The sequence below is a fragment of the Acipenser ruthenus genome, chromosome 1, assembly GCF_902713425.1.
Source record: "Acipenser ruthenus chromosome 1, fAciRut3.2 maternal haplotype, whole genome shotgun sequence".
NCBI lineage: Eukaryota > Metazoa > Chordata > Actinopteri > Acipenseriformes > Acipenseridae > Acipenser > Acipenser ruthenus.
This window is the reverse complement of record NC_081189.1, coordinates 45,969,715-46,036,490: the sequence shown is the minus strand read 5'-3', so window position 1 is coordinate 46,036,490 and position 66,776 is coordinate 45,969,715. Positions and strand designations below refer to the sequence as shown.

The window sequence follows — 66,776 nt, the reverse complement described above, 5'->3', positions numbered from 1 at the left end:
CATGTTTTTTTTGTTAGAACTGTAAAGCATCATTTGCACCACATATTATATAAAACTTAAAGCTTAACAAACTAACAATTAATAGAAACTAAAACAGCACCACATATATGGTTAACTTTTTTTTTTGATTATGAGCTCCTGAATTAGGCTTCATATTTGAACCTTTTTCCTACATCCCAGAAATGGTTAAGCTGTGCAGGATTGCTATCCATATTACATGAGTTCGAGAGTAAGGACATGTGACTATGGTGTTTGCACAGGACCAGAGGACATCCCATTGCAATTCAAGAACAGCTGTTGTCAAGCCAGTATATTTGTGATCTGCATTGTGTACCATAATAGAATGCTTTCTTTTAAATGTTCCTTTTGTATTTTGTTCTTTACACATTAAATTTACCACGTGGTTTATTCAAAATGCAGGCTTTGGATGCTTTTTGTTTTCCTCAATCTTGTTTTTTGTTTTCATTATCTGTAAGATACTTCACGTGCTGTCATATTTAACTGCAACTAGAATTTGATGCCTGAGATCATTTACTTAAACAGTAATGAATGATGACTGCCGTTTATTGGAAATACCCAGTTATTTTGTACAAATGCTTGAAATATAAAATAGTTTTTAAAAGATCCTTGGCTTGCCCTGGTAAATGGGGGGGTGGGGGGAGAGATTTATAATCTATTTAACAGTATTTCTATAGCACATTATTTCTAAAGACTTGTGCATGTCCATTGGTACATGCTTCAAAAAGAGATTTCTTCTTAAAAGAAACCATGAAAGAATACGAGCAGGAGATATTTCTGCAAAGAAAAACTGTTTTTTTAAAGTTCACTTGATAAAAAGCAGGTTATTAACAACTGTAAAGGTGAACACAGGTCTTAAATGTATCTGAACTTTAATAAAACAGCTCCAAACAATAAATAAATTACATTACAAGGACACCGACCATTACTTGACTAAAAGAATAACCTTCATAAATTAAACATTTTGCCTAGATGATTTAATTTCCAACCCATTCATACTGTAATAATGGACAGGTCAACTAAAATAATAAGGCCCAATATGTACTGGAGTAATGCAAACTAATCTACAATAGATAAAAGTAATACTTCTTTTAATAAAACTGTCAATTCAGTTGACAACACAATTTCATAAGAACCCAGTTAATCACATAAAATGTCAAGTGCCCTGTTTTGCTGACTAATGTGTACAGTACAATTAAAATAACTTAGATCAATTTCAAAATATATGTTTTATTAAGAACTGTGGCATGTAATGTTAACCTAAAATGCCCCCAAAAAAAAAATGGACCAATAGTTTAACAGGTATGAAATTGAGTTAAAGAATTCTAAAAGTGTAGTGCCTTGCATAAGTATTCACCCCCCTTGGACTTTTCCACATTTTGTAGTGTTACAAACTGGAATTAAAATGGATTTAATCAGGATTTTTTGTCACTGATCTACACAAAATAGTCCATAATGTCAAAGAGGGGAAAAAAATCTACATATTTTTCAAAATTATTTACAAATAAAAAACTGAAAAGTCTTGATTGCATAAGTATTCACCCCCTTTGCTGTGACACCCCTAAATAAGCTCTGGTGCAACCAATTGCCTTCATAAGTCACATAATTAGTTGAATGGAGTCCACCTGTGTGCAATTAAAGTGTCACATGATCTCAAATTAAATACACCTGTTTCTGGAAGGCGCCAGACTTTGTTAGAGAGCATATCTAAACAAACAGCATCATGAAGACCAAGGAGCTATCAAAACAAGTCCGGGATAAAGTTCTGGAGAAGCACCAATCAGGGTTGGGTTATAAAAAATATCCCAAACTTTGAACATCCCCTGGAGCACTGTTAAATCCATTATTAAAAAATGGAAAGAATATGACACAACCACGACTTTGCCTAGAGAAGGCCGTCCACCAAAACTCAGTGACCAGGTAAGGTGGGCATTAATCAGAGAAGCAACCAAGAGGCCAATGGTAACTCTGAAGGAGCTGGAGAGATCCACAGCTGAGATGGGAGAAACCGTCCATGGGACAACTATAACCCGGACGCTCCACAAAGCTGGGCTTTATGGAAGAGTGGCAAGAAGAAAGCCATTGCTGAAAAAAACCCATATCAAATCCTGTTTGGATTTTGCCAAAAGGCATGTGGGAGACACAGCAAACATGTGGAAAAAGGTTCTCTGGTCTGATGAGACCAAAATTGAACTTTTTGGCCTAAGCGCAAAATGCTATGTGTGGCGCAAAGCCAACACTGCTCATCACCCTGAGAACACCATCCCCACGGTGAATCATGGTGGTGGCAGCATCATGTTATGGGGATGCTTTTCATCGGCAGGGACTGGGAAACTGGTCAGAATTGAGGGCAAGATGGATGGAGCCAAATACAGGGAACTTCTAGAGGAAAACCTGTTTCAGTCTGCAAGAGACCTGGGACTCGGGCAGAGGTTCACCTTCTAGCAGGACAATGACCCTAAACACTCAGCCAAAGCTACACTGGAGTGGTTTAAAAACAAGAACCTGAATGTCTTAGAATGGCCCAGTCAAAGCCCAGACCTCAATCCGATTGAGAATCTGTGGCAAGACTTGAAAATTGCTGTTCACCAACGGTCCCCATCCAACTTGACAGAGCTTGAGCAATTTTGCTAAGAAGAATGGGCAAAAATTGCAGGATCCAGATGTGCAACGCTGGTAGAGACTTACCCAAAAAGACTCACAGCTGTAATTGCTGCCAAAGGTGCTTCTAACAAGTATTGACTCAGGGGGGTGAATACTTATGCAACCAACAAATGTCTTTTTTTTTTGTTTAATTAACTTTTGTGTCACAATAAAAATATTTTGCACCTTCAAAGTGTTAAGTATGTTGTGTAAATCAAATGGTAAATATCCCAATTAAATCCATTTTAATTCCAGGTTGTAACACTACAAAATGTGGAAAAGTCCAAGGGGGGGTGGATACTTATGCAAGGCACTGTAAGTAAAAAAAACAAAAACAAAAATGTATACAGGTGTTTGTGTGGTACTGATCACTGTCATAGCCTACTTGAAAAAGTTCTGTCATTAAATTGTAACTGCTTTTTAGAAATAAAGCTGAAAACCGAAGAGGGGTGTTGGTCTTCATTTTAAAGTTAGAAAGCTATACTATCATCCAAATAAATTACTGATAATGTCTGTTTCTTTTAGTATCTTACAAATGTGAAGTACTTGATGTTCCTACATGTTACTATTTTAGATGCATCACTGTTCCTTTGTACAGTATAATACCCAGGGTATCATGATTGTATTTAAGCAAGAAATTACATTAAAAGTTACATATTGACTCGCAGAACATGAAAGGTTCCATCACATTGTAAAATGCAATATAGTGTCTGAGAGTTACCAAATGTACTAGGACACAATGGGTCCTGTTCACAAACTCATGTTTGTTATTTCATAAAAAAAAGCAAAATAACCCTGCGCTTTGTAAACAAATTTGTTTGTTACGGTGCATAGACCAAAATGTAAACTATAAAAAATCCAAAAAAGGTCTTTACTCAAATTAGAAATTTCATTTATTTCAAATTAAAAACATAAAAAAGTGGTTGGTGTATTGAACAGACTACAACAGTTTTTTGCCAATATCTTTCTTTATTTAATTCATAAAAGCACTCTAATTCACGAGTTGCTTTATGAATGGGGTCCTGTATGCTGAAATTAATTTTAATACTCCTTTTGTGAAATCTGGCAAAATCAACTCCAACAACTTGGTAGATTTTATGTGTAACATACAGTTGCACAAAGATAGATTGAGCATAAAATTAAAAGTTATATGTATACAGAGGCACCATTTCTTTAAATTCACACATATCATTTACAGTACCTTACCAGTCTTTCACTGTTTCCACCAATAGTCCTTCAAGTAATGTCTGTTCAAGATAAACGCAGCACAGCAAAAACAATACAATCTTAAATGCAATGAGTTACATACATGTTTATTAACTGTATTAGTAAATTAAAATCTACCCTCAAAAAAGGTACCTATATCCATTTAAAAAGTCTACATGTACAGTAGTGTTTTTAGTGTTGAGATGCGTATTGAACTAAATGCACACGTTTTTTTGTCATGTGTTTCATGCCAAAGCCCTAGCAGTGTGTTCAGCTACTATAAGATTATACAGTACATCAAGCCGCCCCCCGCCCCCTTGCCCCCTTAGTTTGGATGGCAACATAAACCTTGCTGGCATGCTTTTTTCACCCTTCACAATGTCTGTCTAGATTGATTTTGAATTTAAAAAATTTACTTGGCAGGGTATTTATTGCCTTGTGCTGCTCACTTTGATGCATGAATGCTTTTCGTTACAGTTTTTATGCGACAGTGATACAAGTTTGACCAGTTTCAAGTGGCTCTACACAATTCCACAGATCGTACTGAATAGCTACTGTCTTTGACCGCTAATGACAATCATTTTTAGTGCTCTGTCCGTTTATATGAACCCTTTGAGAAAACCATTATTGTCCAGCTAATGGTTGTGGGTGTCTGCCATTTTACCATATGCTTAAAACTGACCTGCACTCATTTCTAAAAATTTAGAAAATCAGTATAGTTTATCAACACCCATTCTTAACAGCTTATTTTAGCTTTAGACTCATTGACCGCACATTATTTATATCACTACTTCTATACTTAGAAGAACATGTTTTTGACGGTCTCCTACACAAGTACAAGAACGTCAAACTCCACTGGATTAGTCCTTACCATAATAATGCCACTCCTATAATGGTTTTATTTACTAAGCTTGGGAAGCACCCAGATCCTAAAATGACCCAACTTTGACAAACATCCATTATAATAAGTAGCCTGCAGATTCACAGGAAGGTATTCTACTATGTCATATCAGGTCTGTTTTTGCTCATGTCTCGGTACTAAACATAAGGATACAGCTTCACACATGAGGTTTCACTTGTCATACACAGCTACTGTACATATGTCAAGGGTTAGCCTAGCCTCCACGAACACCAGTTTACATATTATTTAATTTATTAAAAATACTCTAGCCTACAGCACACAATGTTTTGCAGTGGGGAATTGGACGTTATGAAAAATGTTAAACTTATTACTACAGCACTCGCACTAATCCTTGTGTTTCACCCTTCCAATAAAGTACTTCATTACTCAGTAACAGTTTATATGTTTGTCTCTCAAACTCTTAAAAATCCTAGTTTGTAAGAGTACCTGCTTGAAGGAGGTTCTAGAAAAGTGTAAACCACAAGAATATTTAAGTGATGTTCCCAATAAAACCAGGAGAAACTACACTTCTCTGAGTCACAAATAACACCATAAAATTCTAAATAAAATGTAATCAAATAACCAATTCTTCTGCCGACTTCAATCAAGAACACCTACGGTGACCGGTATCCAAAATACATTTTTCAGTATAATTTCTACAACATGTTTAGGATTTGAGAAAAACATGACCTATAATATCTTTGAGTAGAGCTTATTCTAAAACTTGACCTTTAGCTCCAAGCATTCTTCTCAGTCGCAGGCCTTGTATGCACGAGACTGCACTCTATAACGACGCTAAAGCAGTAGCCATGAGAGTATCACTGTATATTATGCTAATATACACTACAAATTAAAAGATCTAGGTTACAAAATGCTCTAGTTAATCTACAAACACCGGGACTCAAATATGTACATCATTTACACATTTCTAAACAATATTTTAGAAGTACTGAAAACTGTGTTCACCCATCTGCAGATCCCTAGTTAACTTTTGTGTATACAGACCTGAGGTATTTGTTCATATACAGTCAAGCCTGCTTTGAATGATCACTCAAGGAAAAAATGTAATCTTTATATTCAGGTGAATTTAAATAGGAAACATACTGTATGGGGATTCATCATAGGGGTCTCTTTAGCAAAGTGGTCTTAAATACAAGTTTGACCACATTTCAAATTTGGGTCGTGCAGAAAATTGAGAAGTGACTTACTTTCAAGATCTTTGCTGCAACTGCGGCATTGGGTAAGCATATAGGAACTGCGCTGAACAAAAACCGAATTCAAAGAAAACAATTAAGCACTGGCACGGTTAGCTATAGAAAATAAAAATATGTTTTAGTAAATTCATGTTAAAAGGAAATTCAGATTTAAAAATTGTGGACAACTCTTTTGTACAGTATAATTGATTAAAATGTGGCATGAAGTCATCATATATATATATATATATATATATATATATATATATATATATATATATATAAAGTAATGCAATTACATCCTAATTTTCGTATCCTCATGTACAATATGTAAACATATTAAAAGACAACCCAATTTGAGTAAATACTGCTGTTAAATGTTTAATAAATACTAAAACAAACAAAACAAAAAAAACATGCACACAAACATTGAGAATGTGGAGATGAAATAGTGTGAATGTAACACAGTTAAGAAAAGGACTTAAGACTTGAGTACGCAATTCCCCTTCACAAATGAAAAGCCATTCAATAATACATAAAGACTGTAAAATTGGGCTTAGCTAGCTCCACTCCTTTGATTTCAAAGTTAGTTCAGCTTTGAGAATGCTGTTTATCCTCCATCAAAAATGGATTGCAAGAATGATTTCAAAATAAAGATCAGAGTTGCTATTTTGAAAGACTGTTTGCAGAACATATTCAATGAGACTTGAATGTTTGTAAAATGTCGCCCACATTGTTTATTGGCTACTGAATACACTTACATATGTTGTTTTATGGAATATTAAATACAATTTAATTAACTTTTTTTCAAAAGGTATGTCTATAGTGTAGTGAAAAAGAATGATGATCAGGCACATTGAAGAACAATTAGAAGGTAATGTTCCTTTTATAAATATTAAAGTGCTATCTATGTCAAATAAAATTAAAATTAAAAAAGTAATGCTGAATAATCACCTCCACCTTTACCATCCTGCTAAACCATTTTTTATCCCCATCTCTTGGAAAGGTGTCATACCATATTGGTAATTTAATATGATGTGATGTTACTTAATGTAAACATTTATTTATATTTTATGGTTGTCCAATAAAGACTTAACTTATTGATTCATTATGATCTGTACTTTATTATGTTGCCCTTAGTGCTGTTTGGGAATGATGCACAACTTGGGCTTTATGCATTCTGTACTTGTATTATACTTCCTGTTAATATGAAGAGCTACTTATTGAAGCAAATAGTACCACGATTGTCCAAAAAAAAAATAAAAAAATAAAAAAATATAATAATAATAATAATAATTTAATAATAAATTTTGATATTATGTAAGAATTAGTTTTAACCAGTGGCATGATGTGTGTGTGTGTATATATATATATATATATATATATATATATATATACACACATATATACACACACACACACTATAACAGTGTAACCGTTTAGAAAATTAGGAGTATTCGATTATTACAATATATGGAAATGTACATCCCTACTCCATTAACCTGATTAAATGAACTCTTTCAGTAGGAAAACATTAAATAGTTTTGCACTGAATAATAAATAATATGGGAACAGATATACATATTGGTATATTGGTATATCATGTTGCTTTACACAACTCATCAAGTTTCTCATGCAAAACAAATTATATTCTACTCGCATATAAAACCAAGTGACAATATCTGGTAGTCAAAACATCATTAGTTAATACGGTCTAGTTCAGTTGGAGCAAAAAAAAAAAAAATGACTGACAAGAAAAGTGCTAAACCACAGTTTCTGCTAGATGCTATTATATAAAAGCAATTGTAACAGTATAGAACTAGCAAGAAACAAGTTCAACACGATTTTTTTTTTTTTTATTCCTCTTGGAATTTTAAAGTGTGCATTTGTTTTAAAATTGGGCCAAAAAAGTAAAAGGCAGTAATCTCCATGATTAACCCTGCTGGAGAAAACTACAGAATACAGCTGCGAAAGAAATATTTCAGCTAAAAATGTGAGAGAGTCACAAAACAGAAAGTCAGTGGTCAATTTCCAGATCACTGGCACATTTTGTCTATTTAAATATATAGAAACAGATGTTTCAGAAGCTTTCTGAGATATGGTTGATAAACAAACACAGCCACAAAATTGTTCATTTTCATTGGACCATGGCCTCTGTGATAAACAGAATAAAGCCATGTACCACAACCTCAAAGCGTGTGTTTTCCATCATTGATATATGGGCACAGGTTAAAAAAAAAAAAGTGCTAGTGAAAAGGTTCATTTTACAGGAAAACAAAAAAACAGAACTTCATTGAGCGATAAATTTAATACAGTTTTGTTTCAAATATTAAGACAAAATATTAATGTCTGTCTCTATCTTGCACACAACTAAAGTAGCACAACCTCAATAAGTCAACTACTTTGGGCAGAAGTCAATGTCTGGAAACCAAAAGGGTCAAAGTGTTTCCAAAACACTGAAATATCTAAGTCTGTATCTCAAAGATTTAACAGAAGCTGTTAAAAAGCAGCAGTGAAGATTTACAAAAACATATAAGACCCTCTTACAAGGATGCTTAAGAGAGGTGTTTGTTACTGGAAGACTTTATATATAAATAAAAGAGAATGCATTTAAAAAAATATAGAAAAAAGAGAGGAAAATGAGCTAGCCTGATTTGATAAAATACAGACAGTTCAGTAGAAGTGGTAAAATGTTTGTCAAGAATTGAGAAACCTGAGGTACTTGTGCACTGAACCGAATCCAGAGGTTGCACACTGCTACAGAATTGTCTGCTTTTAGAAAAACCTGGCATGGGTTTTCACTATGAAGAGGAATCTTGCGTTATATATTAATAATTCTCCCCACAATTCACCATTATTGACCTAGAACAGAGTCAAGCCATTTCTGGTATGCATTGGCAAACCTGGCCTGTTCTGTGCTCCTGCAGTCTGTCAGGGTTTTAGTAATGAACCTGTGCTCTGTTGGCAGGCCTTGGCAGCCCTGCAGAGGGCCCCGTTTCAGCCGCTTGGTCTCCTGGGTATAGACCTGCTTGTTGGGGTCCATCATGCCATCCACGTCCATGGCCTGTGCCGACTTGCCTCCAGTGGTAGCACTCGATGAATTGTCTAATTGCCGATCTCTGCTGTTTAATGGTGATCCTTGCTTATGATTCCAGTGATGCCAAAGGAAGAATACATACCGCCTTAAAAAAAAAAAAAATAACACCTTCTATTTAACAGGATGATCTGGAGTTAACTTGTTATTGAGTGCTTAATTTCTTTCTTTTTATTATTTTTTTTTATTTATTTTAAGATTGCTTCATGCAGAAATGGCAAAGTGTCTTCTGATTAAGTACCATGGTCCTTTTTAGAAAGAGAAATATTATCTGTTACCTCTTTCAACCACAACAAAATTGACATCCATACACTTGCTTACCTGTGACACCAAAGTGTTTCATGGCCAGGGTACGACTCAATAAGGTCAGTGCAAAGCTCCAGTTCTTCATCAAACAGGTCTGGCACCACTGTCCTCTGGATCTCAGCTGAAGCCTCTTCTTTTGGAAGACTACCACAGTGTTCATTAGAAGTTGACTGCAGTGCTGAGGCAGTTTTGTCCAACACACAGCCAGGGTCTTCAACAAGAGATTTGAGGAGAAACTGTCGGTAATGGAAGCCACTGTGATCTGAAACGTGCATGGACACCCAGTACTTCATAGAAGATAACTCATCAAGAAAAACCTGGAACGACAGTCAGAAGATTTCCTGTACCAAGCCATTGCTCTGCACAAGACAGTTGTACACAGAACTAATTTTCACTTGACCTCCTGTACATTGTATTACACAATTAACACATTTTTCAGAATGTCATATTGCTGCTTGTTTGGGTCCAAACTAAAGTCCCTGTCAACTATGCTTTTTTTTCATGGTTGTAAAGCTTGTTAAATGTCTAATTCCCCAAATATGAGTTAGACTGAAATAAATTTACATGGGATAAACATTTAGTAAAAATTACTAAAAATAATAATTTTGAAATCATCTCTAGTTTGTGTACTTTTTATACTTGCTGTCTGTCTGTGACAGAAATATAATGAGTTTTGGTTGTAAATCTCCCTCCCGACCTGTGAGGGCACTAAGCAGCGAAAGGGAAAGGCCTTGGACGGGTTGACCTGACAGTTCTTTCCCCGGGCGGGGTCGGTCAGTCTGGAAGAAGGCGAGACTCTGTTGCAAGAACGTATTGACCCGGAAGGGAAACGATGTAGCAGCTGCAGACAGTAGAGACAGCTGCAATCGTTTACCAAGGGGTCATGCGTGATAGCATAAAGGGGACGGAGGATCGTAAATCTTTTCCTTCGCTTGGTTCAGAGAAGCACGGAACTGGAAGGACCGGGAGAGTTCCCAAACACAATTGTTTAAAAAAAGAGTTAGTGAGTGTTTTTTTGTTTGTTTGTTTGTAGCACTGTTAGTAATTGTCTTTTGTTTTTGTAAATTCACTAGACGGCTAACACGTCTCCGGAGCCGTCGCCTTGGGCCAGCACTACCCGGAACAACACCACCACAGTCACTGTTTATTGTTATCACCCACCCTGAGCACTACTGCACGCACCCGGACTGGTGACCGTGTTTAGTATTATTGTGTGCCGGATAACGTGTGATTATTATTTGGTTCTGCAAACCATTATTCTCATTTCCTTCCGCACTTTACATATTGGTGTGTATTGCCGGAGGATTACCGTTTGGTTGCCAGACCGGGAGTTTTACAAAATAAAGACCCCTTTCCAAACCGGATTACAGTTTCCTTTTGTGTGGTTATTCCTGCACTGCATCACCTCTGCACTTGTTTCTACTCAGCAGCCACTTTGCCACACTGTCCCATCTCCGTTCCGCTCTGAATTGCTAGGGGTCGCTATCAGTCATCTCAGTGATCCCTTAGTAGGCTACTGTTTCATTGTCAGTCATTTCATTCTGTTCTGACAGATCTTGTGGCCTGAAGCAGCGCTAGAATGCTCTAATTTGTTTAAATGACTGTCAATCAAAGACCTGCATAGACTGTGCACTTTCATTTGCCAGCTACAGCGCCTGTATTCAAAGTGCCTACTTTGAAATTAGTGGGTTAAGGTGTAGGTAAGCTTTTGCAATAGGTATATGGTGACAGTTACAGTTACTAGTTTGATTTGAAAATGGGGTGCAAGAGGAAAACACTTCACGAGTATTGTGCACAATACCCTGACCAATGGCTGAAGTCTCCACAGCAGCCCGTCTGCCTTGCCTTCCAGTGAGTCCAGCTGTGCTGAAGCAGCATTTGGGGGGGGGGGGGCTCAAACTCTGAATAATAAGTGGAAGTCAGTTCTGCTCAAATATCTAATGTTTTGTTCTGTGCATATTATTTTTACTGGTAAATTTATGCTATAAAAGTCTGTGTAATACACTTTTATATGCTGCTTTTTCTACGGTTTATTGGAGACCATTTTTAAATTTGTGTAGGATCTTTATCTTTACAAGGTATGGCTCCGCTGTGACCAAACGTTATTTCAATTAGAATGTTGGTAACCATGGTTTTGTTGTATGTTGAATGATAAAGGGGTTTCGCTAAATGGGATGTTTCTCAAAGGCATAAAAAGTATATATTATAAACGCAGCAGTGTGGAGTAGTGGAAAGGGCTCTGGACTCTTGCCCGGAGGGTCATGGGTTCAATCCCAGGTGGGGGATATTGCTGCAGTACCCTTGAGCAAGGTACTTTACATAGATTGCTCCAGTTAAAAAAAAAAAAAAAAACACAAAAACAACAAACTGTATAAAAGGGTAATTGTATGTAAAAATAATGTGTAAAAAATAATGTAATTGTATGTAAAAATAATGTGATATCTTGTAACAATTTTAAGTCGCCCTGGATAAGGGCGTCTGCTAAGAAATGAATTATATAGCATAAAGGTCAATTTCAACCATTCTCTGCTTGAATTGAAAAATAAAAGATAGAAAAAACCTGGTAAATTCTTTCTAAAATAAGCGTTGATATTAATTGTCGATTTGGCAAAAAAAAAAAAAAATCATATCAAATCGTAGCATGCCTAGTTATGACATTCAAACAGGAAGACTTCAGAGTTAAACATACTTTGGAAGCATCCCTCTATTGAAGAATAACAATTTTGAAACATGGATGAAACTATAAAAACAAACATTTGATTGTATTGGAAAGTAATTTATAACAATACGTTGCACAGGAGGCCGTACATTTTTGGGTCTGTTTATGATTTTAAACATGTTCTAAGCCTTTGTGCTCCAAGATCAGACCATCATGCTGATACCAAGTAATTCAAGGACTTTCAAATCACTCATGAAATGATTGACAGCAATGCATCAACACAGACATACTGAATGCAATGCTTTCTTCTCAAGCCATGCAAGAAAAATGTTGTTCAGCTATTAGCCTTGGTCTAATGTTGTCTGGCATTAAGTGAACCAAGTAATGTAATGTTCAGGATATGTAGGTAGTGTGCAATGCATTCAGCAGAAGCAAGGCCAGAGCTGCACTTAAGGTCTCTGAAGCTGTGTTTTTATCCATTTCACTATTTTCTCTCCCATGTGCCTGCTTCCCTCTTGTAAAGTAACAGTACTGTAAATCATAATGGCTATCCAGAGGCACTGATGTACTTAACTCCAGATCTACATTAAGCATGTAAATATGTGTGTTGTCCTCCCTAGAGAATGTATGATACAAAAACATTAGCTGTGCTGTATACTTTGACAATTACAAATCTTTGACATGTGACATTAGCTAAAATTCTCCACTGAGAATCATGCTAGCTTTATTCTAACTGAATAATAAAAAAGCTAGCAGCTGGTAACCCACCATGCCCTAATGATATACACTTTGCTTTACATCAATATTATCATTACACTTCTAAAATACAGCATGTGTCTATGGATTTTAAGAAAGACTAAGTAGTCCATGTGGCAATAAATACACACATTATTATACATAAAGTATTGATCAGCAACAATAAGGCTAATATACTGTACCAAACTGATATAAATGGTGTAGTATATGAATGTTTTACCAGAGTGAAGGGGGCTTGCATGGAAGCTGGCTGGAATATAATCCCTGTTGCAAGTCACAACAGGCAAGACAGAGGGCTGAAAGTGGCCTCTGAGTAGGCAGATGTTATATCTGCACAAATTACAGACATTTCATGAGAAAGTCTCAAACGTGATGCACATCAGGGCCAACTGAGAGAAAATAATTTGCTTCAAAAGAAACACTCTTCCCCGGACATATTAACAGGGAGAAAATGCTAAACTATAGGGATGGGCAATCAAACAGGACTGCAGCGATCATCTATCCATGGCTATCCCGGGATTAACACTAAAACACTAAAGAGTGGTTGATGCAATCAAGGTGGATTCCCTGCTGCTTTAAAATGCTCTAAAAACTCAGCTATGATTTATTCCAGATGTGGTTTCGGTTGATCAAATTATCCCCCCCCCCCCCCCCCAAGCTCTGGTCTTGTATAGGGAGTAAATAACAATAGTAGTAGCAATAACTTTTTGCTGGGAAAAAAAAGAATAATCTGGCGTTCTGAGTGTGGTAATACGTTTAACATAATGCCTGTCCTTCGGACGAGACGTAAAACCGAGGTCCTATTGTAAGTGTGTCTGCTAAACAACCAAGAAGTAGTAGTAGTAGTAATAATAATAATAATAATAATAATAATAATAATAATACTTTATTTGCAAAATACATTTTATTCTTCCTTGAATGAACAATTAAAACCTGAATTAAAAACCAAATAAGGAACACTAAAAAATGCCAAATAAATTCAATGATAAACATTTGTTTGAAAGTAGGGAATGTAAAAACAGGAAACCAAGTCACAAGTAGAACAGTTACTATTTTGTAGCACTTGGTAACTATAAACTTTGTTACAAATGATACCTTTTTGTTGTCTTTTGCCAAATTCTGTATCACCCAAATACGATGTGACCAGGCATTGTAGTTGCTTGGGTATCTCCCTGCAGCTTCAGAGCAGGCCTTCATCTCCTCCTGCAGTATTCTCTGCAGTCTTTCTGTCTGCGCTGCCGTCACGGCCACCGCTCCACTCCGCTCCTTACATGCCTTACTGGGGCAGCATTCCTGGATTAAACTCTGCAAGACCCAGCGCCTAAGAGAAGTTCCCACACATTTTTAAAAGTTAAAAGTAATAAAAGCAACAGGAGAAAAGGAAGCAAACATTTTTAATTTTATTGCACCACCATTTGCTTTGTTTGGACGATATTGTGTACAGAACAGCAGTAATCATGGTTTAAAAAAATTCAAGGTGAAAAAGCTTGCGCGGGACAGAGTATGTTACATAGTTCACATTAATTTTTATTTACCTTAGCATCACCATTAACATAAATATTTATAAGCTGTTAAATGTAGTCCAACAATGTTAGGTGGTTCTGGTTCATTTTGACCGATTAAAGCGATCTAGGCTGTTGACAAAATGATGCTGCATTACAAATACTATCAAGAATCTCAAGGTGTTCATTTAGTTTTTCTGATTTGAGAAACACATAAAGTATACACAGTAAATTAACTAATTGTTCTAGGCTGTACATACTGTAGCACTGATATTACGACTTACATTGTTGTTTTTATGTTTAAGTATTATTAATGAAAGAAAGGAAATGTAAGTGGAAGATTATTTTACATTGTTTACCTTTATTTTTATATTGTCGCTGTATATAATATATTATTTAAAGTTCTTTACACGTTGAAATAGAAGTGCACAACTTGGTCTTCAATTTACTGAGCTTTTATCAAAAGCATAATGGCACTGTGTAGCTGCAATTATTTTATTGCTTGCAGAATACCATTAAAACGAACAGAAAGTGACTGACATCACATTTCCCAGTAATGGAAGCAGAAACAGTCATTCGGCCAGTGTGGATTTGCTCCTTGTCTTCCTAACATGTCACAAATCGGCATACATTAGGTCTTGATTCTGTACACTTGTGATAGATGCATGAATGTTTTTCCTCATCACTGGAAAGCAATACTGAAGTATTTTGTGCCAACTACTAATGGTTTGTAAATATGGAAGTAAAACGTGAAAAAGATCTGCATCGGGGCTCCCGAGTGGCGCACCCGGTAAAGGCACTCCACATGGAGCGCAGAACGGGCCCTATAGCCTGGAGTTTGCCGGTTCGAGTCCAGGCTATTCCATTGCCGACCACGAACGAGAGCTCCCAAGGGGCAGTGCACAATTGGCCAGGGTGTCCTCGGCTCACCGTGCACCAGATTGTAGACTGTAGACTGATTGGGCGCCTGTGGGCTTGCCTGTAAGCTGCGTGGCCTGCAGAGCGGAAAAAAAAAACGGTCGTCTGACGGCACACGTTTTGGAGGACGGCGTGTGTTCGTCTTCGCCACTCGAGTCAGTACGGGGGTGATAGTGGTGAGCTGAGCCTAAAATAATACAATTGGCTATTTCAAATTAAAAAAAAAAATGGGGTAAAAATCAATTAAATTAAAGGATCTGCATCATTGATATTTAACTGAAGTTAAAAACAATGTAGTTAAAATGCAGTTAAAAAGGTAATTTCTTCACACCTGTAATGGAAATGTATTGAGAGAACCATAGAATACACTGTTAAAAGATACTGTCTGAAAGTGAGTGGTCTGTATCATTAATATGATCAGAGATTACAAAAAAGTGGCACTAACACAGTCAATGTTACTGCACACCACTTGAAATGGGATTTTATTGAGATAGTATTAGAATACAACTACTGTATGCCAAATAATGTGGTCCGACTCATTTAAACATGCGTCAGTGATGATGGGGTAATTTTTACTGGACAACACCAGTAATGCAACTAAGAAAACCAAATACAGCTGTGTACCAAACATTAAGACAATTAATCAAAGTGTATGGTCTCTATACATATAGGAGGCTGTGTGGTCCAGTGGTTAAAGAAAAGGGCTTGTGACCAGAAGGTCCCGGGTTCAAATCCCACTTCAGCCACTGACTCATTGTGTGACCCTGAGCAAGTCACTTAACCTCCTTGTGCTCCGTCTTTCGGGTGAGACGTAATTGTAAGTGACTCTGCAGCTGATGCATAGTTCACACACCCTAGTCTCTGTAAGTCGCCTTGGATAAAGGCGTCTGCTAAATAAACAAATAATAATAATAATAATAATAATAATAATAATAATAATAATAATAATAATATACAGCAGAAATTGTAAAAGTCACATGACCTCAATATGGTAGCCATATTCAAGCAGAGATCAATGTCATGGTCAGCACCAGACGTAGAATGCAGGGTTTATCTAACCCTGAAAATATGAATTCACTGCCTCAAATAGTTTGCATGAGGTTTTGACACAGAATAAAGTTGGTACAGATTATTAAGTCAATATCTTGGTGTTAAATCTTTATCACCCGGAAACAACGGTCAAATTACCAATACTAGCATCTTAGGTCACAAGGCAAAGTGAAAGATACCATTAGATTTTGCCCAACACTGCAAACTACGCCAAGTTATGACTCTTCAAAGACTCAGAGGTTGCAAACAGTGGGATGGAGCAATACTGTGACTATAGTCAATCAGTGTAAGCTTGATGTAAGCCAAACTAGTCTAAAAGAACAAAGAGCAAAAAAAAGGAGAAGTATATTTATAAAAAAATATTACAAACCTGTGAATCCATGTTTCTGGGCTTTTGGGAAATTTGGTTAGAGCAAGTTTCCCCAAATACAGATCTTTCTCTGGACTTAACGCCCCACTCTGAATCAGCTCTTTCCTAAATGTTAAAACATAAAATAAAAAGAGATTGAAATTAGATCCAACAAGTTGTGTACTCAACATCAGAAATCAGTACATTAAGATGTAATCTTTTAATGTAGTTTTAAACCTCCTGCTTACATACTTTCGATCATGTGTTTAGTTACATTCAATTTATCTGTTTATTAATCTTTAAATTCCCTGGTGCTGTAAATTCCACGTTTTACCCTGGTGGCATATAGGTTGATCAAAACAACCCCTTTAGTTACAATATACCTTAACATTTTGCATTTTGGAATACATCTCTCCTCATTTAATGCATTCCTCAAAGCATAGTGGCGCTAAATGAGCTGTGTTAGGGCAATGTGTCTTATTCTCACAGCAAGCAGTGAAACAGGTCAGTCTCTGAAGTCGCTGCAACACCAGTAATGTACAATAATTATGACAACATTGACAAAACTCACTGACAAGTGTCTACAAACCAGATATTATGTTACCACTGCTATTCTACTGGTGTCAGTACATGCAAGAACCTTCTATACGCCTGTGGTTCACGTTTTAATAATTACACACTTGGGCTTCAGTGAGTGCCACTGCATGAAATGAAATGTTCTCCACTGTAAAATATTTTCAATCTGTACAGTGTTTATTTCTTTGCCCATTAAGATAACTATAGTATATCATTAGAATATATCACCATCATTACCTGTTTAGACAGCATCTGTAAACCTCACAATTCGACATACTTGCACTGAACTGCTCCATACCTTGCTGTATTCTACTACTGCTCTTAATTAGAAGTACTGCCTGTATCATGTATTTGACTTTACACTTATAGGTGTCTGTATTAACGTGTTTTGTAATTGGTCTTACTTGAAATCATTCTCATCCATTCATCATACTTGCTACGTGCTCATACTGGACTTTATTCGTATAAGCAAATAGTTTTAATATAAGTTAACTGCTCTTTGTCAAACCCGGTTTTACATGTCATTATTTACTGTAATCTCTATTTTTTGCTGTTATTTGAATTTGATCTTTTGCTGCTGATTTTATTGTACTTTACAACTGCTCTTACCTGAAATGTGATACTTTGTAATCATTTGGATACTTCCATCCAAAAAATAATGATTATCAGTGATAAATCATACTAAAAAAAGCACAATATTATTGTAATTAGCAAAGCTTAATTAATTCATTCTTCAACTTGTGACCCTGGGGGAGAAAAAGCTCAGAAACATCAATGAATTTGTACCAAGCTGATCGAGAAAGCGGGTGCAGTGAATCGAGCTTCAGCCCCGTCATGTGCTCAGTGTGCCGTACCTGACATTCCAGGCTGTGGTGAAGTCTGGATTCAGCAGCAGTAGCGTACAAGTGATATCTATCAGTGCTGGAAGAGAGAAATAGAGTGACAGAGTAATCCTTCTGTAAGTGATGGAAATATATGGCAAGTTAAATCTGGAGAAATTTCATAGAAAACAGACACATACAACACAAACACCGAAATCGGTGCAAATAAATCCTAACCCTTTTCTATTAAAATAAATTATCTAGAGATAGAGATAGAGATAGAGATATATATTATATATATTATATATATATATATATATATATATATACAGTGCCTTGCAAAAGTATTCAGACCCCTGACCAATTCTCTCATATTACTGAATTACAAATGGTACATTGAAATTTCGTTCTGTTTGATATTTTATTTTAAAACACTGAAACTCAAAATCAATTATTGTAAGGTGACATTGGTTTTATGTTGGGAAGTATTTTTAAGAAAAACTGTTTGAGCAGAACAGACGTGAGAAATAAAAATAACTTCAATGATGTCTTGGATTTCAGTAATTTTTTCTAGGTCTGTGTCAGAGAAGGGTGGATAATGTGCACAAGTGTCTTTTTGTGTTTTTCTTTAGCATTTACAAACCGCAAAAAATAAATTATTTGAAATCGACAAAGTTGGGGTGTATAAGAGACAGCTTTTTTTTTGGGGGGGGGGGGGGGGGGGGTATTTTTTTCTGTTTTGCCATCTTCCAGTTAATTTAATTCTTCTTCATCCAAATCACCTTGTCCGCTTACTACTTTGGGGATTTTTTCGCTGGTAATTGTTTCACTCAGATGTATAGCTTTATTGTACACCTGTAACTGTAAACAAGATGGCTACCGTTACTTTAAATCTTGTGAGGCAGCGCAGTGATTTATAATAATGTGATGAGGCTCCAACTGTCTGTATCCCTCAAATAGACAGCTAGAACCTTGCTCGACCAATCACATTGCTTATTTCCCGTTCCATTGCCAGCCCTGGATTTTATTTATATTTATGAACCAGTAGTGGCTCCTGACTTTATTAAGTGGGGAGGCTAAACAAAAAAACCTGCATGTTTTACAATTTAATAAAACATTTAATATAGTAATATAGTATAAGTGGCACATAAGGAAAGCAACTGAATATAACCAAAACATTTGTAGACTCATTGATGTATCCTGACATGTCATTTGTAGAAAGACTAATGGGCAGATGGAAGTGTGCTCAATGCTCCACAATGCTCAAGCATGCTTGCTCGCTTTGTTGACTTCGAAAAAAAGCTTGCAAATCCGGATAATGTAGCAAAGAAAATTCTTCCTTCTTGGATGAACTTTGCTGCTTGACTAATCATCAGGTTAAAGCGATGGGGATAAGAGGTTATACAAATAGCCATGGCACCTTTTCCTTAACTTTTGCCTGTAAGCCATTCAATTGGGATGCTGTCACTGCAGCACCATCATAAGTTTGTGCTTCAAGTTTGTTTACATAATCCAGCTCATTCATTGCATGATCAATACAATTAAAAGCAGACTGAGCATCGCTGCCCACACATAAAACCTGTAGAATCTCTCTTGTACCGTTTCCAGTCTCATCCACAACTCTCAGGACAATTAACAACATCAGTAGTTTCATCCACTTGCCATGCAGCTATTTCTCTTTTAATTTCCCCCTGTACTATATAGGCAATGTATGACACCAAATCATTTAGAATTTTAGACAGTCCAGTAAACACAGTAAATTCACTTGTACGAATCCAGTAATGCGTCACATTTTGCTAACATAGTTAATTCTCTATAATTCCCTTTATTCAATGATTCAGCAGCTTCTTTGTGCTCCTGAAATGGCAACTCCTGTCTTGCTAAATAGGTAACGGCATCTATTAGTCGCTTTATCACATCTCTGTTCCTCTTAATAAGAGCGTTGCGTTTAGCAATTTGTATACGTAATCCTTCATCTAACGCAATGTCAATTCTGACTTCCCCAAGAAGCTGAAGTTGTACCTCTGCAGATATGTGATCAGGTGCTGCTGTGTGTCTTTTTCAGCCCATGGAAGATTTTTCCAATCACTGTAGCCTACAGAAATCCACGGAGAAGATGAAGAGCCGGTTTGAAAAAGCAAACAAGGCCAGTCAAACAGCTTTTGCTGTTGAATACTTGCAGTCAACCATTTCGTTTTTTCATTCCATGAGCAATTACAAAGGAGAATTTGTTTTGGACCTCCCTGTTAAGAAGGTCCAATTTAGGCTTAGGATGACCTTAGTTTTTTTTCTTATTTTTTCACTGAAAAAAATATACGACTATGTACTGCTTATGTATTTCAAAAGGGAGTAGCCACAAGTGACCAATACCCTGCCTGGCAACAGACACGTCAAGATTAAGTCTCATTATAAGTGGTGGAGCTAGCCACAAACTTATCACGTAGCCCAGTGGTTCTCAAACTTTTTTGTTCGCGTACCACCTGAATTTTTTTTTTGGATCTCGGCGGACCACACACTAAACAGCGCATAGCTGACTGAAAAATAAACGCATAAAAAAAAAAATCACTATAATATTAAGAATAACCATAGACTACCCTTTCTTTGTTTCAATGCAATGGGTGGTCCTGTTTCTGTGAGCAAAGTTATTTTAAAATTGGGAGTTTTAAAAAGCGGTTTTAGTTTACTTTTAAATTAACACAAATTTACCGAGAGGGAAAAAAAAAAAAAAAAAAGATGTTTTATTTTAAAATTGACAATTGCAGCAGAAATTGATTTAAGTGAAATAATAATCTATGAAGTTGCAATACATCCACGAGGTACCAGCACAGTCAGAGCTACGAATCACTAGCTATAAAACAGTTTTTTTACTGTGCAGTTATACAGTACTGTACAATGCACGGCGGAACTTATTTTTGATGAAGCAAGGTTCAATTAATAAATGATCAATACACAACATATTAAACTCACAATAAATACACATTGTTGTGAGAGGTCTTTTAAAATTGTTAAAAATGAGTGACATTCCTTTTGTCACATTTGATCTTTGACAGTAGGCACGTTGATGTGGCTAATTTCACAAGAAGCAAAACCTGTTAATTTATTTTATTTATTTATTTTTTTAAATAAAAAAAAAACAAAATAGCAAGAGACAAAGATTTAACAAGTCAACAACTTAATGAACTCAAATAAAACCTTTGGCAGCTCGTGTTTTTATTGATTTGATGAAATAAAGAAATGATAATCCACTTAAAAACAGTTTAGCTTGAAAAAGTAAATTATCTGTTATGACAATTCTCTGCTTCAGTGCGTAACTTGGCTGGTCAAGAGTAGTGTCTTAATTTTGTGTCCTTATCCTCTGTGCTGGTCTCAATCGCTCCGCAAACAGTGCTGACATAAACCGCAATGATAGCCTGTTAGTGACCGAGCCTATAAAAATGCCAATAATAATGTATTTTTGCATTAGCTTCTCCAGGTCAGCGGTAGTAATGCGTGGATAAGGCTTGTAATGGGATCTATCAACTATGCTGCCGCTTCCTTTCCGTAATTATGTAACCTTTCCACAGACCACCTGCAGGGAGCTGACCACTGGTGTAGCCAATACAAATACAGTAAAACTTGACAGAGGGTGATTGAAGGTGGATTACACAAAGAATCCCACCCATTGTGAGGCTACAGAAAACTCAGAATGGGTGGGTGTGGCAGGATGACAGAGGTTTGAGGCTCAGAGACAGTGGAAGGGGCAAAATAATGATCTTTATTAAACAAAAATAATCAAATAAATAGGCACAAGGGCCCAAACAAAAGGTTTAAACAAAATACAGAAATGTAGGCTGGGCATTAGCCTTCACTACAGTTTATTTCTCAAAAAACTAAACAGCACAGCACACCAACAAACAAACTCACCCAAAAACCCTCCTACACAAAGGGTTTCACCTGCCTTTTATAGTCTGTGGCTGGAGCCCAATTAACTAATAATTAACAATTAAACACTTAAGGCTCCAGCCACATTCTCACATGTATTTTACAAGGAGGAATTTAACCCCCTCCCTGCCAATCCAAAACAAACAAGAATTCTAAGAAAAACAACAGTAAAAATAACAATAATAAACACAAATTATAGGAGCGAGCTGGCACCCCATCACAGTGGGACTCTGTCATGTTAGCCAATAGCAATACAGTAGACTCATGAAAGCATGATGCAAGTAGGCTACTGATTTTCCGCAATTGCAGAATTAGGCATTTTGGGAATGGAATTTTGCAGCAGTATTTTTCTCCTCGCAACTCCAGCTTTCAAGGGTTTTTTTTTTGTTTTGTTTTTTTTTTGCACTACTCCCAGTTGAGTTAATTCATCACTCGTGTGTCTCTGCTGAAACTCAACATGGCAGCTGCACCAACAAAGAAAAATGTTCATGTTTTAGAGCTAAAAGATTTTCTGATTATCTATGAGGATTGTGGGATACTATTTAGCAAGTTTTGCTGTCATTCGATTGATCATGTTGAGAACAAGAAAAGCAAAAAAGACAGCAACAAAAAATGTTAAAGCACTGCATTCTTCTATGCTGAAAAACTTAGACCTAAGGTACTGCGCTCAAGGCTGGGCTTTCCCAAAGGAAGGTACATAATTGCATATTTAATTAATATTTCCACTCTACCTACATTTAATAAAGCGATAATTAGCAATGTTAGCAACTATGACCATTTATTAATTAAATTATATATTATTAATATATTATTATTATTTATTTCTTAGCAAACGCCCTTAACCAGGGCGACTTACAATCGTAAGCAAATACATTTCAAGTGTTACAATACAAGTAATACAATAAGAGCAAGAAATACAATAATTTTTGTCCAAGTGTGACAAACCACAATTCAATAATACAGCAGATAATAGTGATAGTTACATCAGGATATGATTAAATAGTGATAGTTACATCAGGATATGAGTAAGTACAAAATACTACAGGTTAAACACTTGGCAGATTACAGTATTCTGAAGTACAGGATTAAATGCAGTAAAATAGGGGGCAGATAAGAGCAAAATAATGCACAATTAAATGAAGGGTGATAGTGTCCCAGGATACAACAGAGGAGTTCTACAGGTGCTGTTTGAAGAGGTGAGTCTTAAGGAGGCGCCGGAATGTGGTCAGGGACTATTATCTGACGATGAAGCTATTTTTCTAGCTATACATTCCTTAAAGTAAATTCATCACTGTACTGTGTAAAGATTTAGTCACTACACTACACACCGCTTGTTTCATAAAGTCATCCTGTTGGAGACACACCTCTTGTTAAATTTTGCAAATAAGGCAGAATTAGCAAAGAAACAATTGGGAGGATTCATTATGCATTTACATTAAAAGGGATGCTATTTAAATTACAAAATCGGGTGATACACAGCAGTGAACTGGTGTAGCAACGAGTCAGTCAACACGCAACACACCTTTTTTATGTGTTTCATATGTTATCCTGGTTATTGTATTGCCAGTAAAATGCTAAAGACACACACACATATATATATATAGGCTACAATTTCTTAATTTAGTAGTCGCCAATTGATTTGACCCTGTTTTTCATCCAATTTGAAATATCCAATTGTATTTTTGAGGCTCAGCTCACTGCTACCACCCCTGTGCTGACTCGGGACAAAAGTGAACGAAAAAGTGAACGAAACAATCTTGAAAAGTGCATCGATTTTTGTGTAATACATTCTCACTACCTTACATAGTTCTGCTTTTTAACTAGTAAAATGTGTGCTTAAAAGGGTTAGAACGTGTATGCTTAAAAACAGCATACCATTTCTCAGGAATGCACCATAACAAAACTGTAAATCCTTTGCAATTGTGAATTTCAAGAACTGTGAAACTATATAAAGTCTCTCAAATGTAAACATCTAACATTATGTACATCCAGCTGTTCATCATTGTGATGCAGAGCACTCTCCATTACCTGGTGAAGTTGTTTGTACAGGTTTTGTAACAGCGGTTAGCAAACTACAGTTGCGCGGACACTGCAGATCGAACAACTCATTTGACCACTATCGTTATCAAACTCCAACCATGGGTACTGCTTCAGCCAGTTTGACTGAAAATCTATCTTTAACTTTCCCTTCACTGACATCACTTATTTGTGCTGTTGTATCTCTAAGGCTGTATCTAAGCGCCTAGTCTAATCTATGTATTAGTCAGTGGTGTGTGACAGAGTTTAGTAAAAAAAAAAAAATACCCAAATTTTGTTTTTTGGCCAAATTACCCTTTGTATTTTTCATTATGAAAGTTTATATTGTTTTTAAATTGTATTTTTTATACCACTATTTTTACAATGGCAAAGTGACCTATATTTGATTTCTGTAATGTAATTTTGTAATTAGTGTGTGAATCACTCAAAAAACATTGATTTGTGTTTGTTTTAATTAATTTAATCAACATAATAGGCTCTCTGTATTTCTTTTTTGTTGTTTTATGAATGAGTATGAAATCACCTTGGTGTCCTTGGGTTGGATTTATGTTTTGCCTTTTTGCCCCCTAGAACTGCCTTGGTGCCCCTGAATCATCATGCCCAACGAAGGCATCATTGCCTTGCCCTTCATGACCTTAAACTTCATGCCCTGTGATAGTCTTCATTTTTGTAGAAACAAATTAAGACAGGCTATAAAACAAGTTTAAGTAAGGTATGGCAATATTTTGTTTGCTGTTTTTTTAATACTATGTTTGTAATTTCCAAGCACCTGTCCACTATCCCCAAACTACTACCCCTAACCATCCTATGCCTAAGGACAGTGATACCAAACTCACCACAAATCTGGAGACTGCAATCTCATCACAAGTTGAACTTCCCTACTAGGACTGAAAGAGCTGACACACTAACGGCAGTGTGCTTTGAGACAGAACTATACTGAATTTATAATAACAAATATCTTAAACTACATAGCACTAACCTAACTTACATTAACAATTTCCTAGACATATTTATGATACAGATATGAGTGTGAAAAAGATTTTTTGTTGTTTTTTTTTTTTTTTTTACTTGTTTAATTGTTAACATTTAACCATGCAACCTTTTTTAAACCTGAAAAATTGTACAAAAGCAGGTATTGGTAGTTTTACTTAATTTTAACTTAAAACTCAAACATACATTCTACTTAATAACACTACACAGGCAACAAGCACACATTAATTAAACAGCATTTAGTCTTTTGTCTCAACTTGCAAGTTATTATATTTACATTAGGCCTACTCCATTATATATGCCTTTCCAAATAGCTACTACTTTAAGGTAGACCCTACCCAAAATCCACCCTAGATCCACTGCTTTCAAATTTTGGAGGGGCAACCACCCAGGCTTCATTTTCTAACATTTCTGTTACCACTAAAAGCATAAACTAATTGTTTTTACGCTTCACGTTTTAAGATATAATGGCACTACATGTACAGTATTAGGCTTTCTAACATGTTAAAACGTTAAAAGTTAATTTGGGAAAATGTATTTCAGAGATAGTTCAGAATTTATAAGAAACTTACCATCTTTGCCCAGCCATAATTTCCTTTGTCTGTACAGCAGCAGTTTGTTATGAACATAGGGCAACAGAAACTTTATGCACCAGCTTTCCACACCAAGTTTGTTTTCCACTAGGACTATGGGGCTTCGATTGTACCGGGCTTCTGGACAAGGTATCAAACCAATTTCATCACTGTAAGACAAAATACAGGCATTCATGTTTATCTGGGCAACTGAAATAAACCAAGAGCAACCAGAATGAGTCTTACTGACTTCAGAGGGGAAAAAAAACCAAAAGGGGACTGTGAACTCATCCAGCCATTAGCCACACCAAGCTCTGCAAGTTATGCATGGAAATTGAACACCTTCTTTCATTCCGTCTTGGGCACTCCTCTTATAATTGATTGCGTGAAATTATTTTGACTACTGTAATTGTAGACCGGCGTTGTGAAACATCCTGCATCCCACTGAATCTTTGCACCCCCCGCCCTTCGGGTCTCTTCCAAGCGCCTCCTTGCTTTCTGACACTTCACGTGCACGCGCAGCTCTGAGACACACGGCAGGGAGATTTGAATATGAACACATAATCGTTGTGTACTGTTTATTCTCCTTTAAAATATAAAAAACAGATAACGTTTCAAACGAATGCTGGGTTTTGTTTTTCTAACAGTAGACTAAAATATAAAAGAAATACTTTACACAACAGCCTCCTTTATTTACCTCACCTAAATACAGATCATTATTAACATTTCAAAGCACAGTGGTTTGAATCAAAATAGCTTTAGTGCATTATTTTAACGTAAAGTTATCTGTTGTAGTTGAATCATATTATTACTATTATTGATTTTGTTGTTATTGTTATTAGTAGTAGTAGTAGTAGTAGTCGTAGTAGTAGTATGTTTATGGTATACAGCTATAGCCTAATATTTGGCACCCTCTGTCTTTCAAGGATTAACATTAAATGAGACACAAATTCAACTTATTTTGTATTTGGAAGCACTAGAGGGTGTCTCCTGTGCTGTTTTACCCTCTCTTAGACTTCCCCCTTTTTTCTGAGGGGGTGCCAGATATTACAGATATTATAGGGTTAACATTAAATGAGAAAGTACGTCAACTTATTTTGTATTTGGTGGTTTTAGGGTTAATTTGTTGTATCAATGTAATTACTTTTTGAGAAACTCCAACTTCTATTTTGGTATCAAATTGCTATAATACTTTGTGTACCCTAGCTTGCAAAATACAATGATTTATAATTCCTACATACAAACTCACAAAAGAATGGTGTTGCACCCCATGAAAGTCTTGATGCTAAGGAGTAAATTCAGCAATGTCTAAATTATTTGCGAGTTATTCATATTACTATGTAGGGGTTATGAACCATATATGAGGTAGCGTGTTGTACAATGTAAAGGGAATATTTTGCATGTTCATAACTAGAGATTACTAACAGGTAGTGTGTTTTAACATTTTACCCCTACCATGCTAGGTAAGAGATACCAACTATTATCAGATGTTATGTAGTTTCTCCCAGATGTAACCAGTTGTGGGACCCCAACGATGATTCAGTTGGAACAGCATGTTCCCCCAACCCAGTTAGCAGACAATAGTTAATTGGTTTCCAATTTTGCGTTTGTCAATTAGCAAGCTAGGATACACAAAGTATTACAGCAATTTGATACCAAAGTAGTAGTAGTTGGGGTTCCCCCAAAAAGTGATTACATTGACACAACAAATTAACCCTAAAACCTCCAAATACAAAATAAGTTGAATTACTTTCACATTTAATGTTACCCCCAGGGGATACCAAATATTATAGGCAGCTATAACATCCGGCATCTCCCGAGAAAAAAGAATAGGGAGCCAAAGAACAGACAAAACAGCACAGCAGACACCCTGAAGAATGTATTGCCCAAAGGTAATTTCACATTTTATATAGTGTGTGCACATATATCTTAGAAAAAATAAAACCTGTTTTGAGGCAATGCATTTTACACACCTGTACTCAATACTAAAAACCTGCCAGCAGCAGCCCTATATAGTAGTACTCCATTGAGGCTAGCTTTTCAAAGTAAAAACACCTTCCCCCGGGATAACGTCAAGTGTATCATATTGTAGGACTTGTATCTCATAGGAAAAATAGTTGAGAATCGTAAACTACACAAAAAAGAGATCGCATTTGCGGATCATTAGTGCATGTGCTTAAACAGGACATTCTCAAAATATTTTTGTAATCCATTATTATTATTATTTCTGAGCAGACACCCTTATCCAGGGCGACTTACAATTGTTACAAGACATCACTTTATTTTTACATACAATTACCCATTTATTCAGTTTTTACTGGAGCAATCTAAGTAAAGTACCTTGCTCAAGGGTACAGTAGTGTCCCCCACCTGGGATTGAACCCACGACCCTCCGGTCAAGAGTCCAGAGCCCTAACCACTACTCCACACTGCTGCCCAGGTAGTCTAAATGTTACCACGTTGTAATTGATATGAGATTACTTTATGTAAAGAGAACATAAAACAAACAAACAGGTAATCTAGCAGAAAGCCTTGATTCACTGCTAGTTCATTTTTCAAACTGGGCAACACTGCCCGGACTGGTCACTAAAACAGTGCGAAACGTCTTTAAAACTATACGACACAATTACTCCACCACTATAAATATTAAAATAACAATCATTTGCATATCTTTTAATCAATCAAAATGCTCACGGACAAAGACAATTTTGCCCCATCAAAGTACACTAAAATCTGTGAGCAACGTCTTACAAACTATACCACACAATTAAATCTTGAAAACTCTTAATTATTTGTATTGTGTTGATTAAAGACGTTTTGCATTGCTTTAGTGCCCCCGGTCGTGCAGTTGATAAGGCTTTCACCCTCCCCTTTCATGCCATATTACTGAAAAAACATCACCAACTCGGCCAACCTTCATTCAAATTAGGTTGCTTGGTGCTCCAAATGTAAAGCACCTGTAATTTGTGTATAAAACAGGTGGAAAAACTGACAGAAAAGGCTGTCCGAATGACAGTTGTTCTCATTTAAGAAAAAAAACGTAAGCACTAAGTTTCGGAAAAAATTCTGATCACTGACACTTTAATGAATAGAGGCTAAAGCGACATGTTTCGTAATAGACTTGTCGTATCTCTTAGGGGAAATAGTTAAAGGTTTGGGGCAATGCGATTTACATACTTGTATTAACTATTGAAATAACGTCACCCACTGGTTCATTACAGCTGTCATTTATATAGTACGCATTGCCCCAATATCATTTTTTCCAAGGTGTTCTTTACATAGGCCAGCCATAATTAACTAATGTATACAGGTGCGGGTGAGGGCAGGTGTGTAAAACGCATTGGCGCAAAAAAAAAAAAAAATTCTAAGGTATGTGTGCACACATATAAAAAAAATTTAAATTACTTTTGAAATGTGCTCTTCATACATGAATAACATAACTTGGTGACGTCATTATAATACTTAACAGATATAATTTGAATTGCTCCAAACATGTATGTATTTTTTTGAAGAGACATGTCTATGCTGTCTGAAAATGATCAGTTATGGTGGGTCAAGGCGCTTTTATTGATAGAACCGCCTTAATTAAAAACTGTATATTGACTAACGGGAAACGTAGATTCATTACGCTTATTCCAAACTTAAGTTTAGTTGTTTTTTTTTCAAAAAGATATGATTCTATAAGATATGTGAGGAAAGTAATGTATATTAGAAAACAAAGTTTTTCGACTTTATTAAACCCCGACGGTAGTGAATTTGAGGCTCATACAGCAGTGAATTCTGAGCTCCGCCTGTTCCAGACTCAGGTTTTTTTAAGTCAAATTTTCTCGCAGGGCCCTAGGGCTCTTCCGTACCTGCGCGTGCACGTGAAGTGTCAGAAAGCAAGGAGGCGTTCCGAAGAGACCCGAAGGGCGGGGACGCAAAAATCTCACCGGATGCAGGGCATTTCACAACGCCGGCAAACTCTTTTGACCAAAAATCTGAACCCCATAACAAGCACAAAAAGGCTCCTGAATTTGCATACTACACCACATAACCCCCAAAAGTAATTAAAGCATGAAGTAACACAGGCACCATGCTGATGGTACAAGGCATTTCAAACCAAACATCTAAAAATAAACTAGTAATGGGTTTCAATATTTTTTACTTGATTTATTTTCCAACCGCAGTACTTTGTATAAGCCATACACATTTCCATTTAACATACGATGGCTATGTGGCTAACTTTTGGACCTTAACTCTGTCAATGCCGTAACCTATCCTTAACCGAAGAAGCACCGAGTAAGAGAGAAAAACACACATTCAGGTACACTCTGCATCTAATCTGTGTAATAATAATTCTATACACACCGCCCTGCTCTATTTTTTATATGACATTTCTTACCAGAGTATACCCAATGGACAGTCAGAGCCAGTAATCATTTTTTATTAAAGATATTTGCAATATATTATTGTGAAAAATCAGCAGCAGTAAGCTTTTTTTTTATGGACATCGGTTTTAATTTAAGATCCCTATTTCAATGGCCTAGGTTTCTAGAAATTATTTAACATCATAGTACTTTTTGTATCCATATCACTGGCTTCTTTAGTACACAGTAGGATATATCTGTTTCGAAAGTGTACTAATACTTATAATACTAATACTAATACTACTACTACTACTAATAATAATAATAGTAATAATAATAATAATAATTCTACCACTTGCTCTCACTCTACTGTACAGCTTTAGGTAAAAGTTTTGCATCACCTATAATTTTAGGATTGGGACAATTGAAAAAAAAAAAAAAAAAAACTATATGAACATGTAATAAAATAAACTACAAAATGATATCGCAAAATTCTACCGGAAGCCATAGTAGTAGTACAGTATGCCATGTTGGATTTAAAAATGTCACATTTTTCAATTGTTGTACATTTTTCGTTAAGTACTATAGAAAACTAAAATGCGGTATGTAATTCAATATGTGTTAACGTAACATTATTCAGCAGGTTTCACCCGACTATATGAACCAAAATTAGTTAAGGATGATGCAAAACTTTTGGCCATAGCTGTATTCCCAAATGTATTTAGTGCTCTACCACAATAAATATCGTGAGATTTGTCAACCCTTATTTAGATACAAAGTATGTCGTTTAAATACTTAAATATTCCAGTGGTTTATTTTTCAGTGAATACCTCTTAAACTATTTTAAAATCCCACAACAGACTTAAATTGAGATATATTTCACATTCTTAAGATACAGCACGCCAATTCATGACTTTTCAGTTTTGTTATTTTCTCTCACCTTAAATTGGTTTAATGTATATATCGAGAAAAATCCTTACATGTTGGGGTTTTTCTTTAGCGCGTTGTTGATGTCTTTTACAACTCTCTGGACCAAAACGTCCACCTCCTCTTCTGACTCTGCCATTGTTTTCAACGCTGAGCTGCTCATGACATCATGATGACTGAGTGAGACAGAGTACTAGCTCCGGGTCAGGGAGAGTTAACCTGGAACAGAACACCGAGAAAGACTGCTGTCACTGAGAAAGAGCTTACATTTTCATTACACGAATTGTGTTTTCGTAGGCTGCAAGGGAATAAAGAAAGCTGTGCAAAATATTTTTTTACATTATGCCTTTTTGTAGTGATGGGAAAGACTTAGCCTTTTGAACCATTGGTTCGCTGATCTGAATCACATGAAGCACTTTATGCTCTTAGTGCCATCTAATGGTATATCTGCGCAACGTAATGCAATGTGTTTAAAATCAAGGCAAAATGTAACGGAGCTAATAAACTGGCACAGACAACTACACTATTAGTTTAGACAGAGAAAGCAATGACAATGCAATGGTTTTCAACCTTTTTTTTTTTTTTTTTTTTTTCAGCTGTACCTGTTCTGTCTGAAGTCCAAATATTCTTAACGCATTTATTTTTGCCGTTTATTTAAAGTGACCAGACGTCCCATTTTGGACGGGGCAGTCGTACTCTTGGAACACTGGTCCCATTGTCTCGTCTTTCACCATATCTCCCGTCTATAACTTTTCCATACACTTTGCCACAATATAAAAATACATATTTTTGCAAGGAAATGTTCCATTTTAAAACATAAATAAATAATTTAATATAAATTATATAGACGTCACAATAAGTGCATTCCCAGGGGCTCCCCATGGAGTGCAGGATGCGCTCTATAATATTCCATTGCCGACCGTGGACAGGAGGGACAGGAGTTCCCAGGGGGTGGCACACAATTGGCCGAGCTGCATGGCGGGCCTGCAGAGTAAAAAGAAAAGGTCGGCTGATGGCACACGCTTCAGAGGATTCCTTGCGGCCTCCAGACCGGGATTATAAATAAACGTATTGATTGGATCGTAAACTTTGTTGTCTGTCTTCTGTTTCATAATCACATCACCACTACACCTGCGCACTGCAAACCACTTTGCCACACAGGTATTGACTTTTTTCTACATTTAACCTAAGAGTGTTGGTAACTACTTAGTGATTTACCTTTGCTGCGCCAATACCCTGAAAACACACAAACTATCCTTGCTGTATAGAGAGAGAGTCTGACAGTTCTCGCGCTTCGCTGATAATAACTTGGCGCAAGGATTTTAACTTTTTATTTTAATTGCGGAATAACAGAGTTTTTTTTTTTTTTTTGAGAGAATTTCGTTTTATTGCGGAAAACTAGGATCCCTAGTTTTCATGACACTGTTTACCTCATTTGGGTAATATAAGGTCAAACCAGTTGAAGCTTAAATTCCATCACTGCTTTTCTGTTTAATGTTGTACTGTCCCATGTTTAAGGCATGAAGCTGGAAGTTCCTAGTTTGAAGATAAACCATAGGTCCCAGGTTTCATCAACATTCAATGCCGGTCCAGAGTATTTGCTTCAGAAATATCATACTAAACACTTTTTAGTTTCCCCAATGTACAGTCTTACAGATACTACAGTATAATGTGACAACCCCAAGGGTAAAGGGGGGAAAAAGGGGGGGGGGGTTATAGTAAACAAGTGTGCGGAGGCCCAACGACATATAAGGGAAATCTTAACAGTGCTTTCCATGACTGAACTTGCTGGAGAAGCTGAAACCTCTCATTCAAACCCAGGAATAGAGGGGAAAGAGCCTGCTGTAGAGTAGAGCGTCGCTGCTGCTGTGACGTCGTCACCCCGCATCAAGGTCAACAGGTTTGATGGGCGGGTAGCTGGAAAATGGTCAGAGAGAGAAAAAGGGGGGCACTTGATTTCTGCACTTGGGGAATGATATAACAATGTCAATTCAGCACACATACCCAGAAATGACAACCAAGGCCAGGGATAAAGTGGGACTCTATACATTTATATGGGCCTGTGGGAGTGTGACCCCGCCTTGTGCGTATTGTTTGTTTATATGTTGCATGTAGTGTGTTAAATGTTGGTGTATAGTCATTGGTACACGGGATATAAATGGGTCTGTGTAGCACGTGTGATGAAATGTATATTTGTATTTAGCCACGAGGGTTGCACATCACTTCACGTGCTGATTAAAATGTAATACTATGTGAGCACGGGGAAGGACACGTAATTAATCCATGTGCAGTTGTACCGAGATTCTAATTGAATGACTGATTAGCAATCGAGTCTCGGTACAACTGCATAAAAGACGCACATTGTCACTCAGTCAGGGTTGGGTGTACAGAGAGGAGGCACGGGGAGATAGAGAGGAGAAGCTAAACATAACAATTGCTATTCGTTCAGCACAATACTTATTTGTCCATTTCGTCCCGTTTGTGTTTGTTTACTGTTTTGTTTGGCCCTTGTGCCCGTTTGTTTTGTGTGTGTGTTTTGTTTAACTCTTTTATTTTCATTATTATTTAATAAAGAAACCGAGCGCTTTCGCGTCTCGGTTTTAACCCGCAGCTGCTGTGTGTCTGTGTTTCTGGTCTGTGACGTCACCACACCTCACAACTGCAAGCCATCCTGCCACAGTTGGTGTCCGGAAGTGGGACTACAGCGCCTCCAGGAGTCAGACCGGAGAGTTGTGTGTGGGAGAGAGGGGAAAAAAAGAGAAAAAAAGTGAGTTCTGAGAAGAAAAAGAAAAAAAAAATTGTGAAGAAAAAGGGAAGGAAGGGAAAAAAGGGAAAGAAAAGAAAATAATTTGTTTTTTTGGGAAAAAAAAAATAAAATAAGGAAGAAGATGGGAAGAAGCAGGCGGAGGAAGCAGCAGCAACAGCAACAACAGCGTGGGGCCGGTCGCAGGTCCCACTGCATCTCGACCACGCTGGACGTCTGCCTCACCTGCTTGAAAGGTGAGGAGTGGCAGGAGAAGGAGGAGCCAGAGCGTCCAGCAAGGGTGAGGGAGGACCTGCATCCTCCAAAGAGGACGAGTGCACTCTCCTCTGAGGGAGTCTGGGACTGGCTGGTGGAGCCGGGGAGAGATTATGAGGAAGCCCTCCCTGCAGTGATCAACCTCCTGTGGGCCCGAGATGGGGAGCGCTGGGAGACCTGGGAACAGCAACACCACCCAGCATCCCTCCCAGACATCGCAGCCATGGTGCTCAATTACCTGGCTGCCGACATGGGAGGGGTCCCGCCATCTCCAGGGAAAAAGGGAGAAGCCCCGCTGCCGTCTCCAGCGCCCGAAGGAGAGGAGCCACCACTGCCGTCTCAAGCGCCAAAAGGGGAGGAGCCGTCGCTGACGTCTCCTGAGGAAGAAGCCCCGCCGAGGTATCCAGAGCCAGCGGGAGAGGGGAAAGGGAAGGTCTGGGACGATGGCTGGGAGGCAGTTGCAAGGCGGAATTGTGCCCCGGCTGTGGAGAGTATGGCCACACCGTGGCTATCTGCCCCTCCCAGTACCGGGAGGAGCCTGAACGTCCTACGCCTGAGTGGGAGGCGCCTGAACGTCCACAGCCCAGAAGGGGGGAGCCCGTGCATCCAGCGCCCAGAAGGGGGGAGCCCGTGCATCCAGCGCCCAGAAGGGGGGAGCCTGTGCATCCAGCGCCCAGAAGGGGGGAGCCCATAGATTCAGAACCTAGGCCTCCAGGACCAGAGCAGCCTCTGCCTCCGCCACCTCCACCGCCAGGAGCAGAGCAGCGGAAGCTGCCTCTGCCTCTGCCACCTCCATCGCTTCCACCACCAGGAGCAGAGCAGCGGGAGCTGCCTCTGCTTCTGCCACCTCCATCGCTTCCACCACCAGGAGCAGAGCAGCGGGAGTTGCCTCTGCCTCCGCTACCTCCACCACCAGGAGCAGAGCAGCAGGAGCTGCCTCTGTCTCCACAGCCAGGAGCAGAGCAGCAGGAGCTGACTCTATCTCCAACACCACCACCGCTAGGAGCAGAACAGCAGGAGCTGCCTCTGCCTCCTCCAACTCCACCGCTTCCACCTCCATCGCCAGGAGCAGAGCAACAGGAGCTGCCTCTGTCTCCACCACCGCTAGGAGCAGAACAGCAGGAGCTGACTCTATCTCTAACACCACTAGGAGCAGAGCAGCAGGAGCTGCCTTTGTCTCCACTGCCAGGAGCAGAGCAGCAGGAGCTGCCTCTGTCTCCACAGCCAGGAGCAGAGCAGCAGGAGCTGTCTCTGTCTCCACCACCGTGGGAGAACAGCTTGCCTCTCCCAACTTCACCAGCAGAGGGTGAATGCCTGCTGGTTCCGCCTCAGCCGCCGTGGGAGGACTGCTTCCCCTCCCACCTCCACCAGCAGAGGGTGAATGCCTGCTGGTTCCGTCTCAAGCGTCGTGGGAGGACAGCTTACCACTCCCACCTCCACTAGCAGAGGGTGAATACCTGCTGGTTCCATCTCCACCACCGTGGGAGGACTGCTTGCCCCTCCCACCTCCACCAGCAGAGGGTGAATACCTGCTGGTTCCATCTCCACTGCCACCAGGAGAGGGTGAATACCTGCTGGTTCCACCTCCACCATCATGGGAAGGACTGCTCCTGCCCTGCCTCGCTCTGTCCAAGGATGCCTGCCTCGCACCGCCCAAGGATGCCTACCTCGCACCGCCCAAGGATGCCTGCCTCGCACCGCCCAAGGATGCCTGCCTCGCACCGCCCAAGAATGCCTGCTTCGCACCGCCCAAGGATGCCTGCCTCGCACCGCCCAAGGATGCCTGCCATGCATCGCCTGGGGCTGCCTGTTGCTCCGCATCACCCCTTGGGGCTGCCTGTGGCTCCGCATCGCCTGGGGCTGCCTGTGGCTCCGCATCGCCTGGGGCTGCCTGTGGCTCCGCATCGCCTGGATAGCCACCAGTTACAGGGTACGAGGGAGAAGTGGAGCTCCCGCTGCCGCCTCCATAGCCAGGGGCTCCCCTCCCGAGTTCGCCTCCGGAGGGTCCGCTGCTGCTGCCGTCGCCTCCCGAGGGTCCGCCGCTGCTGCAGCCGTCGCCTCCCAAGGGTCCGCTGCTACTGCTGCCGTCGCCTCCCGAGGGTCCGCTGCTGCCGTTGCCGTCGCCTCCCGAGGGTCCGCTGCTGCCGTTGCCTCCCGAGGGTCCGCTGCTGTTGCCGTCGCCTCCCGAGGGTCCGGTGCTGCTGCCGTCGCCTCCCGAGGTTCCGCTGCTGCTGCTGCAGTCGCCTCCTGCGGGTCCGCTGCTGCTGCCGTCGCCTCTCGAGGGTCCGCTGCTGCTGCCATCCCCTCCCGAGGGTCCGCAGCTGCTGCCGTCGCCTCCCGAGGGTCCTACTTCGCCTGGGGTCACTACCAGTCCTGCCATGCGGCAGGAAATACTGTGGCTGGAGCCCCATGAAGGGGAACTGCCGGCCACAAAGAAGGGGGGGAGGTCAGGAGACCAGCTTCCCTAGCCACACTTTCGCAGCAGGAGAAATTGTGGTCGGAGTCCCACGGAGGGGAGCTGCCGGCCATGAAGAAGGGGGGAGAAGTCAGGTGACCACCTCCCCCCCGCAGCAATTTCACTGCTGGAGTTAGGGTGGCCGGAGCCCCACCAAGGGGAGCTGCCGGCTACAAAGAAGGGGGGAGAGGTCCAGAGACCACCTTCCCCTGCCGCAATTTCGCTGCCGGAACATCTGTGGCCGGAGCCCCAGAAGAGGGAGCTGCTGGCTGCAAAACAGGGTTGGGAGGAGGACCTCCCACCATGGCCGCCCCCTGGACATATTGGTGTCCCTGTTCCTGGGCCGGGACAATAACCGGGACTTTGGGACTTTGGGGGGAGGTGGCCTTTTAAGGCCATGTGTGCTGCACACAAGGGGGGAGATATGTGGCAGTGTGACCCCGCCTTGTGCGTATTGTTTGTTTATATGTTGCATGTAGTGTGTTAAATGTTGGTGTATAGTCATTGGTACACGGGATATAAATGGGTCTGTGTAGTACGTGTGATAAAATGTATATTTGTATTTAGCCACGAGGGTTGCACATCACTTCACGTGCTGATTAAAATGTAATACTATGTGAGCACGGGGAAGGACAAGTAATTAATCCATGTGCAGTTGTACCGAGATTCTAATTGAATGATTGATTAGCAATCGAGTCTCGGTACAACTGCATAAAAGACGCACATTGTCACTCAGTCGGGGTTGGGTGTACAGAGAGGAGGTACGGGGAGATAGAGAGGAGAAGCTAAATATAACAATTGCTATTCGTTCAGCACGATACTTGTTTGTCCGTTTCGCCCCGTTTGTGTTTGTTTACTGTTTTGTTTGGCCCTTGTGCCCGTTTGTTTTGTGTGTGTGATTTGTTTAACTCTTTTATTTTCATTATTATTTAATAAAGAAACCGAGCGTCTGTGTTTCTGGTCTGTGACGTTACCACACCTCACAACTGCAAGCCATCCTGCCACAGGGCCATAACTAGGGCCCTGTGAAAATTGCGATTTCACAGGCTGCGCGGAAATCGTGAAATTAGTCCAATACCGTGATTTTTACAATATTCTTAAGAAATAAAAATAATTTCATAATTATTTGTATTTCATACAAAAAAAAATCACATTAATGAAACTACAGCTGTGATATGTGCCTGCGTGTAATATTCACCATGCACACAGTGTTGCGCAGTGAGTGTCATGTGACTATATGCAATTTAAGTGGGAAATTAAAATACTACACACTGTAAACAAGAAAATGGATGTCTCTAAAAAGGCTAAAAATGTATCTGCAGCAGATCAGCTAAAGCAGTATCCAGGAGGAGTTTACACAGCAATGGAGGTAAGCTCTTCTGTACGTCCTGCAATGTTACTGTAGATCACTACCGAAACTCATCTGTTGACAGCAAGTATTCACCAAAAAGAGAAAGGCGGAAATCCAGAGCAGTACTGCGACTGCTTTACTTGCAAAGAAACCAAAAACGTTGACTTTCATATTCCAAAAGTCCACTTATTAAATTTTGACCTGACAGAGGCGTTTGTTTGCGCAAATATCACCTTTTGAAAAATTGGACAACCAAAAGTTACGGAAATTCTTCAGACAGAGTGTAGCAAATGGTGGAGCGATTCCTTCATCAGCCCAACTGAGACGTGAATACTTACCTAAAGTTGCCGAGTATCACAAGCAGGAGATTATGGAATTGGTAAAACAGCCTGGTTGCTTGTCACCGGTCACACTGACGAGTCGACTGATGCACAAGATCAGTATGGGTTACACATTGTATTTGTTTTGCAAGACCTAAATGGTGAACATGCATCTGACGTACTAGAACTGAAAGCTGTCCTTGCAGATACATTTTACCTACAGGCTATTCATTTCAACACCATTTCACAAGCTATTGTAAAGTGCTATAATAACTTTGATGTTCATTTTGATGTCAGTGCATATATTTGTATATTTGCTGTTTAAAAAAATAATAATAATAATCAGTACACGTAATTTATAACATATTTCCGTGCAAATTCCACGAAATACACTTTACCTGTGACACTGCCGTGAATTTTAAAGAAAATTTCCGCAATTTTCACAGGGCCTTAGCCATAACATTACTATTTACAGCGGCAGATTTTACTAAAAGAACCTAGAACACTTGAGTTATCACTGAGGAAGGCCATCTAGAGCAGACTTTTCCACCAACCCAGGCCGCCCCCTCTCATATTATTATTATTATTATTATTATTATTATTATTATTATTATTATTATTAATATTTTTTTATTTCTTAGCAGACGCCCTTACCCAGGGCAACTTACAGTCGTAAACAAAAAATACATTTCAAGAATCACAGTACAAGTATTAATACAATTAAGAGCAAGATAAAATACAATGACTTCAGTTCTAGTAAGTACAAGTATATGACAAAATACGATTTAATATCGGAGCAGATAACAGTGTCAGTGATAGTTACATCAGGATACGATTAAATGCAAAATGCTCTTATTGTAACACTTGAAATGTATTTGCTTACGATTGTAAGTCGCCCTGGATAAGGGCGTCTGCTAAGAAATAAATAATAATAATAATAATAATAATAATAATAAAATACTACAGATTGAATAACACTTGTGGCAGATTACAGGACATTACTCTGTAAAGTACATGATTCAATGCAGTAAAATAGGGAGCAGATAAGTGCAAGTAAAGCTCATTAGGGAAGAGTGATAAAGTGTCCAGAGGGAAAAGAGTTCTACAGGTGCTGTCTGAAGAGGTGAGTCTTGAGGAGGCGTCGGCGTAAGAAGGTCATTCCACCACTGCGGGGCAAGGGTGGAGAAGGAGCAGGCTCTGGAGGCAGGGGAGCGTAGAGGAGGTACAGTCAGTCTTCTAGTGCAGGAGGAGTGGAGAGGTCAAGTGGGTGTGTAGGGAGAGATGAGGGTCTGGAGGTAGCTGGGTGCATTCTGGTCAAGGCATCTGTAGGCGAGTGATCGGGAGCCAGTGGAGTGAGCTGAGCAGTGGAGTTGCGTGGGAGAAGCGAGGCAGAGAGAACGCCAGGTGAGCAGCGGAGTTCTGGATGAGCTGGAGTGGACGGGTGGTGGACACAGGGAGGCCAGCCAGGAGGGAATTGCAGTAGTCTAGGCTGGAGAGTACCAGGGCTTGGACCAGGAGCTGGGTGGCGTAGTTGGTGAGGAAGGGTCGGATTCTTCATATGTTGCTCAGGAAGAATCGGCAAGTGCGTGCCAGAGTGGAGATGTGCTGGGAATAAGAGAGGCAAGGGTCCAGGGTGACTCCAAGGTTCTTAGCTGAGGAGGAGGGAGAGAGTGTGGTAGATTCCTGAGGAATGGAGATAGAGAGATCAGAGGAGGGGGAGGAGAAGGAGGGAAACAAAAGGAGGTCAGATTTAGAGAGGTTGAGTTTGAGGCGAGTGCATCCAGGAGGAGATAGCAGACAGACTCCAGGAGGGAGTTGCAGTAGTCTAGGCGGGAGAGTACCAGGGCCTGGACAAGGAGCTGGGTGGCGTAGTTGGTGAGGAAAGGTCGGATTCTTCATATGTTGCTGTGGCAATGTGCCCCGCCCCTTTGTGTTTTTCTGTGTTATATGTTGTTTGTGGTGTGTTAATGTTGGTGTATAGATATTGCTGCACGGGATATAAATGGGTGTGTGTAGCACAAGTTATTTAAAATGTATAATTGTATTTAGGCACAGAGATTTCAGTTCACTTCACGTGCATTTAAAGTATTTAATAATATGTGAGCACGGGGTTGCAGAGATTTGGTTCACGTGCTGGGATTCAAGTGAATAATTAATTGGTAATTGAATCCCAGAACAATTGTATATATAGATGCACGTTTCATTCACTTGGGGTTGTGTGTTCAGTGAGTGGAGAATGGGTGTGGAGAAGGAGAAAATAAAACGTAAAGTAAATATAAGTTGCTGGGACTCACCGTGTTTGTTTATCTGTTCGTCCACTGTCTGTTTACTGTTTTGTCGTTTTGTTCGTCTATTTATTTTGGCACAAAGTGCTGTGTGCTGTTTTCTGTTTAAACCTTTTTTTATTTTACAATAAACGCACTGGGTTGTTAGTGGAGGCTTGGATTATAGATTGGAAATAAGAACATTTAGCAGAGGAGAGAGTAGAGGAGAAGGAGGAGAGGAGGGAGCGGTAGAGGTCTAGGGCAGCAGGGAGTTTGGTTCTCTTCCATTTCTTTTCAGCAGATCGCAGTGTGGTTCTTGCTGAGCGGAGCACAGAGGAGAGCCAGGGTTGGGGAGGGGAGGGGCGAGCAGGTCGGGAGGTGAGGGGGCAGAGGGAGTCGAGGGAGGAGGTGAGGGAGGAGAAGAGGGTGGAGGTAGCAGAGTTTACAGAGAGTTGGGAGAAGAGTCGATAGGAGGGAGGTGAGAGAGAGCGGTGGAAGCAAGGACCGAGGGGGAGAGAGCGGAGGTTATGGCGAGAGGTTACAGTAGGGGTAGGAGGAGCAGGGAGAGATGGGAGAGTGTCACAAAGACGGCCGGAGTGGGTGGCGTCAGACCAGAAACAGGAACACAAACGACAGAGAGATGGGGTTTTGGTGAGGCTGAACGCGTGATCGCGTTCAGCATTTAATAAACAGAACAGAAAATAAAAGGTTGGAACAGACAAAAACACTGGACACGGCACTACACGCCAAAATAAATAGACAAACAAAACGGACTACACAGACAAACGGTGCACGGAGACAAACAAACACGGTGAGTGAAAACACTTAACTATTCTTCTTATTATTATTACCTCCGTCTCCAATCCCGTTCTCCACTCACTGAACACCTAACCCTGAGTGCAAGAAATGTGCGTCTATATATACTATTGTGCTGGGATTCAATTACTAATTAATTATTCACTTGAATCCCAGCACGTGAATTAATTCTGTGCAACCCCGTGCTCACATATTACATTTAACCAGCACGTGAAGTGATTTGTGCTCTCCTCGTGCCTAAATACAAATCTACACTTTTTAAATACACGTGAAACACAGACCCGTTTATATCCCGTGTACCAATCTATACACCAACATTTACACACGCAACATACAACACATAACACAAATGCACACAGGGGCGGGGCGCTTTGCCACATATACCCCCCCTTGTGCGCAGCACACATGGCCTCAACGGCCACCTCCCCCCTTAAAAATCCAGCAGTCCAGGACAAAGTCTCGGGCTGGGAAGGGAGGCTTCAGTGGGCCCATGGCTGGCCATGCTGTCAGCACCCCTGCCGGTAGTGGCACGGCTGACAGCCTGTTGGTCCCGTCCTGCAGCGAAAAAGCTGCGGGGGCAGGTGGTCCCCCGACCTCCCCCTTCTTCGTAGCCGGCAGCTCCCTCCTGTGGGGCTCCGGCCACAAGAACTCCTGCAGCGAAACTGCTGCTGGGGAAAGTGGTCTCCAGGCCTCGTCCCCCTTCTTTGTAGCCGGTAGCTCCCTTTGGTGGGGCTCCGACCACAGTACTGCCGGCAGCGAAGAAGCTGCAGTGGGAGCAGGTCTCCGGACCTCCCCCACGATCTCCGGCAGCGAAACTGCTGCAGTGGGAGCAGGTCTCCGGACCTCCCCCACGATCTCCGGCAGCGAAACTGCTGCAGTGGGAGCAGGTCTCCGGACCTCCCCCACGATCTCCGGCAGCGAAACTGCTGCAGTGGGAGCAGGTCTCCTGACCTCCCCCACTTTCTTCGTGGCCGACAACTCCCCTTGGTGGGGTTCCGGCCACAGTACTTCCTGCTGCGATGCGGAGCAACTAGCAGCCCCAGGCGATGCGGCACGGCTGGCAGCCCCAGGCGAGGGTGAAGCGTGGCAGGGAGTCAGGACCAGCCGGGATGCGGGTGTTGGCCCTCTTCTCGGCCTCTGCGACCAGGCGATTCTTACCCATGCTTCCCTCAGCAGCCTATGCAAGGGCTGCGGAGGGCCGCCAGCTTCACGCCCTGGTCTTTCTGGTGAAGGGAGAGGCAGCTCCTGCTTCTCTCCTCGTGATGGTGGGGAAAGTGATACCAGCAGGCATTCATCCTCTGCTGGTGGGGGAAGTGATACCAGCAGGCATTCATCCTCTGCTGGTGGGGGAAGTGATACCAGCAGGCATTCACCCTCTGCTGGTCGACAGGGACCCAGCAGGCATTCACCCTCTGCTGGTGGACATGGCGGAGGCAGAGGCAGCTCCTGCTGCTCTGCTCCTGCCGGTGGAGGTGGCGGAGGCAGAGGCAGCTCCTGCTGCTCTGCTCCTGCCGGTGGAGGTGGCGGAGGCAGAGACAGCTCCGGCTGCTCTGCTCCTGCCGGTGAAGGTGGGAGCAGCGTGTAGTCTCCTGGCGACAGAGGTGGGAGCAGCATGTCGTCTCCCCCTTTTTCAGGGGACTGGTGCTGCTCTGCCTCTCTTGCAGGGGACTGGTGCGGCTCTGCCTCGGAAGGGGAAACCAGCAGGCATTCTTCCTCTGCTGGTGGAGGTGGGACCAGCAGGCATTCTCCCTCTGCTGGCAGCTTGGTTCCTAGGGTTATGGAAGCCCCGACTTTCCTCTCTTTGGGCTGTGGACGCACCGACTCCTCCCTTTTGGGCTGTGGACGCACCGACTCCTCCCTCTTGGGCTGTGGACGCACCGACTCCTCCCTTTTGGGCTGTGGACGCACCGACTCCCCCCTCTTGGGCTGTGGACGTTCGGGCTCCCCCCACTCAGGCGTAGGACGTTCGGGCTCCTCCCACTCAGGCGTAGGACGTTCGGGCTCCTCCCACTCAGGCGTAGGACGCTCGGGCTCCTCCCACTCGGGCGTAGGACGCTCGGGCTCCTCCCACTCGGACGTAGGACGCTCAGGCTCCTCCCACTTGGGCTGTGGACGCTCAGGCTCCTCCCACTTGGGCTGTGGACGCTCAGGCTCCTCCCACTTGGGCTGTGGACGCTCAGGCTCCTCCCACTTGGGCTGTGGACGCTCAGGCTCCTCCCACTTGGGCTGTGGACGCTCAGGCTCCTCCCACTTGGGCTGTGGACGCTCAGGCTCCTCCTCATAACTGCGGAAGGGACAGTTGGCGAACAGATGATCCTGGTCGCAGAGGAGGCACCCCGGCGTTGGCTTGTTAGATCGCCGTGGATGTCTGGCCCTTAGGCGGCACTCCTCCTCCCTGTCCTTCACCTCTTTATCCTCCTTCCATCCCATTTTATTTATATATATATATATATTTTTTTTTTGTAATCCAACACTTTTTTTTTTTCACAAAATGCGGTTCCTGCTCTGGCCTGAGTCCTGGAGGCGCTGTCGATCCCACGCAGGACACCACGTGTCACAAAGACGGCCGGAGTGGGTGGCGTCAGACCAGAAACAGGAACACAAACGACAGAGAGATGGGGTTTTGGTGAGGCTGAACGCGTGATCGCGCTCAGCATTTAATAAACAGAACAGAAAATAAAAGGTTGGAACAGACAAAAACACTGGACACGGCACTACACGCCAAAATAAATAGACAAACAAAACGGACTACACAGACAAACGGTGCACGGAGACAAACAAACACGGTGAGTGAAAACACTTAACTATTCTTCTTCTTATTATTACCTCCGTCTCCAATCCCGTTCTCCACTCACTGAACACCTAACCCTGAGTGCAAGAAATGTGCGTCTATATATACTATTGTGCTGGGATTCAATTACTAATTAATTATTCACTTGAATCCCAGCACGTGAATTAATTCTGTGCAACCCCGTGCTCACATATTACATTTAACCAGCACGTGAAGTGATTTGTGCTCTCCTCGTGCCTAAATACAAATCTACACTTTTTAAATACACGTGAAACACAGACCCGTTTATATCCCGTGTACCAATCTATACACCAACATTTACACATGCAACATACAACACATAACACAAATGCACACAGGGGCGGGGCGCTTTGCCACAGAGAGACAGAGAAAAAGAGATTAAATAGTGATCAGAGAGGTCCAAGGGGATGACAGAGAGGGTGGAGGGGCAGCAGGCCCTAGAGAAGGTGAGGTCCAGTTGACGGCCAGCTTTGTGGGTAGGAGGGGATGGAGAGAGACAGAAGTTGAAGGAGTGAAGGAGAGGGAGGAATCCCGCAGAGTGGCTGGGGTTGGAGAGATGGATATTGAAATCACCTAATAGAACAGCTGGAGTAGACAGAGAGGGGAGGGAGGAGAGTAGATAGTCGAGTTCATCAAGAAAGTGAGCCAGAGGTCCAGAGGTCCAGGTACAGTACAATTAGCAGGAGTTGACAGGCAGAGGTTACCTGGACAGCATGAAATTCAAAGGTGTTAACAGAGATGAGGAGAGGTCGGAGGGAGAGAGGAGAAGACCAGTCCCACCTACCCGTCCAGTGAGACGTGGAGTATGGGACAGGACGTAGAGAGAGGACAGGGCGGCAGGAGTTACAGTGTTATCAGGGGACAGCCAGGTTTCAGTGAGAGTAAGGAAATCGAGAGAGAGGTGGGAGGCAAAGGCAGAGATGAAATCAGCTTTGTTAGCAGAAGATTGACAGTTCCAGAGTGCACCAGAGAGAGCAGCTCATCAGAGTGCACCTCATCTGCGAGCAGCCTGCAATGGCGCTCACAGTCGTACATTACATCATCTCCGATACATCCGAAAACACTGGCAACGCAGTTGTTTACCTGAAGATACGACGCCAGTGGCTGTGTTTGACCACCGCGTATGTTGGAATTGCGGCGTGCAAGGCCACATTCAAGCCTGCTGACCTCATCCACACTAGACCACTGCTACTCAAGCCCCACCTGCAGTAAAAAACAACTGGCCGGCATAAAAGGGGACAATCTGGCCCGCAGCTCCCACGATTCCCCCTTGTGATGGTGGGGCGGATTGGCCAGGGTAACCACATGTACGTACCTTGCACTGTTGGTGGGGTTCAGTGCAGACCCCTGGTTGATACTGGCACCACCATTACCATCCTCCAGCCTGAGAAGTTACAACTCTAGGGGGGAACCACCACAATCCAGCTACAGCCAGCAGAGGGAGAGGTGCAACAGGCTGAAGCCACACAAGCCGAGTGTGCTTGCCAGCTAGCTCACCACCCACTGGCACACCAGCCCACTAGCATGCCAACCCGACAGCCTGCGAACCAGCCCACCAGCTCACCAACCCGACAGCCTGCTTCCCAGCCAGCTCACCAGCCCAGGCACCCACTGGCTAACCAGCCCACTAGCACGCAACTGAAGCGGTGAAGGAACTGTGTCGACACAGTGCAGCACCACCAGCTGAGGGGGCTCCTACATGGGGTACGAAAATTGGTTCGCACCCAAGTCCAAGGACTGCATGCAGACCAGCCTGGTCCAACACCACATTGAAATGGTTTCTACGTTGACTAACGGCGGCTCAACGCGCACACCCACTACCCAGCATCGACAAGGCCTTGGAAGAGATCGCTGACTCTGCTCCCTCGACCTGAACAGTGGCAACTGACATGTGGAACTGGCCCCGGAGGCCCGGCCCAAAACCGCATTCACCATGGACACGGGCTCTGGCAGTTCGGGGTAATGCTGTTTGGCCTGTGCAACGCCCCCACCACCTTTGAGCAGACCATAGAACGGGTCCTTAGCGATGTGCCTCGTTCAGCCTGTGTAGTCTACCTAGACGACCTGCTCATCCATGCCGCGACCTTCGAGGAGGCCCTTCCTAACCTGAGGGAAGTGTTGAACCAGATCTGTGCCGCAGGCCTGAAGCTGCTCCCCGGGAAGTGCCACCTGATGCGACAGAAAAAACGTATTTACTCGGCCACTGAACAGGCCTAGGTGGAGGCAGTCCAGGACTGGCCGATGCCCACATCAGTCCGGGGGTTACTGGGCCTGGCGCCTTATTATCGAGGTAAAGCATGTCATGGCATATTACAGCAAGGCCCTCGGTAAAGCTAACTACTGCATCACTCGGTGGTGCCTACCTGTATGGGCGTCCATTCACCATCGACACTGACCACGCCTCACTACAAAGGCTTCTCCGATTCAAGGAACCCGAAGAACAGGTAGCATGCCCGATTCAAGTGCTACAAGGGAGGAGAAGGAGGCACACTGCAGCTCCGGTGAGCGGGTCAGTCTGGGGGCCCTGTCCGGGATCCTGAAGCCGGACCTCGCCCAGATGCAGGTTGTAGATCCAGAGTTGAGGTTAGTGACCACCCAGCTGCTGGCCCTCCTGAAGTGAGATATCAACACTTTCCCTGGGGTCAAGACGCTCTGGGGGCAGTGGGACGCCTTAGGACTCCGGCTACCGGCCAGAAGCGCTGGCAGTAGTCCGTTCCGCAATTATTCCGGGGAAAGATGGAAGTCGGTCATCTATAAAGGGGGCAGAGCTATGGTACACCAAGTCATTGCCCCAGAAGGGACACGATGTGGCAACCGCGGATTGGAGGAGAAACTGTTGCACTCCCTAACGAAGGGGGCGTGACTGGTGGTACAAAAGGGGACGTGGCTAAGCGATCTGTTCCTTTGTTATGGTTGCGAGCAAACCGCTAAAGGAGAACTATAATTGTACCGTGAGTATTCAGTGTTTGTTTTGTCGTGTCTAATTATACTTGTTTGCTTATTAGACGGTTAACACATACTGGAAGCTGTCGCTTCAGGCCAGCACCAACCCGGACAACACTTCACAACTCTACACAAATAAATTGTATTTCACCACTTGCACGTTTTTGTGTCTTTGTGTGTGTTCATACTGTGTTTATTATTTCGGGACTGTAACACATTGTTTGGATTATTCTTTGCAGTCGCCAGACCGGGATTACAAAAATAAACATCTGTTTGGATTGTGAACTTTGTTGTCTGTCTTCTGTTTCGTAATCACATCACCTCTACACCTGTGCACTGCAAACCACTTTGCCACAGTCTTATACAAATTACTGGTCTTATTGTATGTGGGAAATGTTCCCCAATGGGAACAGCCAAAGCTTGACATACTGTGTTGTTGGTCCCTCCAATTATAGATCATTTGTTTGAAAGAAAGTGACATTCCACTGTGACATAAATGTATAATACTGGAAATATAGTTTACATTGGTGACTCAGGGATTTGTACAAAATTAATCTTGTTTTTTAGCCTGGGAAGCTTCTACAGATGGATTGGACATTAAAATACATTTATAAAGTGTAACTATATCCTCATTCTCAGCTACTCCCTAAATAGCAAGGTTAGAATGTGACAAGTCAGAATTTGCAGAACGATATCGAATATGAACAATGAATGCTTTGTCTTGGTGATAATAGAGCGTCTATTAGCAACCACATTTACATAGTCATAAAACATACACTATAATAAATAATCACATAATCAAAATAATCACAAATTATAGGTGTGATACATAGATACAAATTAAACAAAACCTGTTATAAAAATTGATACATTCAAGCACTATCTTGTGCGTGGATGTGTAGAGTGACTAGTTGACAGGTTCTTGATTACTTTTTTTCTGGAAATACAGCAGAAAGAACATGCAGCTCAATTCTGGGAAAGTTGAATCTTAAAGAGAGAAAACAAATATAGGTTTACTCTAATTTGACAAATAGAAAATATTATTATAATAATATAATAAATAAAAAAAATGTCTGTAGATTTTCCTGTATGTAATGAACGAAAAGGATTGTTTTACTGCGGTCAGATCACATGGATTACAGCAGACCTATTCTAGTTTCAAACTGGTGTTTTTGCATTTCATTTCAAATATGTATTTCACAACTGGCATTATAATTTTGAGTAATTTTTACAATCCTTTTTTAAAGCCTCCAGGAAACACAATTATATAATTTCCTTAACATTAATTATACTAAGCTTTTATTTACATGTAACTTAGTAAAAACGCGAACACAGGACATTTTAAATATTTTTATGAACACTACGAACAAATAATATATATAATTAGGTTCCGCCAAGTAACAAGTTAATGTGTAGTTTCAAAATATAAAGTTGACAACAATATTGTATGCAGTATATTAAATTTTACCTCAAGAAGTAAGTTAAATTGCCCAAAGTGGAAACATATTAAGTAACTGAAGTGAGATGAGGTTTAGGAAGAAAGATTACTGAAACTTGTGTAGTGGTTATAAAGAGTCATACTGCACTGTCATCAGATGTTATCCAATGTACTTCCTTATGAAATAGTCTATCATCTGTATTTAAAAAGAGGTTTATATTTAGAAAAAGCTCAACCCCTAGAAGAGATAATTGTCAGTGTTTTTGGGACACACTAGCTCCTAATACACCCTTTTAGGGTGGGTACATCATTGGCAATGTGGTAAAATAAAAAATACAGGCTGTTTTTCATGTAACTTCCCCAAAATTAATATTTTAAAAAGTTGTGTGGTGGTAAGACAAATTACATATTTTTGTCAAAAAGGGACATTATTAAAACAGTAAGAAGATCTAGATGAAATATATTTGGTAAAAAAAAAACCTGACACAATCTGAGGAATATTATGATCCTTCTTAATCACTTCTAGGTCAGATGGAACACATTTTTAGCCATTTAAACTCAAAAGGTGCAAAAACAGCTTAAAACCTTTGATAATGTCCCATGATGACACTACCTCACACAGTGACAGCTTAAATAAAAACACAGATCTTGTTCATTGCATTGATACCACTATTGTGTTAATCCAATGTGTAAAACATTGTCTTTTCTCTTACCACCACCCCTAACTTTTTAAAATATGAATTTCAGGGAAGTTACATGAAAAACAGCCTGTATTTTATTTGATTTTTTTGCCAATGACGAACCCACCCTAAAAGGATGTATTAGGTCATCTGTCTCAAATACACTGTGAAAATGATCTCTGCTGGGGTTGAGGGTCATCACCAGATTTGGTGCTCAGATGATAGTCTAGAATATTGTGTTAGAAAAAAATGCACTATTTGACAGTTTTCCAATAATTTTATGTAACAAATGCAGAAAAAACCCTCACATTGAACTAATTTTAACAGAAATCTTTGTAACAGTTACACAGTTAATTAACTGATTACATTTAGTCAGTAATGCTACTTCAAAGAACAAAATAAAGTACATTAGAACCCCGGAGTTAACAACACCATGGCTCGTAAATGGTTAGTGTACGAATGTTTCCAAGGATTCTAAGTCCTCAGGGCGGCACCTATAACCAATTGTAGGCCTAGTCTGTATATCAGGTAGATGATAATACTTAGGGAAATTTGTTTTGCTACATTTTGCTTAATCTACTACTGCATTTTATTTGCATTAGTATTGTGAATAGTTGCTGCAAAATTATATATTGCTGATAATTCCAGAAATGGATGTCTTCATGCTTTGGTATTTTTTACTTTGAAAGTAAAAGGTGTGAACCATATTTGAAAGAACAGATCAAGCCTATTCTATATAACATATTTTAAATCATTATACAAATGGAAAATGCTCAATATTGTGGTTGCACAGTTGTGCTGTCCTGCAGAGATTAAGTTTGACCCATATAAAACAAACCAAAATGTACCCAATAAATGGGTAATTGTATGTAAAAAATAATGTGATATATTGTAATAATTGTAAGTCGCCCTGGATAAGAGTGCCTGCTAAGAAATAAATAAATAAATAAATAAATAAATAAATAATAATAATGTCACTTATAATGTATTGTAAGATCCATGACCTCCCAATAATGACAACACAGCTCAACACAATTTAAGGCCCAACATTTTTATTGGATAAAAAAAAAAATTAACAGGTAAAATAAAAAGTAAAATTGAACTACCTATTTAAATAACTATATACGTATTATTTTAACATGTAGGGGTTCTCAAACTTTTCTGATAGGCGGACCCCTATTCAAGCAGTCACTTTCAATACCCCCCCCCCCCTCCTCCGCCATGGTGCACCATAAACCAGCTTGTGAGATCAAATCTCTTCATGAAGCATAATTGACTGCAGCGAATGTAGATTTTTATACATAGTACACTGCTGCTTCTAATCTTGACCCCAGACCCCTTGTTGAGAACTACCAACTCTTCCACACAGCTTCTAGTCCTAACTTTCTTCATATTGGATCTGCCGTAGCTAATGTCACTTCTGCCTGAAACCTGCAAAATCCTTCATGGGTTTTTAAAATCTTGATTGTTATCTAAAAAAAATAATGAATACATATTTAGTAAATCAATATGTCTTATGTAAACAAATCCAGTTTATCATACAAATAGTTCACAATAATATATTTTGTTATTTTTTTTCTTCACTTTTTTTGGTTAAAATTAGGATCCTAAATTAAATGATAGAGATTTATATTCCAAACAGTATTGAAAATGCATAGTCGTATGCTATTCATAATTTCATAGCTGTATTCTAATATATTTTTTATTAATCTATTATATACAATAACACCTCATAAAAAAGGTACATGTTTAGATGCTTACCTCAGGAGCCAACACATCTAGAAGTAGCAGAGTATTCTGATTATTCTCTTCCATCTTGAAGGCTCTCTTGATTTTATAAAGAAAAGCAATTGTCTGTAGCAAACAAAACATCACTTTTAATGTTAGCACCTTGTCACGGACAGCTGCTGGGGTGATGTCAGACCAGGAAGTAAACTGTACTCAACAATTTGGGTGGTGAAAATAAGCTGCTGCACTTTAACACACATTTCTGTTTATTTCAACAAACATAGAAATAAACAGGAAAATAAAACACCAACTAAACAAAAGATTTCAAATATTCAAACAATACCTCTGAGTTATTTCTATCCAAACCCTCTCCTATCCCAACCAATCCATCAACACCCAGCCACCTGAATATTATTGCCAAGCTGGGAAGGGAAAGTTAACATCAAGAACAATAATAAAATGTAATGTACCTCATTTACATCAAATACTGACATCCTCAGTTTCAGTGTCTGTTTTAACTTTGGAATATATCCAGGATTCAAGAACAGAAACATCCTGTTTGATTTGATTTTTCCATCAGTTATGTCATTTCCCAATTCCTGCATTGTCAAGAGGATTTCAAAATAATAATAAAAAAAATCAGCAGTGTATAGCTCCAAAAATTAAAGTTGTTGTTATTTCCATGTTATGATACAGTGTGGTATTATCATTTGTATGCATACTACTACATTCCATTTAAAAACATATCTCAATTTGCTTCTCCTCAATTAAAGCTCCAGATCCTCCATTCGTCATAATCGATTTTATGCTGCAAAATACAAAAAGACAGTTCATAAAAAGGAAATTAATTACCGAATAAGCAGTGCACTAACTGGTATAATTTTTTTCAGCAAAACGTTTTCATATTTAATGTGAATGAGAAAAAATTGGATTTGGGTACATGCCACCTATAAAACAATTTTCAGTACGTATAGTTCTAACATTGTATTACATAATAATGTGGCTTTGTAGCACAGGCGTATGTTGCTGTGAATCTATGTTTTATTGACAGCTTATTTGGTATATGTTTTAATTGAACTTTAAAAGACATACTGAATGATATTTGAAAGATTTTTCTACTGTTTTACTGTCATAGTTTTAGTCTTTTAAGTTATTTACAGTCTTTTAAGTCTTTCATTTTTATATTTCTTTTTAAAAGCATATGATAACCAAATCAAACCTTTCAAACTGGTACGAACTAGGCAGGCTGCAACCACACCTGAAAGTTTTCTCTTCCACAAAATCCTCCGAGCCACCCCTTGCATATATTGCATTGAATCCATTCAAAGGTTATTACTTCTGGGTACAGCATTCTAAAATGATTAAGATATATTTTGTCACACACTATGAGATTCTAAATAATGTTTTGTATTACTAGTTTTAACATTACAATTTAAACATTTAAATTTAAAACTTAAAAGTTACCCACCTCTTCCCAGTTGTACTTTTTTGATATATGCATGCACCGATGTTGCTTGCCGTACACAAAGCACTATCCTCCTCTTCCTCTTCTAATGTTTGTGGTGTCTCCTTTTCTACCTGCTAAAGTTAGAGAGGAAAATGAAAGATCTGGAGTTTCATAGTTGAGTTCCTGCAGGTTGTGTTAAACTTGATGGAATAAGAAAGTTTCTGTAAAGTATTACCTTAAGATCCAAACATGTTATCAGCAATGAAGCATGGTACACTCCTAAGTGTTTAGCCTTTCTGCAATCTAATATGTCAGAGCCAGGGCTAAAACCAAGTACTTCAAGCTCTGCAGCCTAATAAAGAAAACCATATTAGAAATGTACGGTTGCACAAATAGATAAACTTAAGTTATATGTTTGTCTTCATATGACTTACAGTGCAAACAAATACTCCACAGCTCTCAGAATCGTTCTGCTTCCATTGTGATGGTTCACGGGGCGTGAGCTGGGTTGAAGAGTAAGGCAGAAGAAGCAGCAAGGGGCTGTTAGTAGGACAGAAGGTGGTCACTGACTGAGGGCGACGATGCCGACACATCCCAGGGGTAGAGGACCCAGCAACCGAAATGAGATAGACAAGATGATCGCTGACTGAGGGCGACGATGCCGACACATCCCAGGGGTAGAGGACCCAGCAACCGAAATGAGATAGACAAGATGATCGCTGACTGAGGGCGACGATGCCGACACATCTCAGGGGCGAAGGACCCAGCAATCGAGGGCAGGATAGACAAGAGGTCGCTGACTGAGGGCGACGATGCCGACACATCCCAGGGGCAGAGGACCCAGCAACCGAAAACACTAATGAGGGTGAAGACTCGAAGAGCCGCCCCTCAAGAGGAGATTGGAGAGGTACCCAGCATCTGAGACTTCTGTAAGAGGCGCTCGTAAAACCCCTGATAGGCCGAGACGTCACGCTGCCTGGGACCTGAAATAAGGACAAAGCATTGAAGTTAGTATAGGACTCAGCACGAGAGGCCACGTCCCGAAAGAGAGGCAGTACAGAGCAGAGCCGACAGGTAAGATAGGCGCAGGAGCTGCGATAGAACAGATTTTGGCCGGGGGTCCGCTCTGACTCACATGGTGAGAACCCCCCTGAAGGTAAGGGAGGCGGATGCCTAACCCTGAGGTCGGGGAAGTGAGACTCACTTGCCCCCCAAAGGATGGACCCCCGGCACCTCACGAAAATTCCCACACCGTGAAGAAAACGAGAGACAGCACATGCCAACGCATAACATAAACAAAAGTACGTAAAGACGAACGAGACAAACAGAGAGATGGTTAGATTATTAGTAGCTGTGATTATGTGTATACCTGCCGCTCAGTGGAGAGGAAAAAAACCCCATGAACCTAATGGGGAAAAACCTCTGGTGGCTCCGGCGGACAGGTAGCCCCCACTCCGGGCATACTAGCGATTTTAGAATGGGCTACAACTATATCGGAGGGAGATGAATGAATGTAAGAATCTACTGCGGAAGAAGACCAGCGGCCCATGGTCTTGATCAGGCTGTGGTTGATGCTGGCCCTTGCAGCGGAGGTAGCTGCGCCTATACGAAATGAATGGGGAGAATAAAGCTGAGGAGGGAGGCCTGCTCTGGAGAGGAGGGTGGAGAGGTGGGCTGAGAACCAGTGACGTGTAATAATAGCGTGGGAGGAATCGATGAATAGAGGGTCCAGGGGGGGGGGGGGGGGGGGATTTCCTGATGGAGAGATATTTTGACATAGCCGAGAAAGGGCAGATAGAAGATTCAATCCTTGAAAGTTGGATGAACTGACCATGCCGGAGTTGATCTGTCTTTGAGGTACGCAGCCGAATTATAAAATAGCAGTTGGAAATGCAAGAGAGGTCACATACACGAATACCCGCTGCGGGGAAGCTTGAAGCTGAAGGAACTGTGAATTCTGAGCTTCTGAGGAATCCGAAGAAGGCTGCGAGACAGATGGTCTCCATTAGGAGATCTTCGTAGGGGGAGAAGCAACCTTTCCGAAGAGTAGAGATGAGAGAATGGAGGATGTCTGTTGATATAGGCAGGCGGGAAGATGCAGCAGGGGGGGAGCTTTTGAGGATTCCGCGGAGAGTCAGACGAACGACTGGTATGGAGAGGATGATGGGTGAAGGCACGGACATGATGCGGTAGTGATATTGGATTCCTGAAATATAAGATTTAATGGATGCTGGGGAAAGATGGAGAGATTCTTTAGCATGAACGATGAAGGCTAGGATCCAGTCTTGATTGAAGGGAATAGGGTGGATACGATTATGAGCACAGAATCTTAAAAATGCTGACCAGGCCGTAGAATAAGAGGCTCTTGAAGAAGGGGCGAGGGCTGTAGACATGTAGTTTTGAGCAGATTGAAGGAGGTTGCGAAGGGTAGAGTTCAGTCTAGAAGCAGCTGATGAAACTGTGGGATCTGGAGAGGGCTTGGGGAGGCAGATGGAACCAGCTGACGGAACTTGGATACCTGTAGGCGAGAGAGAGCATCAGCAGCATTATTGTGGATACCAGGCAGATGGCGGGCCTGTATTAGGAAGTTGAGAGATACGGAAGACCATATGAGACGACGGAGCAGGCGCATAATGAGGGGGGATGAAGAACGTCCTTTGTTGATGATGTGCACTGTGGGTTTGTTATCGCTGAAGAAAAGGATTGATTTTCTTGACCATTGGTGACCCCAAAGGACAGCGCCCACTACGATTGGATAAATTTCTAGGAGAGCTGTAGATTTCTCTTGAGGGGGAAGGAACTGATTTTCAGGGGGCCAAGTGCTGGAGAACCATTCGGGAGCGAGGAACCCGCCGAATCCGATGGAGGAGGCGTCGGTGAAGAGGGCAAGGTCATGAGGGGCTGAAATGAAGTCGTCATAAAATAGAGAGAGGCCATTCCAGTTAGTAAGGAGATTGATCCACATCTTTATGTCTTTTCTGGCGTCGGCTGAGATTTTCACGTGAGAATTCATATTCCTAACAGTTGATGAGAGGGCTAGGAGACGTGAAATAAAAGTTCTGCCCTGAGGAATGATGCGGATGGCGAAATTAAAATGACCGAGGAGAGACAGGAGGTCCCTCTTCTTAATGAAAGAGGAGATCTGAAAACTGTTAATGAGTGAGAGTAAGCGTTGGAGTTTGGCAGGAGGCAGGCTGGCTTCGAATTTCACGGTATTGTGTAATGCCGAGGAATTCCAGGGAGTTAACAGGGCCGATGGTTTTCTCTTGAGAGAGAGGGACACCAACTAGGGAGAAGAGGGTCTTAAGCTGGTTAATTGCTTGGGCTGGAGGATCCAAAGGGGGTGAAATAAGCAAAAAGTCATCCATTAGATGGAGAAGGAAGGGGACATGATAGGAGTTGAGCAAAATCCAAGAGAGGGCTTCTGACAAGGAATCGAATATTTTTGGGCTACTGCGACAACCAAAGGTGAGCTGGGTGGAGAAATAGAACTTGTCTGCCCAACAGACTCCGAAAAGGTGACGGAGGGAAGGATGAATAGGCATGACCTTGAATGCATCAGAGATATCGGCTTTGGCAAGCCAGGCTCCATGACCTGCAATTTTGATGAAATAAATGGCATCTGAGAGCTTAATGTAGTGAAGAGCGAACTCCTCGCTTGAAATGAGGGAGTTAATGCTGCGTGTGTAGCCGCCCCGAGGAGCGGATAGATCAATGATAAGGCGTTTCTTGCCAGAATATTTGCGGGTAGCGATGCCTATGGGATTAATGCGAAAGGTAGTGAAGGGGGGTGCTGCAAAGGGGCCGACCATGAAGCCTTTGTCGACTTCGGCCTGGAGAAGGGAACTGACGACTTCTGGCTCAGTGATGGCAGAACGGAGGTTCTGACAAATGTGAGACTCGGAAGGAACGTGAGAAATGCCAGTGAAGAAGCCATTTGTAAGTCCACTAATTAGATAGGAGACGAACGCCTTGTCTGGATGATTTAGAAGCGCATTAGCAAGAGCCGGAACGATGATAGGAGTAAAAACCTGAAGTAACTTTGATTGTCACTTAGCTTTAAGAGGACATATGGACCGGGAGTGGGCATCATTGCAGAAGCTGCAGACATGGAGGTTCTTGCAGGCGCGGTTGAAACAGACAGAAGAATTAAAGTTATTGCATATTTGCCTGCCACCTGAAAACTTAATGGGACGGCCATAGACATCTTGAGCTTGAGATCTGGTGGGTGGAGCTGAAGCATGGATGGAAGCAGGGGTAAGATGTCTTGAACTGAGAAGAGAAGGCAAAGGATGAGGAATGGGTTGGGGAGCACTAGCTGCTACCTTAGGACATAGGTAAGAGGAGTGCGCTGTGGAGGCACATGCACTGCAGGCGTTGGCACGAATTCCGCTGAAAATGCGGGTGAAAAGATCTGGGTCGGAACGGGACCAATCCACGATACGGTTGTCGGCTGAGAGGGTGGCGGCAGCTTTGGCTGAGAAGGCACGGTGGTATTGATAGAACAAGGTGCCTCCGTAGCGCACAGACAATTCGACGACCAGAAAAAGATACTGATTTAGCTCCTGTAATCTATGTGGATAGACAGAACAAAGAATGTCACGATAGACGGAGAAAGCAAGGACGAATTCTCCCACGGAAAGGCTTTTTTGAAGACGTGGGTCGCGGGACTTTAGAGTGACTGAAACGTCTCCGCAGTCAACCACTCTGTGATCTAAAAACTCAGAAGAAGCAATGAGAATAGAAACGAGATTAACATCCTTGCCTTCAATTATTAGCTTCCTAATTTTTGGAGAAATAGAATGGCTGGTGATAGCACGGGGAGAAGAGGAACTTGCTACAGTGGCTGAAGAGAGGTTGAACTCTGGAAGAGCAGCGGGGGGTACTGAAGAAGACGTACCAAAAGTATAAGCAGGAGTGCTGGAACTGAAGGCGGGTGGAGCCGAAGAAGGGTTCTCCAGTTTGTCAAGACGGGCGCTGAGGGCTAGCTGAGAGTCTATAATGGGCTGGAGCAGAGATTGCAGTTGATTAAACGTGACCTGAGGAGCGCTGCTGGAGGAGGGGACGGGCGGGGTGAGTGACTGCGGCGGCAGATGCTGTGGCTGCGTTGACTGCGCTGGCAGGGGGAGCTGGGCTGCGATAGCAGGATCTTGCGCATGCGCAGCATGAACAGGAACTGAGAACGTAGCAGGAGAGGAGGGCCTGACGGCCGAAGCTTGCAAGCGGGGGGGAAAAATCGGCTCGGCTGACAAAGCTTCACAATAAGTAAGAAATAGAGACATGCGATCTCCACCAACGGGAATGGGAATGGACTTTTCAAAGAGTATTTTCAGCAGCTTGGGTGTCGTCCAATCTTTATAGTGGAGCTGCGGTGGAGGCTGGCTAGCGGAACCGCGCTTTGAGCCCCGCTCTTGCCTAGCTGAAGAACGGGTAGAAGCAAGGTTGACTGGCGGGGCTGGTGCGGTCATGGACCGAGACGAGGAATGGGATGCCTGACAGAGACGGACCGGTGGAGGGGTCGGAGGCAGGAACTCGTCTGAGTCGGAAGGAAAGGCGTAGGCTGAACGCTTCTCCATTTGGAAGCAGGTAAGACTGCGCGTATAAATCTTGTTGAAACGATGGTCTTCGTAATATATATATATATATTTTCTTCGAGTAATGCGTAACACTACCGGTCAGGATTCAAAAACGAAACACTAGACAGAAAAGGTGCAGGTGATCAGAGCTTAAATAGAAAATAGATGCTAATTAACAGGAAATTAGAAAATTGGGAGATTGAAAGATTGGAAGCACCCAGCTCCACGCCCCCTGAACCATATGGCACAAATTGTTCTGGTAATTCTTTTTCATGTTTTGAAATGTCATCTGGGAATTCTTCTGGAATACGTTTATTCGTCCATAAGTAATTAAACATCTTCACTACATGTTCTTTGTCTGGGGGATATTCATGGACATCAAAGCAGGGATCAAAACATTTCTCATCCATGCGGTCACTCTGCTTCTTCAGTCACATTTTTCTGTATTCTAATTACACCTAATAAATCTCTGCGTGCCTGACAAATATATCACATTGAGAGATATCTGTGAACACATCGTGCCATTTTTCGACTGCCTTTACATAGACAGTGCCACTGACCTGTTTTGGTGTCAAATGTAACACGAGTTCTCCCAAAACAACACCAATAATCTTTCTTACCTATGTACACTGAAAAGTACACAAAAAGTACTCCTTCAGTTACTGCTTGAGATTGCATAGTAATACATTCATTTTTCCTAAAATTGGAAATCATGCTACTATCTAACATATTTTGGAGATCCTGATCTTGTAATGGAGATGGAGGCGAGTATGGCAGTGAGGTGCCTGTTCTCTGCAGATGAATGCATTCTAGTCCAGGATTTCCACTTCTGGTAGCAAGGGCCATAAACTCCATACAATGTTCTGATTCACAATCAATAACTCGTGCAGTGATAGATTTACGAAGATGGATTGGTGCCCTTTGTCCACTTTTTTCTTTTGCAGTAAAATATATACCACTTATTAGATCAACACAATAAATAGGATCCTTTGGTGTTCCATGTTGATGCAAAGCATGACGTCACAATGATGCATGACTTCCAAACCGTGCTTTGCAGGCATTGCAATTTTTTTCTTTCATCTTCTGTGAAGGGTGTAGCTTTTACTCCAGGACTGGTTTGGGTGTCTACAGGTTCATTTCTCACTGGATCTGGTGTTTGTAATAAAAGGAAATGGGCAGTCTTTAATGATGACACAGAATGTATAGCTTCATATGTTGGGTTGTCTCCTCACATTATAATTTTGAAATTACATTGCGGTTATTTTATCTGATTCGTCCTCCTATCTTACATTTCTAGAACAAGTAACCATGACAAACAAAACAGAGCACAGATGTCAAGATAGTTTGAATTTGCTGACACTCAATCAGCCCTTAACTCGCAAGTGAAACAAAATATAGATTACTGACATAGTTGTCAATGGTCAGAAGTCTATACCACCAAAACCATTACATAGAACACACCTTTTGGTATACAGATGAAGTACATGCTGCTGCAGATATTTGGTTAAGTACTACAATTCATAGAAAAAGAGTAGGCTATTATAATCGTGCCTCCAACCTTACTAATTATAAATTCATAACCAAATATCTCAAAGAGCTTCACAAAAAGCGATAAAATAACAAAACAGATAAAATAACACTAAAACAACCATGACATATACAAAGTGATCTACAAAATACTAACACAATTAGAAATAAAGAAAATAATAACAGCAGAAAAAAAGGCAATTCAAATAAGTGGCTTTTTAGGCGAGATTCAGAAACAGACAGCAACTCATAATCTCTGATCTCAATAGGAAGTGTTTCTATTTCTACACCCAGGGGCGTAGAACAGTGTTACATGAGAAAAAAGTTCGCAAATTCGAAAGGCTTGTATAATGGTTAATAACCAGTGATATTGATTGAAGTAAGAATAACATGTTTAAAGCGTTGCGAGTTTACGAAATTAATAATCACAGTGTATCTTCTTCCAATTATTTAACATTAAGAAACAAAAACGACACAAATACAGTGCAAAACAGATATTTCCTAATAGACAATGCTGACATATTTTATTTACACATCTTATATATATATATATATATATATATATATATATATATATATATATATATATATATTAATACTAATAAAATAGATTATTTCGAGAGGAGAAAAGTATTCTTACCATCGCCTTTGTCTTCAACATAAATAACAAACCTCCAATGTTTTGTACGGAGATGATGCTCCGTACATTTTGCAGGTACATGGCAATAGGGACAATTGTCTTCTTTTGACAACCTGCTTACCAAGTCCTCAAATGATGTTCATTCACATACTGGTTCTGTTTCAAATAGAAAATATTGGTGCTTGATTCTGTTTTTTCACATTTTTAAACATGTGCCTATGCTGGTCATTGAAATTTGTAGATCACAATAGGTCTACATTTATGTTTTACAGTGCAATCTACCTGTAGTTTATCATAAACATACAAACACATCGAACACACTTCACCTGCCATTATAAATTCCACTGTGTTGTCTCTTCAGAGAATAGAACTTCCATGATGTCACCATCCGACTCTTCTTATCATATTAAGTATATTAACTGGCGCAAGGGATCCAAACATTTTAAGTTTTGTGATGAGCAAAACAAAAACCCTCAAACCAAACCAATACGTGATCAAGATATGAACTCAGTACAGCGGCAGTCATCTGGTCTGGACTGGACCACTCAGCAGCAAAGGGCAGCAAAAGTTCCTCAGTAGATGATTGTACATTTACAGCCTACACTGGCATTATCATTACTATAAGTATTTGGAAAATAATATATACGTGGATTGTTATTTTATTATTTAGCTCTTTTTTAAAATAGATTTGTAAATGTTTTTTATTTAAAGTGCTTTAACTGTGAAATCAGTACAGCGGCAGTGGTCCGGACCACTCAGCGCAATGAAGAGCAACGTAGTCCCCTGTACTGATTATTATAAACCTTAACACTGGCATGTATTACTGTAACGTATTTGTAAAATAACATAATTGCCAATAAAGAAAATGAAAAGGAAACAGTGAAATCATAACATAGCGACAGCTGGAGTGGTCCAGACCACTGTGACTGAGTGGTCCGGACCACTGTGACGTCACAGCGCTGAGTGGTCCGGGCCACGGGCCACAGAATGCTACAACCCCTTCTCGAAAAAAATGGAAAAACTTAGCAGTGCAGCAAAATGAAAAAAAAAAAACAAAGGAAAAGCAAACTAGTGAAAAATGCCTGCTGGAAAACATTCCGAGAAAATTTGGTTTTAAATCCTACAAAAATGAAGTAACGACAACAACAAATGAACCTGAACAACTGGTCAAGGAGAGTTTTGGCGACGCTACTGTTCCACATAACAAGGCTGAAGAATTAGAAAGTAGTACAGAACAAGGAGTCAGACCCAGTCTGCCCACATCGGCAATTAACGAGCATGGTAACTTCAATCTGCCTTTCGCTTTAACCCACAGACTTGTGGAATAACATTCTGGAGAGATTCGACAAAACTAGTCAAGCACACATCAAACTGTCAGTGGTAGTTGAATTACTTGAATCTCTGAAAACATTTCTGGATGATATTCATGATCATTTTGATGATTTTGAAAACTGTGCAATGGAAACTGCAGTGCTGAAGAAATATGGAGACGAAGAGCGACGGCAGAGACGACCACTCAGTTCTCTGCAGGATCACGATTGCCCCAGTGTAACTAAGGTTTTACTAAAGGGCAGAGACAGATTTTGTGTCCATATTTTCCTAAAGATTCTGGATACTTTTTCAGATTGCTTGCACCGATCAAAAGCTTATGTTACTGTGCATAACTTGTTTGGCTTCCTTACCGACTTTCAGAACATGTCCGAATATTACATCAAAAACAAAGCTGCTATACTCGTGCAAAGCTATCCTTAAGATCTTGACAAATATTTCCCATCATAAATGCTCCAGTTTACTAAATTTGTTTCTGGCAAGGACAAGAGAACAGCGTTTGACCACCTTCAACTTATCCTAAATTCTCAAGTGATTTCCACGTTGCCGAATGTCAGCGCATTTACCTATCCTTAATGTGCACTAACTGTTATGGAGAAAGATCATTCTCGCGCATGGGACTCATTAAGAATGAACAGAGCCACCATGAGCCAGTATCACCTAAACAGCCTTGCCATCATGCACACAGAATCTATATACTGAGAAAACTGGATTTTATTGACTGGGGGGGGGTGGGGGGGGGGGGGGGGGGGGCTGTTTTGGTTCCTTGTCCAGGGGCCCATCATACCAAAATCCATTGAAAACTAATTTTCAGAGTTACGGGCATTTCAGACTTACGAACAACCTCCATTCCCAAGGGGTTGGTAACTCTGAGGTTCTACTGTAATACAACTATCTTGCATATTATGTTGTTTACCTTTCAAGCACCTCTAATAATAAAGCTGCAATTTATTTATTTATTTATTTATTTACAAATATATTGTGATGGGGTAACCCTCACCCCTGGTGTATTTGGTTTATTTTGTATAGTTTGGGTTGTGTAGCACAGGTGAGTTAAAATGTATATTTGTATGTGGGCATGGGTGATGCACAAATAGTTAATGTGCAGACTGTGGTTCCCATTACATGAGTAGATGTTAAAACTTCATGCTGATTTGAACTCGGCTCTCGCCAAGATAAGCACCAACTAAGACGTAGCTTTACAGTAAACTAATGTGATCGTTCTGTGTCTCCATCCATTTGCGTTTCCTTCCATATGATGATGTACATATCCTTCTGCCTGGTGTTGATGGCTGAAGTGTAATGCTGGCTCCAGGGATCAGCTGATTTTGCCTCCCCAGCGCATCAGCACACACAACCGCTGTGTTGCTGACTCCGGGGATCAATCACAACGTGGTCTCCCCAGCGCATCAGCATGACAACCATCTGGATTGAGCTAAGTAGGGTACATCTCTGGGGTCTTCAAGTGGGCACCTTCCATCCTCGGTGTTTCGTCGACTAGCCCACAACACCTCAAGAGGGCTCGACGGTGATTCTGGGGTCCCAGCATCACCCCCCTCCATCCCCCACTCAACTCAGCCCAGCTTACTTACCCGTACATCAAAGTTTCTTTCTTTCTACTGTGCTTGAGATCCCCAGCCAGAATCTTTCCGTCTCAACCACAGCCAGTTGCTGCTCCTCTCAGCTGCTTCAGATAAGTTCTTCACTGCGCGACGCAACTCTTGGCCACTGAATCCGACATCTCTGAGAAACCGGGTTGTAGAGTGTGCCACAAATCCTCGACAACCCACCTCCACTGGGTAAACCCAGACTCTCCATCCTCGCTGTTCCGCTTCAGCGGCTAGTTGAGCATACCGCAGTTTCTTCCTCTCATATGCCTCATCTACAGCATCCTCCCATAGCACTGTTAACTCTACCAGGTGAACAAGGCGTGCTGATCCAGACCACAAGACAATATCTGGTCGACGTTAGTGGTGGCAATCTCAGGTGGAAAAATAAGCCGTTGACCAACATCTGCCAGCATTTTCCAGCCTCTAGCCGCTTCCAGTTGTCCTGGGCGAGGCTTGGTTTTAACACCTTTTCTTGGCAGTTGCTCTCCTGGGCGGAGGAATGTTGTCTTTTGTGTGTAAACTGTCCTTGGCTAAGACCCACCTAACATCCTGTCAAAATGTGCCTTAATGTTGCAGGTGATGATGACCTGATGAGGAAACTGATCCTGCTCTGTTCCATTTTCCATAGGTGGTGCCAGCCTATCTTGCGTTGTTCCACACTCTCCCATCTCATCCATTTTCCCTGCTTGGCCTGGGAAACGGCCTTTACGCACCTCATCCTCTCCTCCTGCTTTTGCACCTCATTGACTACCAGCTTCCTCTGTTGAGCTGGGGCTGCCTTGTGCCATGTAGGAGGAGCTGAACTGAGACCAAGACCCCCTCTTCCATGCTGAACTTGCCCCATGATATCACCGATTCGAAGGGCAGCCTTTGCATCTTCCACGACTTTCTTTGCCGCCCGCTGGACTCGGTTGAATGATTGAGTAGCAATTGAGTCCTAGTGTCACAGGAAATAAGTTAGCTTGGAAATAAGTTAGCTTTTGCCTTTTTGAGCCTTTCTACACATGAGAGAATCTTAGAACTTAAAGGCAAGTTAATGTTTTCTGTCTGTGAACTTGAATTCAGAACAGACTGTTATTGCGATCTTTCCAATGTGTCTAGTAAATTGTTTTACTGTTAAAATGTTGTCAGGGTCGTTTTAATATTAGTAACATGTTTTTCATATTATTATTTAATAATAGGTTAACTTTAGGCTGCGTAGTTTACAAAGATTACATTTAATAGCTGGCTACTTTATATTACAGGTTTTCTTTGTACATGTACTTGCAATATATTTGCAAATATTAGCGAAACAGAAATAAATACAATACATGCATTATTTTGTATATGCGTTATGACATAAGCAGAAATAATTTATCATTTGTCCTGCGATTTATTTTTATGTGTAATTATATTTGTGTTTAAAATGTAATAACAACAGTTTCTAATACAACATATTATCTATTATTTAATAATAGGTGTTAAGACGTGGCAAACTCTCACCAGAGTTGTCATTTTAAATTTGTAATCGCCGCGGATATTTAGTGTTTTTGCATATTTTTGACAATGAATGTTATCAGATCTTCAACCAAAACCTAATATTAGATAAAAGGGACCCTGAGTGAACAAATAACACAAAAATTTGATACATATTTAATTTATTTATTAAAGAAAGTTATGCAACACCCAATGCCCCCGTGTGAAAAAGTAATCGCCCCCTTAGACTCAATAACTGGTTACGCCACCTTTAGCAGCAATAACTGCAACCAAACACTTCCTGTAATTATTGATTAGTCTCTCACAGCGCGGTGGAGGAATTTTGGCCCACTCCTCCATGCAGAACTGCTTCAACTCAGTGACATATGTGGGTTTTCGAGCATGAACTGCTCGTTTCAGGTCCTGCCACAACATCTCAATGCGGTTTAGGTCTGGACTTTGACTAGGCCATTCCAAAACTTTAAATTTTTTGTTCTTCAACCATTCTGATGTAGATTTGCTTGTTGTTTCGGATCATTGTCTTGCTGCATGACCCAGCTGCGCTGCAGCTTCAGCTCACGGACGGCTGGCCTGACATTCTCCTGTAGAATTCTCTGATACAGAGCAGAATTCATGGTTCCTTCAATGATGGCAAGGCGTCCAGGTCCAGATGCAGCAAAGCATCCCCAAACCATGACACTACCACCACCATGCTTGACCGTTGGTATGAGGTTCTTACTGTGGAATGCAGTGTTTGGTTTTCGCCAGACATAACGGGGCCCATGTCAGCCAAAAAGTTCCACTTTTGACTCATCTGTCCATAGAACATTGTTCCAGAACTCTTGAGGATCATCCAGGTGCATCCAGGTGAGATGAGCATTCATGTTCTTTTTAGTGAGCAATGGTTTCCGCCTTGCTACTCTGCTATGAATCCCATTTTTGCCCAGTGTCTTTCTGATGGTGGAGTCATGAACACTGACCTTAGCCGAGGCGAGAGAGGCCTGCAGATCCCTGGATGTTGTTCTAGGGTTCTTTGTGACTTCTTGGACGATTTTACACCTTGCTCTTGGAGAGATTTTGGCAGGACGGCCACTCCTGGGAAGATTCACTACTGTCCCAAACTTTCTCAATTTGGACAATATGCAACCCACAAAAAAAAAAAAAAAGTGAACCTTTCTGAAACTTAATATCCTATGAAAATACATTTGTTCTCTTTTTCTTCTCTTTGAGGAAAGACCAGTAATTACAAATACATGATAATCATGTATTTGTATATCTTGAATTAAAACAATTTTTGAGAATAGCTCTGTAGAGCTTTTAATATGCAGTCTACAACAATATCAGTAAGATAGGCATTGTACATGACTGTTTGTCAGGGCAAGCTACCAGATACTGATGTGTTTTTGTCATCTGTTTTGTGTGGGGTTGTTGTTCTTTGGTGTGTTACATATCTCTGTCAAGGTTGGTCACATTTGCTCATTCGTATGACTGGAATATGTCAGCAAGAAGCCGATTTATTTTTTATTTTATTTTTTTTAAAGTAGTGATCAAATAAAATAATGCAACTTTTATTTGTTTGTCTCAGATGTAACCTGCCAGGAACATGGAGCAGGCAACAGCCTATGGACAGAGACAAAATGGTAGGTCCTAAATACCTATTTATTGGCCTTGGGGTGCATAGTGCTGGTAAGCAATGAGCTAACTAGCACTAACCTAGCCTGGCTCTATAAAGGTATAACAGTTGGATAATTTTACTGTTACTGTCCCCGAAAAAAAAAAAAAAAACAGGTTCAATATTACTTTTAAACCTGTTAAGTAAACTGTTAAGGAACTATTATTGTAAAAATAATCAAATAATTGTGTTATTCTGTGTCAAAGCCAAAATCCAGGAAAACTCAACTCAAGATAGTGAATCTGACACTGAATCCTCAATACGTCACCAGAACTACAAAAAGGACTACACTTCACATCATTCAAGAAAGCCAACTTAGCAATTAATGCCTAGAGTGAGAAAGGGGTCCATCCCTTACATCTAGAGAGATCACAGAAGTTGAAAGACAGCAATGAGGAGTTAGTAAAGAATGTGATGTATGTTACTTTCACTTGTGTCCATCATGGTCAAGCTGGAATTAGAAGTAAGTCCCGCCCCCCCTCCTCCCTCCACCATTGATAGTACTAGGAATTAGTTTAGAACCAATTAAAAATGTATTTTGGCATTCTGTTGTATCTTAAAGATAGCTAACTGCACTCTTGTAAAACTGTAGCTAGATTAGTTATTAATTCAAGTTGATCCACCCCACATGAGTTAAAGATGGAATAACAGCATGGCAGCACTAACCTTATGCAAGCAACATGTCTTACTCAACATTCTTGTGCTGAAATCCCAAAATGCACATGCAAACCTTTTTTTTCACAAGCAACTTTTAGGTCAACACCTCTGACACAATAATTTATTAAAACTTGAAATAAAATGTACCAAATACATTGGTAAAACTGAATTCAGCACTAAAACCTTATCATGAGAAGTTATGTACCAGTAAACATCACTATTGATTGCAAACACCAAAGACCTTTTCAG

At 41.0% G+C, this 66,776-nt stretch overlaps 1 protein-coding gene across 1 annotated transcript; it reads right to left on the bottom strand.

Moving 5' to 3' along the window:
- Nucleotides 1–6,316: 6,316 nt before the first annotated feature.
- LOC117420701 (protein prenyltransferase alpha subunit repeat-containing protein 1-like) lies at nt 6,317–31,115 on the bottom strand. Its single transcript, XM_034034238.3, has 7 exons — nt 30,842–31,115; nt 25,513–25,682; nt 18,026–18,092; nt 16,617–16,721; nt 13,872–14,097; nt 9,377–9,678; nt 6,317–9,143 (listed from the first exon to the last, which is right to left on the bottom strand). Exons 1-7 carry the CDS (start codon nt 30,949–30,951, stop codon nt 8,816–8,818), a joined length of 1,308 nt encoding a protein of 435 aa, XP_033890129.1. The 5' UTR covers nt 30,952–31,115; the 3' UTR covers nt 6,317–8,815.
- Nucleotides 31,116–66,776: the final 35,661 nt, after the last annotated feature.

What these genes read in the sequence shown, in the direction of transcription:
- LOC117420701 (XM_034034238.3), bottom strand. Translation starts at nt 30,951, where the DNA reads ATGAGCAGCTCAGCGTTGAAAACAATGGCAGAGTCAGAAGAGGAGGTG. An exon ending in CCAGAAACATGGATTCACAG is followed by an intron (nt 14,098 to 16,616) that starts GTTTGTAATATT and finishes AACTTCTCTTAG; the next exon opens with GCGCTGGGTCTTGCAGAGTT. An exon ending in GAAACACTTTGGTGTCACAG is followed by an intron (nt 9,144 to 9,376) that starts GTAAGCAAGTGT and finishes TTTTTTTTTAAG; the next exon opens with GCGGTATGTATTCTTCCTTT.